We start from the raw sequence: 72,089 nt of genomic DNA, 5'->3' as shown, positions 1-72,089 counted from the left end.
GAAGCAATTGGATTTTGAATTCAGATAACTTAAAACCTATATCTTATTAGCTAAGTGATACTGAAACATTCACTTAATTTCTCTGAGCTTATGTTTCTTTGTCTAAATAAAAGTAAATATAGTAATGCCCAATCATTGACCCCACAAGATGGCTGTGAGTAGCAAATGTAAAGATGTGAATAATAGTACTCAGTGATTGGTAAAGCAGTATATAAAATGTAATCCTCAGTTATTGACTGTGACTTTCCCAATCTCAAATATTTTATAATAAAGAATCATTCTTATGAAAAGATATTGTCATTGTAAATTCACGAATCAACTAGCAAATATTTGCTCAGAAACTATTCTATATTCCATATAGCTAGAATCTTTTGAGGACTCAATATCTCCTTTGCACTCCATTGGGGTCATTTATTCAGGTAACATGCATATTATTCATTTTTATGTCTCAAATGTCTATTCCAGACATAGTATTTATTCAACTGCTCAATAAATAGTAAACAAATACATTAAAGAATAATAAAAATGTATCTTATTGATTGATTTCAGCAACCATACTAGGCAAATAAAATATCTCTGTGTTACTGAGATGAAAACAAAAATTCAAAGAGGTTAAACACTGTGTTCAAGGTTAGAGATAGCAATCATGATAAAGTGTATATTATATTAAACCAATCTAATTGCTAAAATACTGTTGAAATTGTTTGATTTAGTATGTTTTTTTGATTATAGTAGGATTCTCTGATCAGTGAATAATTCAATTAGGGAATGAAATAAAAATTTATAGAAATATTCTAGTCCTTAGATTTGCATACAAACGTACATGTTGACTTTATATAAAATGCTACCAATGGTCTATTATGTGTATGGATGTCCCTGGCTTTGGACCAAGAGCATTTCACATTCAAGAAAATCCAAGAATTCACTAGTATTTGACAGAATTGCTCATGCATTTATTTAATATATGAATATCCCATGGCTACTTTAATAGGGAACTTTACATGGCACATAAATTAAGGCATCAATTTTGTCTACCTTCACATTCGTACACTGAATTCTAAATACAAACACTATTGGTCAGCATGACTTAGTGAGGGTTAGATAATTTTTAAAGATGTTAAAGTTAAAATATGGTACCCCTTTGATTGTCCTTTCCTTCTTTTTCTTTAATTCTCAGGTACCAAGTACCTTTCCACTAAACCTATCTGTCTAGAACCCCTCATTTTTACAGTGACACCTACGTCCCATCCCAGGCCTTCCTACAGCAGGTACCTGTAGCTCTGCATTTTTTTTTTAAATTGCTAGAGCCTTTATGTCCCAAATATCCAGCCCTTGCTTAAGATAGTGCTAGTAAAATACAGTTGGCCCCAGTACATATTTTAGCCTATTTACTTCTTGCTCTTTTATCTTTACAGTGAAAGATGGAGTTGAACCTGGTATTCCTAAGTTTTCTTTCATTTAGTTATTGCTATGCCTCTCTAATACCACTTTGCCTCAATGATTTTTACAGATGCCTTTTCATTCTTTATGGAGTAGCAGTAGAATTTAATTTGAAGAGAGTTTAGAAGCTGTTTTTCTCTTTGTCTCACCATTCATACTGAATATTTTCAGTAGCAAGAATACTATTCCCATGTGAGACAGATATTTCAACTGCTGATAATCTGAGTGTTAGAAAATATTTTTTTTCATAAGGATCCAGTTGTAATTCCAACCATTGTTCCTACACCTGCTCTATCTGCATGAAGGCTCTTCACAGACCAGGAGAACTTGGAAGTCAAGTGTTTCTGGTCTTTCTCTATCTAGAGTTAATCTCATATGGAATCTTATATCTCAGCACACCATCGTTATTGGAAGCAGTGTGGTATAATGAAGTATCACAGGATTAGAGGCTGTGTTTGAAATCCAGATCTAAACAATTGCTCTTTGATCTGGAGCTTGATATTTAGCATATGTAAATTGCCTACTTTAGTGCTTGGAACATAGTCCCTATAATATTTCTTTTTGTCCCAAAGCACAACTAGTCACTTCCTTTGTGAAGTCCTCATGGTTCTCTGTTCATATCTCTCCTAGAGACATTGCAATTATTTTTTTACATGGATCTTTACTCTCTACCCTTTACTAGAGAGTTTCAAGTGCAGAGCTCAACATTATTCATCTCTGCATTCACAGTGCCTGGTTTTTAATATTTGTTGAATAAAGGAATGTGATTAAAGATGTCACTTCTGGTACTAGATATTCTATAGTCAGAGCAGCATAAGAAGATGCTTTCCATTCTCCTAGATTTTGTACCCTTCTTCGTGCAACATTGAACTCCTTTTCATTTCAAATCACTTAGACTCTTTCAAATGAACTGCTGTGTTAGTTAAGAAAAAAGAGTGAGAGCCATTGTTTCACAGTGTTTTTCCATTTGGGGTGTAATATTTGGTGATACGTGGCATATGTCTCCTATTAAAGTGACAGGAGAATCACAGGATGGTTTCTCAGCAGTCTCACAGATTAACTGCAAAGCTGCAGTGTGGCATAAACCTTACTTTTCTCAGATTGGCATATGCCCTTAACTCATTCTGCTGGGCCCCTTCACATCTTTTTCTCTCACACCAATATGTACACATGCACTCTCACATAAAGATTTACACATACTTATACACACACACATCAAATGCCAGTTGCATTATGCATTATTTCTAAAGTCTTGTTATGGTACTATTTGTGTCCTGTGAAGTCTTATCTTGGGACATTTATCTAGATAGAATCAAGGTACTATGATACCCTACAACCAGTAAATTTAGCTGGTAGGTTGAGGAGGAAGAAGTGTTTATCCAATCAGTTGTCTGGGAAAAGAAAAAAAAGTTGTTCTGATTCATACTTATTTAAATTTACTGAGTAATAACATACAAAACAGGGAATGTTACACATTGCAATAGTCCCCTGCTTTCAACCTGAACCCTTTTTAATCTATCATACACAGTTTTTCCAAAGGGATAATTCTAAAACACAAATTCAAATACATCCCTTACCCTAAAAAAATGTTTAGTATCTCCTTAATATTTTCAGGATACAGTTCAGCTTACTTAGAATCAAATACAAGGCTCATTACTATCTATATCCAGTTCTTCTAAACTTCCAGAACTTAAACACGCACACATACACAAACACACACCCCTACATTTTAATCACTTGTTCCAAAGTCTCACTGTGTCCTTCACACCTTTGAACTTTCTATTTGTTAATATCCCTGCTTGAGAAGATGTCTCCTCCTCCTCATCTGAAGATTTTTACTGATTCCTCAAGACTCATTTCAAATGATATCTATTCTGTGATTCTATACTTGCCCATTTGTGTATCACATTGTGCTATGTTTGACAGTTTATCTCCCTTTCTTCTGGATATAACATGAGGTTCTCCATAATAATGTGGGCTATATCATTTTCATGTTTTCATTATAAGAATAGAGGCTTTAAATCAGGTGTTCTGAGTTTCAGTCCAGAATTAATTATCAGCTATATGATTTGAGAAGAATATCTTTTTTTTCTGCCTAAATTTTGGTTTGTTCATTTATAAAATATACTTAAATCTAATTACATTACTCCCTCATTAAGTTATCATGAGAATTAAATGAAGAGTACCTTAGTGAAGACTAAGTGGTGGCTCTCAGCAATATGTACAGTTAATAGCTATTAAGTGAGTAACCCTGTACCAGGCAGTGAATATGTAGTGAACAAAATGATGAAAGGTCTAAGAATCGATATTTTATGAGGATTTTTAACATTCATCTGTATCAGGGCACGTGGGTTTCTCAGTCAGTTGAGCCTCCAACTCTTGGTTTTAGCTGGGGTCATGATCTCAAGGTTGTGAGTTGGAGTCTCCCATAGGGCTCTGCACTCAGTAAGGAGTCTGCTTGAGATTCTCTCTTTCCTTCTGCTCCTTGTACCACTCGTGCTCTCTCTCTTTCTCTGTGTCTCTAAAATAAATAAATCTTAAAAAAAAAAGATTCATCTGTATCTCCAGAACCACCTAGGCAAGGTCTCAATATGTAGTACATATTTCTACATCTTAAAAGTGTCAGATCATCTCTGTTCTGATAAGCCCACTCCTTACCTTTGTTTTGCACTAAGAAATTTAAACAAGTGTCTACAGAATTAAACAGGTGCCTTCTGCTGAGATTGCCACACCACCCATATACATGATCCTTGTTGAATCATGGCAAACTGTTTAAGTTTAACAGGAGGTTTAAACCTACTATCCCCCAATGACTATAATTACCATCTTGCTTTACAGTCTTGTTTTCTATTACCACAAGGAGTCCAAGTCTTTGAGGCCATCCCTGTTCTCTACAATGCTTTATGTATCCCATAATCTGACTCAGATACCTTAGGCACCAACCCTTCCACTCTACTCTCTGTAACTCATAGTCTATCATCACCAACATGCTCTTGATCTCCATTTTCTTCTCTGAATATCTCTTAACATATTACTCTAATGGCAAGCCAGCTGTTGTCTGAGAAGATAGTTTCCTATACAGACTTTTCAAATGTCATGACCCTTAGAAGTTAAGTAGGCTCTTTCCCTGATTCTCATTTTCATTTCAGATGGTTTTTCCTTCCTTCTCCATAAAACTCCACAGATTCTATGAAACAAATACCATCAAACTATGCCAACTTCTCCTTTTCCTTGTTGCAATCATCTCTGCCATCCTGGTCACCTCCTCGTGGTCACTGAAGATTTTAGCACAAACCATGTTGCTTGCTCTATTACTGCTGTCATCATTCAGAGTAAATTTAACAATCTAGGAGATTATTCAAAGACACCTAACTGGTAAAAAGCCTCACCTCCTTCTTTTCAATGATTTTACCCATCTCAACAATGCATTTCCATAGCCACGCTCAAGGTCCATATCTCATTCTGATCATCACCTCTTAATTTTCCATCCTACGAGACCTCTACCCATACTCCAGTATTCATCAACACAGTCATAACTGTCAATACATTGACTTGAACACTTTTCTTATCTTTCAGTCCCTCACATCTCACTTCCTTTCATACCCAGCAAACATCATATATTATTTTGTTTTGAAAGTTATTAATCTTTTTTCAGTAAAATTTTTTATTATGTTATGTTAATTACCATACATTACATCATTAATTTTTGATGTAGTGTTCCATGATTCATTGTTTCCTTATAACATCCAATGCTCCATTCAGTATGTGTCTTCTTTAATACCCATCACCAGGCTAACCCATCCCCCCACAACCCTGCCCTCTAAAACCCTCAGTTTGTTTCTCAGAGTCCATAGTCTCTCATGATTCGTCTTCCCCTCCGATTTCCCCCCTTCATTTTTCTCTTCCTACTATATTCTTTTTTTATTTTTTTTAACATATAATGTATTACTTGTTTCAGAGGTACAGGACTGTGATTCATCAGTCTTACACAATTCACAGTGCTCACCATAGCACATACCTACCCCAGTGTCTATCACCCAGCCACCCATCCGTCCCAACCCCAACACTCCAACAACCCTCACTTTGTTTCCTGAGATTAAGAATTCCTCATATCAGTGAGGTCGTATGATATATATCTTTCTGTGATTGACATAATTCGCTCAGCATAATACCCTCCAGTTCCATCCATGTCATTGCAAATGGCAAGATTTCATTCCTTTTGATGGCTGCATAATATTCCATTGTATATATATATATATATATATATATACCACCTCTTCTTTATCTATTCATCTGTCAATGGACATCTTGGCTCTTTCCATAGTTTGGTTATTGTGGACATTGCTGTTATAAACATCGGGATGCAGGTACCCCTTCGGATCCCTACATTTGTATCTTTGGGGTAAATACCCAGTAGTACAATTGATGTATCATATGGTAGTTCTATTTTCAACTGTTTGAGGAACCTCCATACTGTTTTCCAGAGTGGCTGCACCAGCTTGCCTTCCCACCAACAGTGTAAGAGGGTTCCCCTTTCTCCGCATCCCCGCCAACACCTGTCGTTTCTGACCTGTTAATTTTAGCCATTCTGACTGGTGTGAGGTGGTATCTCATTGAGGTTTGATTTGGATTTCCCTGATGCCAAACAATGTTGAGCACTTTTTCATGTATCTGATGGCCATTTAGATGTCTTCTTTGGAAAAATGTCTGTTCATGTCTTCTGCCCATTTCTTGATTGGATCATTTTTTCTTGGGTGTTGAGTTTGATAAGATTTTGGATATTAGCTCTTTATCTGATATGTCATTTGCAAATATCTTCTCCCATTCTGTTTGTTGTCTTATGGTTTTGTTGACTGTTTCTTTTGCTGTGCAAAAGCTTCTTATCTTGATGAAGTCCCAAGAGTTCATCTTTGCCCTTGCTTCCCTTGCCTTTGGCTATGTCTCTAGGACGAAGTTTCTGTGTCTGAGGTCCAAGAGGTTGCTGCCTGTGTTCTCCTTTAGGATTTTGATGGATTCCTGTCTCACACTGAGGTCTTTCAATCATTTGGAGTCTATTTTTGTGTGTGACATAAGGAAATGGTCCAGTTTCATTCTTCTGCATGTGGCTGTCCAATTTTCCCAACACCATTTGTTGAAGAGACTGTCTTTTTTCCATTGGACATTCTTTCCTGCTTTGTTGAAGATTAGTGGACCATAGAGTTGAGGGTCCATTTCTGGGCTCTCTGTTCTATTCCATTGATCTATGTGTCTGTTTTTGTGCCAGTACCATACTGTCTTGATGATGACAGCTTTGTAATAGAGCTGGAAGTCCAGAATTGTGATGCCGCCAGCTTTGTTTTTCTTTTTCAACATTTCTCTGGCTATTTGGATCTTTTCTGGTTCCATACAACTTTTAGGATTATTTGTTTCATTTCTTCAAAAATAGAGCTTGCATTGAATGTGTAGATTGCTCTAGGTAGCATTGACATCTTCACAATATTTGTTCTTCCAATCCATGAGCATGGAACATTTCTCCATTTCTTTGTGTCTTCCTCAATTTCTTTCATGAGTATTTTATAGTTTTCTGAGTATAGATAATTTGCCTCTTTAGTTAGATTTATTCCTAGGTATCTTATGGTTTTGGGTGTAACTGTAAATGAGATCGACTCCTTAATTTCTCTTTCTTCTGTCTTGTGGTTGGTGTATAGGAATGCGACTGATTTCTGCGCATTGATTTTATATCCTGCCACTACTGAAATCCTGTATGCGTTCTAGCAGTTTTGGGGTGGAGTCTTTTGGGTTTTCCATCTAAAGTATCATATCATCTGCAAACAGTGAGAGTTTGACTTCTTCTTTGCTGATTTGGATGCCTGTTATTTCTTTTCTTGTCTGATTGCTGTGGCTAGGACTTCTATTACTATGTTGAATAGCAGTGGTGATAGTGGACATCCCTGCCGTGTCTCTGACATTAGGGGCAAAGCTGTCATTTTTTCCCCATTGAGAATGATATTCGCTGTGGGTTTTTCATAGATGGCTTTATGATATTGATGTATGTACCCTCTATCCCTATACTCTGAAGAGTTTTGATGAAGAAAGGATGCTGTACTTTGTCAAATGCTCTTTCTGCATCTATTGAGAGGATCATATGGTGTCAACGTCTAGTGCGTTGGGGTCCCTGGGTAAGGGTCGCGAAAGAACCGGGACACAGGGGATGCAGAGCAAAGGCAGCACTTGCAACTGCATGCTGTCGTTTATTTTCCACACAGCTATATACTTGCAGCAATCAGGTAAGCATAACAATATGTACTTTCACACATAATGGGTTTAAACTAACATCCTTGAAGAAAGATACACAAAATTTATCAAGAACAGTATGTATTCTGTTTATGTTTGCAGAGTCAAAGAATTCTCCCAGCCACGCTTCTTCAAGGAACAGTATGTTCTTGTCCTAAGGAGGGACGCCTCTAATCTAGGCAAGAGCCACTTCTTGCTGATCCAGGCATTCAGAACTTGCAACATGAGATAAGGGGAAGAGAACATTTTCTCCTCCTTGCTCAGGTTTGCCTGGCTTTCCTAACTCTCACTGCAGTCCTTGAATGACCCTGGCTCGCAAGGGGCCTGCAAGCCTATGCCATCTCAATATGGTTCTTGTTCTTTCTTTGATTAATGTATTGTATCACATTGATTGATTTGTGAATGTTGAACCAACCTTGCAGCCCAGGGATAAATCCCACTTGGTCGTGGTGAAAAATCCTTTTAATGTACTGTTGGATCTTATTGGCTAGTATTTTGGTGAGAACTTTTGCACCCATGTCCATCAAAGATATTGGTCTGTAATTCCGCTTTCTGATGGGGTCTTTGTCTGGTTTTGGGATCAAGGTAATGGTGGCCTCATAAGAAGAATAGGTTTAATTCTTCCTGAAACGTTTGGTAGAATTGCCCTGGGAAGCCATCTGGCCCTGGGCTTTTGTTTGTTGGGAGATTTTTGATGACTGCTTCAATTTCCTTATTGGTTATAGGTTTTCTTTTATCAGGTTTTCTATTTCTTCCTGGTTCAGTTGTGGTAGTTGATACATCTCTAGGAATGCATCCATTTCTTCCAGATTATCTAATTTGCTGGCATAGAGTTGCTCATAATATGTTCTTATAATTGTTTTTTATTTCTTTGGTGTTGGTTGTGATCTCTCCTCTTTCATTCATGATTTTGTTGATTTGGGTCCTTTCTCTTTTCTTTTGGATAAGTCTGGCCAGGGGTTTATTAATCTTGTTAATTCTTTCAAAGAACCAGCTCCTAGTTTCATTGATCTGTTCTACTGTTCTTTTGCTTTCTATTTCATTGATTTCTGCTCTGATCTTTATTATTTCTCTTCTCCTGCTGGACTTAGGCTTTATTTGCTGTTCTTTCTCCAGCCTCTTTAGGTGTAGGGTTCTATTGTGTTTTGAGACCTTTCTTGATTCTTGAGAAAGGCTTGTATTGCTATATACTATCCTCTCAGGACTGCCTTTGCTGTATCCCAAAGATTTTGAACAGTTGTGTTTTCATCTTCATTTGTTTCCATGAATTTCTTTAATTCTTCTTTAATTTCCTGGTTGATCCATTCATTCTTTAGTAGGATGCTCTTTAGCCTCCATGTATTTGAGTTCTTTCCTACTTTCCTCTTGTGATTTAGTTCCAGTTTCAAAGCACTGTGTTCTGAAATTATGCAGGGAATGATCCCAGGCTTTTGGTACTGGGTGAGACCTGATTTGTGACCTAGGATGTGATCTATTCTGGAGGATGTGACATGGGCACTGGAGAAGAATGTGTATTCTGTTGCTTGGGGATGGAATGTTCTGAATATATCTGTGAAGTCCATTTGGTCCATTGTGTCATTTAAAGTCTTTATTTCATTGGCTGCTCCCATGTGAGGGGCATAGATATTTACACTAGTTAGATCTTCTTGTTGGATAGACCCTTTAAGTAGGATATAGTGTCCTTCCTCATCTCTTATTATACTCTTTGATTTAAAATCTAGTTTTTTTGATATAAGAATTGCCACCCCAGCTTTCTTTTGGTGTCCATTAGCATGGTAAATGCTTTTCCACCCCCTCACTTTCAATGTGGGGGTGTCTTTGGGTCTGCTCTTGCAGGCAGCATATTGATGGGTCTTTTTTTTTTAAGATTTTATTTATTTATTTGACAGAGAGAGACACAGCAAGAGCAGGAACACAAGAAGGGGAGTGGGAGAGGGAGAAGCAGGTCTCCTGCTGAGCAGGGAGCCTGATGTGGGACTCGATCCCAGGACCCTGGGATCATGACCTGAGCTGAAGGCACACGTTTAACGACTGAGCCATCCAGGCGCCCTGTGTCTTGTTTTTTTATCCAATCTGATAGCCTGTGTCTTTTGATTGGGGCATTTAGCACATTTACATTCAGGGTAATTTTGGTCTGTTAGACGAAAGTGCCTCCTAAAATTTTAAAGAAAGAAAAACTTATATATGTACAAAAATAAGGGTAAATATGATGAAGGGATGGAATATGACTGTAAAGATGAAAGTTATAAAAGATTTTATAAAAGGAGTTGATAAGATAAGAAGTTGGTTGAAAAAAGAAGGAAGAGGATTAAAAAAAAAAAAAGGGAGAGAATGTGATCAGGCAGGAGACTAGAACAAAGCCATACCCTAGAGATTTAGGGTATATTTTTGTCTGTTAGAAGAAACTGGATACCAAAAACAAGGTTGACTACTATGAAGGGATAGAATATGACTAAAAATGAAAAATAAAAAAGGATTTTTTAAAAAGGGTTTGATAAGATGGTTGAAAAAGGGAAAGAGAAAAATTTTAAAAAGAAAAAATATTAACTTTGAAAGACTAAAGAATCATGATAAAAAAGTCATAAATTGTATGTGCAGTATTCCTCTAGCGCTGGAGTTCTGCTGTTCTCATTGATCGTTAAACTTGGTCTTGGCTGGCTGTTCTTGCTGATCTTCTGGGGGAGGGGCCTGTTGCCATGGTTCCCAAATGTCTTTGTTGGAGGTGGTATTGCCCTGCCCTCGCCGGGCCGGGCTAAGTATTCTGTTCGGTTTTGCTCATGGGAGCTTTTGTTCCCTGCAAGCTTTCCCTACAGCTTTGGAGGATGAAAGTGAAAATGGTGGCTTCCTAATATCAGCCCCACAGGAGCCGAGAACTCAGGCCCCACTCCTCAGTGAGGCCCCAGAGAAAAACAGTCAATCACTCCCGTCTCCCCAGTCTCCAGCCATACTCTGCTCACCCGGCCTGTGACTGAGCATTTTTATCTCTGGCACACGACCCAATGTGGAGTCTCCAAACCTGCAGATCCCTGTGGTGTGCTCCCGTGCCGTTCCTCCCAGGGAGGAAAAGGAGTCTCCCCAGATCTGCTGCTTGTTGGGTCCCTACTTGAACACAGTGGCCCAACTGTGCTGCAGATGATGGTTTATGGAACCCCAAGCTAAGAGCCCACTCCTCGGCTCCGTCTCTGCAGCCAGCTTCCCTATTCTGATACCTGGGAGCTCTGGCACACTCAGGTACCCCAGGTCTTTCTGTGACACCGAGGGTCCTGAGACCACACTGTCCCAGTGAGGGTTCTACCCCCTGCTTAGCCACTGGAGCCATGTCCCTCAGCGGAGCCAACTTCTAAAAGTTCCGATTTTGTGCTCCGCGGCTCTAGCACTTGCCAGTAGCTGCTGACGGAGGCCCCCTCCCCCGCCGTCTATCTCCCCAAATATCACCTCAGATTCACTTCCCTGCACATCCCACCTTCCAGAAAGTGGTTGCTTTTCTGTTCAGAGAGTTGTTGCTATTCTTTTCTTTGATCTCCTGTTGAGTTCGTAGGTGTTCAGAATGGTTTGATCCCTAGCCAGCTGAATTCCTATGACCAGACAAAATTTAGGTCTCCTACTCCTCTGCCATCTTGCTCCTCCACCCCATCATATGGTTTTGATTATAAATATTACCACCCTCTTATTGTTTCTTTCTTCCTTTTGAAGAACTTGTCTGGCAAAAATCCAGTTGTGACAACTTTCAATTCTGTGGCTATCCCATGTCTACTTGAGAACAGTTGAATATGATTCCATGAAATATGCTATCATTGACATGGCATACAGGATTTGTCTTTCTCTGTCTGGCTTATATCAGTCTATTTAATATCACATTTCCGAGAACTCTACTCCTGTGATTATCCTCTTTCTATCTTACATCAACAGATTTCCCTTTCTAATAGAACAGTGCAGTCAGTGTAAAAATATTGAATATTAGCCCCACTTAAAAAACATTTTTCACTCCACAACTTTCTTTTTGTTACTACATTATTTTTCTGCCCTTTTATTGAAACTATCCTTCTTTTCCCCCTAAAACTAATTTAATGAATCTCCAGATACTGTTAATTTATGTCCTCTTCTCTTCAGCAATGGAATTTCTAAATATTAGGTGGACTTGTGGACACCTTTTCATGCCTCTCTTATAGCTAGGTAAGTCCTTTTAACCAATTCTAGTCTCTCTCTCTCGAATATATATATATATATATATATATGAGGGAAGATAGGTGATTTATTTTGGTGTTACTGCCTAAATGGTGGGGTCCAGGCTCTTCTTCCCATTTCCTCTATCCAGCCTCTTGGATTGCATCCCAAGTTTGTACAGCAGCAAACTGGAAGCAGCCCACTTTTGGACGACTATGGCACCACACTACTAGGACTATGGTATGAGTTCTAACCCACTACACTTGGACTTACTTTCAGAAAATAATAACATTTCTATTTTGGTTAAGCTGATGTTGAGTCTCTGTAGGTAGCCAAACCTAAATTCTAACCAATATAATATGCAAAAATTACCTTCTTACACTTATATGTAGAATATAAATGTTTTTGGATCTTCGGCATGCAACCATTCTTTCTTTACTCTGCTCAGCAACATTAAATAGTTGAACTTTACCTCACAGTGCCCTAGCTAAACGATTGGATTGAATGACAGAACAAGGGCATACATGATATAGGATTTTAGTTATATAATGGCTCCTGGAGAGAGAGAGAGTGAGAGATTCAGAGGGGGTAAGGAAGGGAAGGAAGAAGGAAGAGAGACAGAGGGAGTGCAGGAGGGGACTGTAACTATGAGGTTTTGGGAAGAAAAAAAACACAGCCAGAGAAGATTTAAGTCTCAATAAACAGTTTTATATGCAATTTTCGCAAACATATTTTCATTTGCTATAAAACAGCAAAGAGCTTGGGAGGGAAAAGCCAGAAATATGCATAGCGAAAACAAAATAGTCTTAAATAAATACTGGCTTACAAAAAAGAAATTGCAGCCTATATCAAAATATGCTTATCTTATGGTGCCTCAAAATGCAATCAATTCTCCTGACAAACAATGATTTGGCTTGAGGTTAAAACCAATTCCCCTTTTGTCCAAAGAAGGTATAATTTCAGACTTTCAAAGAATATTTGTTTTTGCTCAGATATTGACCTTTAATTGAGTAATTCTGGCTAGACTAGGCTACTAGACTTTGTAGTTGTAGTGAAAGAAATTTCATTAATATGTTTTTTTAAAAAATAAGCAAAGATGTCTGAAAAAAAGTATTAATACTTGTAAATGTAAAGTTAATACAATTTTCATTATAAGGAAAAAAGAAAAATGCTTTAAAAAGAGAATTTCCTTTGGGACAGGGAGTTAAAGTGAAACATAGCCTGATTTATTATATTTCAATAATTATGACTTGTATTAGAGTGGCTTTACACCAAAAAAGTCCAAAGCATTTTAGGTTTAAGAGCCAAATCTTTATGCAATCCAACGAGACAGTAAATAACACTGTATTCATTTATATCAGGGAAATTAAGCCTAATATATATATTCATTCGTGTGTGTGTGCACATGTGTATGTGTTACTAAGACAGAGATCACGAGTGTATGCTTATTTTAGTTACAGAAATTAGAATGTGGGCATGTATTAATTAAACTTCTATTGGACACCCTTTATACAGAAGACACTCTTCTGGGAATAAGGATACAGAAACAAAGATATTTCACAACCTCTTTTTTTGATGAGCTTATGGACTAATAAAATGTATATAGAAGCAAATGAACAATTATAATATGTTTTATGTAAGGAAGGCTATATTCTCAAATATTTTATTTATATCCCACATTGTGCTAGTGGGAATTTAAAGAAGCCAAAACAAGAAGGTAACATGATTTGAAAATGGAGCAAAGATATGCTTTTGTTTATTACAACACTTCTGTAATTAAAACCAAAACAAACTCTAGCAATTTAAATGTCCAGCAAGAAGAATTACTTTAAATAAATAAGAAAAAGTGTACATCCAGATATTAGAATTTTGCAGTCATGCAAATATTTCCATATTGTAATTGAGATGAAAACAAAGTAACTAATATTAATCTATTTCAGAAAAAATAGTGTATATGTAATCATTAGACTGTGCATGTATACCTTTAATGCCTTTTTATCATTGCCTCAGTACACAGGTTTATGTATATATACATGCACATATGCACACTTGTGTATATGACAGAAATAGCAGGACTATTTCTGTGGTTAACATTTATGACTTAGAAATGGCCAATTGACATAACTATCACCCCCATACCTAATGATCTTGTTAGTTTTATGTATCCTTCTAGTTATTTCTATAAGTAAATATAAACAAATTTAAATCTATATTTTTTTCATAGAGGGGCTATTACAGGTTTCTATTTTTACAATAAGTGTGCATTGCTTTAATTATTTTGTAGGGTGATTTCCATTTCTAGTGGTTGGGTGTATTAGATGTTCATAGATAACAAGTAAAAATACATGAAATTTAAAATTTCATTTAATTTTTTAATTTAAATTATTTATATATTAACATGTTTGAAAAACCTCTAAATTTTATCAAAATATGTACCTCAAAAACTCTTACTTCCCCCTTTGACTGCATTGATGTAATTTTCACCCTCATCTCCATATATAACTTTTAGGTTATTTTCTTATGTATTCTTCAAATTATTTCTTTATGTAAATATAAAAAAATTGAAATCTACATTTTTATTTTCTCCTTTATTTTATACAAATGATATCATTTTATGTACATATTCTGAACTATTTTTTCTTCCCTAGTAAATTCTGGAGCCTATCCATATTACCACATAAAACTTTTTTCATTCTTTTCTCCAGCTGCATATTTTTAATCATGTATCTTAAATTAATTAGCAGCCTTGCAACCATTTACTATTTTACTATTTACTATTTTAACAGCCTTTTATGAACAATAAAAGTATACATTTGTCATTTTATATATGTGGAATTTATAGCTATATGATAATAAATTCTACAAATTAGAAATTTAGGGTCAAAGACTATTTTTGAGATATATATATATCTATATATGCATATATATAGATATACATACACACACACACACACACACGCACACGGTTATAGGGCCAGTAGTGTTCTGACTCCAATATGATAACTGAAAAAAGATTAGTTTAGTATTATTTTACATTCATCATAAAAAGCAGCAATGTCCACAATAGCCGAACTGTGGAAAGAGCCAAGATGTCTATCGACAGATGAATGGATAAAGATGTGGTATATATATATATATATATATATATATATATATACACACACACACACACACACACACACACACACACACACACACACACACAATGGAATATTATGCAGCCATCAAAAGGGATGAAATCTTGCCAATGGCAACAATGTGGATGGAACTGGAGGGTATTATGCTGAGCGAAATAAGTTAATCAGAGAAAAACATGTATCATATGGTCTCACTGATATGAGGAATTCTTAATCTCAGGAAACAAACTGAGGGTTGCTGGAGTGGTGGGGGTTGGGAAGGATGTGGTGGCTGGGTGATAGACATTGGGGAGGGCATGTGCTATGGTGAGCACTGTGAATTGTGTAAGACTGTTGAATCATAGACCTGTACCTCTGAAACAAATAATACATTATATGTTAAAAAAAAAAAAAAAGAAGATAGTAGGAAGGGAAAAATGAAGGGGGGGGAATCGGAGGGTGAGACGAACTATGAGAGACTATGACTCTGAGAACCAAACTGAGGGTTCTAGAGGGGAGGGGGGTGGAGGGATGGGCTAGCCTGGTGATGGGTATTAAAGAGGGCACTTTCTGCATGGAGTTCTGGGTGTTATATGCAAACAATGAATCATGGAACACTATATCAAAAACTAATGGTGTAATGTATGGTGATTAACATAACATAATAAAAAAAGTTAAAAAATATTTTTATAACTAAAGTGCCCAACCAAGATCAAGTATCTTATAAGGATACCTTTGTAAAGCCAGAATCAATGGGATGCTACCATCAGAATAATGACAAACAGGAAAGAGACCCATCACACAGAAGAACAAATCAAGGAAATTTTTACATATTTTTCTGGCTAGACAAAGAGAAAAGTGAAATCTCTCCTGAGACTTTGGAATCCTGAGCCAGTTTTCATAAAGATTTACAGATAAATATAGAATCATCTTGTAGTACAAAAAACTCTTGATAAAGAATCAATTTAAAGTGAGCTTAGATGGTTAATGCCCTAAACATAGAGTTCCAAGGAGTCTTGAATCACAAAACACATAAGGAAAAAAGGCTGCCTGAGTGGGAGTAGAGTGAACAGTGTGGGGCAAGAACAAAACAGATTTTGACATGCAAAGACTTCATAAGTTACACAATACAAACAATAATATTTAACATGTTTAATATAACCAAAGAGAAGCCTACATATAATAATATGGAACTAACAGATTAATTTTAAAAAATAGATATTTTCAAAAAGACATCTATTATGCAAAAATAAGCACGCATTCATAAACATATATTGAAACAACAAAACAGATGAACAAAATTGTCGAGTAGACTAAGCTGAAGAGAGAATGAATGAGCTATTTAAGCTGCTAAAAATGAATGAACGTTAAGACAGAGGAAAGAGAGAATAAAAAAGCTAAAATATATCTAATTGGAATTACAGTGGGAAAGTGGAATAGTGGAGCTGAGGCTGAGTATTGGAGAAGGAAACTTGGAGGAGCTTTCCAAGCATATGGGAAGGCACTCATCTGCAGATTTAGAAAGCTCAAAAATATTCTGAGCAGGACAAATAAAAAGAAACTGACATCTACAAAATTCATAGTAAACCCTAAAGGAGAAAAGGCAGATTATTTGCAATAGGAGAATGGTTTTGCTAAGAAATGACTTTTTAAGAGCAACAGTAGAAAGGCCTTATTAAAGAGGTACTATTCAACAAATGGGAAAAAAATTTCAGAGAGTCAATATAATAACTGGGTCAGTAAAAATATGTCACTGATAACAAAATGAAGGATAATACTGTACTAAGTGAACTAGGTGTAACTAAAAAAGGACTAGAAACCCATTTTCTAAGTACAGACACAGGGAGTGTACTTTCCACTATGGCACGACACCTCCAAAACTATCCTCAATTTTTGTTAATTTCATTGCTGTAGTGACCTGAGATGCTTTTTTTTTTTTTGTGGAAAATATAAGAATTGACTGTTCTCATATAGTTCATATAGCTTCTTTATTTTCTTCCTATTTTGGGTTTTCAAAATGCACTTACATTCAACACTCAAAATCATATTCAATTGCTGTTTAATATCACTTTATTTTTTTAAAGATTTTATTTATTTGAGAGAGAGTGAGCAAGAGAGAGAACAGGGGCAGAGGGAAAAAGCAAGCTCCCCAGTGAGCTGGGAGCCTGATGCAGGGCTTGATCCCAGAACCCTGGAATCATGACCTGAGCAGAAGGCAGACACTTAACTGACTGAGCTACCTAGGCACCCCTCACTTTATTTCTTTTTATATGTGAAGAAGAAAGTCCAATAACATAAATACAGAGATAGATAATACGTAACTATTGTCCTCATGGATTTTACCATTTTATAGGAAGGTGAGTGGGGAGGAAATGTTAAGAGAAATAGTTATAAAGGAACATACTACTAGGAAAATTAGCATTAGTGCCTTGAGGGGAGACTCAGAAGATAGTCATAATGACAATACTTAGTAACATAGTGCTTTATCATTTAAAAAGTACTTTGACATATATTACCTTATCATTTCATCTTCAAATTAAAAACAAAAGTTATATGGACATTCAGTTACTGAAATAACCTCATTCAACTGGGAGAATCAAAGAAGTCTAGGTATATCTATAAATGGATAAGAGATTGAAAGCTAAAAAAAACTTTTAAAGTTTTTCATTTAAATATTTCCAATAACCTGGCAATTAGGTAAAGTGATTCATATAGGAGTCAATAAAGGAGAAGAAAACTATGAGAACTTGAGCATGTACCCTGCCCTAAGATATTTAAATACATTCTACAAAAGGGTACGTTGTTTACTGAATGGCAGTTTTGGACTCTGAGATAAGTTGAAACTTCCTAAACTTCTATTCTTTTTTGACAATTTTACCTCTTAGTATGTTTCAAAGATATAGTAAGAAACAAATTGGTCTTGGTTTTAGATCTGGTTTTGACTTTAAACTGCTGTATGACCTGAAACAAATCGTGCAAATTCTTTGGGCTTCAGGAAATGCACTGGATTATTATGGTGATTCCCAAATCCGAAATGTGGTGTTTCTTTCCTAGTAATTAGTACAATATTATGATGTGAATGATTACAAAATGAATATTATACATGAAGATTCCATTCAAAAAATTAGCATTTTGGGGGAGGAGCAAGATGGAGGAGGAGTAGGAGACTTAAATTTTGTCTGGTCCCAGGAATTCAGCTAGATAGGGATCAAACAATTCTGAACATGTATGAACTCAACAGGAGATGGAAGAAAAGAATAGCAGCAACTCTCTGAACAGAAAAGCGACCACTTTCTGGAAAGTAGGATGTGTGGAGAAGATATTCCGAGGTGATATTCAGGAAGATAGACAGCGGGGGAGGGGGCCTCGGTCAGCCACTACTGGCAAGTGATAGAGCAGTGGAGACCAAAATTGGAACTTCTGGAAGTCAGCTCTGCTGAGGGACCTTACTCCAGTGGCTAAGTAGGGTGTGGAACCCTCGCTGGGACAGTGTGGTCTCAGGACCCTCAGGGTCACAGGAAGACCGGGGTTCCTGAGCGTGCCAGAGCTCCCAGGTATTGTAGCGGGGAAGCCAGCTGCAGAGATGGAGCCAAGGAGTAGGATCTCAGCTCCGGGTTGCCATAAACTGTGATCCGCAGCATAGTCAGGCCACTGCTCTTCCATCAGGGACCCAACAAGCAGCAGATCTGGAGAGACTCTCCTTCCTCTCCCGAGAGGAATGGTGCAGAAGTTCACCGCAGGGACCTGCTGGGTTTGGAGACTCCAGACCGGGTCATGTGCCAGAGATAGAGATGCTCAGTCACAGGCCAGGTGAGCACGGAGTGCAGCCAGAGACTGGGAGACGGGAGTGATTGACTGCTTTTCTCTGGGGGCTCACTGAGGAGCAGAGCCCCGAGTTCTCGGCTCCTCTGGGGCAGAAATTGGGTGGCTGCCATCTTCACTCTCATCCTCCAAAGCTGTAAGGAAAGCTTATAGGGAACAAAAGCTAGGAGAACAAACCCGAGCAGATTGCTTAGCATGGACCCGGCAAGGGCAGGGAAATTCTGCCTCCGGCAAAGACATTTGGGAACCATGGCAACAGACCCCTCTCTGAGAAGATCAGCAAGAACAGCCAGCCAAGACCAAGTTTACTGATCAATGAGAATGGCAGTACTCCAGTGTTAGGGGAATCCTGCACATAGAATTCATGAACTTTTCCCCATGATTCTTTAGTCTTTCAAAGTTAATTTTTATTTTACTTTCTTTTTCTTTTTTCTTTTTTTTTAATTTTTCTTTTTCCGTTTTTCAACCATCTTATCAATCCCTTTTTGAAAAATCTTTTTTATTTTTCATTTTTAGTCATATTCTATCCCTTCATAGTAGTTAACCTTATTTTTGGTATATATATATACATATATATATATATATATATATATATATATATATATATATATATAAGTTGTTCTCTCTTTAAAATTTTGAGATACAGTTTCTTCTAACAGACAAAAATATACCCTAAATCTCTAGTGTATGGCTTTGTTCTAGTCTCCTGCCTGATCACATTCTCTCCCGTTTTTTTTTTAATCCTCTTCCTTCTTTTTTCAACCTTCTTATCTTATCAACTCCTTTATAAAATCTTTTATAATTTTCATCTTTACAATCATATTCCATCCCTTCATCGTATTTACCCTTATTTTTGTACATATATAAGTTTTTCTTTCTTTAAAATTTTGGGAGGCGCTTTCTAACGGACCAAAATACACCCAAAATCTAGTGTATGGCACTGCTCTATGCACAAGCCTGATGATATTTGATCATATTCTGTTTTTTGTTTCTTTGTTTTTATCTTTTTCTTTTTCCTTTCTTTCTTATTCCTTTCTTTCCCTTTCTTTCACATGGTTTCAGGTCTCTTCTGATTTGTTTAGTGTCTATTTCTCTGGGGTCGTTGTTACCCTGTTAACATTTTGTTCTTCCATTTACCTCTTCTCAAAATGACAAGTTGGAAAAAGTCACCTCAAAAAAAAGATCAAGAAGTAGTACTGACAGCCAGGGACCGAATCAATCCGGACATTAGTAAGATGTCGGAACTAGAGTTCAGAATGACGTTTTTAAAAAGATAGTAGCTGGGCTTGAAAAAAGCATGGAGATATTAGAGAAACACTTTCTGGAGAAATAAAAGAACTAAAATCTAACCAAGTCAAAATCAAAAAGGCTATTAATGAGGTGCAATAAAAAATGGAGGCTCATACTGCTAGGATAAATGAGGCAGAAGAGAGAATTAGTGACATAGAAGACCAAATGATGGAAAATAAAGAAGCTGAGAAAAAGAGATAAACAACTACTGGATCATTAGGGCAAAATTTGAGAGATAAGTGATACCATAAGATGAAACAATCTTAGAATAATTGGGATCGCAGAAGAAGAAGAAAGAGAGAGGGGGGCAGAAGGTATATTAGAGCAAATTATAGCAGAGAACTTCCTTAATTTGGGGAAACAAACAGGCATCAAAATCCAGGAGGCACAGAGAATTCCCGTCAAAATCAATAAGAATAGGTCAACACCCCGACATCTGATAGTAAAACTTAGGAGTCTTACAGACAAAGAGAAAATCCTGAAAGCAGCTTGGGAGAAGACATCTGTAACCTACAATGGTAAAAACATCAGATTGGCAATGGACCTATCCACAGAGACCTGGCAGGCCAGAAAGGACTGGCATGATATCTTCAGAGAACTGAAGGAGAAAAATATGCAGCCAAGAATACTATATCCAGCTAAGCTGTCATTGAAAATAGAAGGAGAGATAAAAAGCTTCCAGGACAATCAAAAACTAAAGGAATTTGCAAACACAAAACCAGCCCTCCAAGAAATATTGAAAGGGGTCCTCTAAGCAAAGAGAGAGCCTAAAAGCAGCAGAGACCAGAAAGGAACAGAGACAATAGGCAGTAACAGTCACCTTACAGGCAATACAATGGCACTAAACTCATACCTTTCAATAGTTACCCTGAATGTAAATGGGCCAAATGCCCCAATCAAAAGACACAGGCTTTCAGATTGGATATAAAAAGCAAGACCCATCAATATGCTCTCTGCAAGAGACTCATTTTAGACCCAAAGACACCCCCAGATTGAAAGTGAGGGAGTGGAAAACCATTTACCATGCTAATGGACACAAAAAGAAAGCTGGGGTGGCAATCCTTATATTAGACAAATTAGATTTTAATCCATAGACTATAATAAGATATGACGAGGGACATCATATCATACTCAAAGGGTCTATCCAACAAGAAGATCTAACAATTGTAAATATCTATGCCCCTAACATGGGAGCAGCCACTTATATAAGCCAATTAATAACAAAAGCAAGGAAACACATTAACAACAATACAATAATAGTCGGGGACTTAACACCCCCTCATTGAAATGGACAGATCATCTAAGCAAAAGATCAACAAGGAAATAAAGACTTTAAATGACACAATGGACCAAATGGACTTCACAGATATATTCAGAACATTCCATCCCAAAGCAACAGAATACACATTCTTCTCTAGTGCCCAAGGAACATTCTCCAGAATAGATCACATCCTAGGACACAAATCAGGTCTCAACTGGTACCAAAATATTGGATTATTCCCTGCATTTTTCAGACCACAGTGCTTTGAAACTAGAACTCAATCACAAGAGGAAAGTCAGAAAGAACTCAAATACATGGAGGCTAAAGAGTATTCTACTAAAGAATGAATGGGTCAACCAGGAAATTAAAGAAGAATTAAAGAAATTCATGGAAACAAATGAAAATGAAAACACAGCTGTTCAAAATTTTTGGGATGCAGTTAAGGCAGTCCTGAGAGGAAAGTATATAGCAATCCAAGCCTTTCTCAAGAAACAAGAAAGGTCTCAAATACATAACCTAAACCTACACATAAAGGAGCTAGAGAAAGAACAGCAAATAAAGCCTAAACCCAGCAGGAGAAGAGAAATAATAAAGATCAGAGCAGAAATCAATGAAATAGAAACCAGAAGAAGAGTAGAACAGATCAATGAAACTAGGAGCTGATTCTTTGAAAGAATTAACAAGATTGATAAACCCCTGGCCAGACTTACCGAAAAGAAAAGAAAAATGACCCAAATCAACAAAACCATGAATGAAAGAGGAGAGATCACAACCAACACCAAAGAAATATAAACAATTATAAGAACACATTAGAGCAACTATATGCCAGCAAAATAGATAACCTGGAAGAAATGGATGCATTCCTAGGGATGTATCAACTACCAAAACTGAACCAGGAAGAAATAGAAAACCTGAACAGACCTATAACCACTAAGGAAATTGAAGCAGTCATCAAAAATCTCCAGCAAAAAAAAGCCCAGGGCCAGATGGCTTCTGGAGAATTCTACCAAACATTTCATGAAGAATTAATACCTATTCTTCTGAAACTGTTCCAAAAAATACAAATGGAAGGAGAACTTCCAAACTCATTTTATGAGGCCACCATTACCTTGATCCCCAAACCAGGCAAAGACCCATCAAAAAGGAGAATGATGAACATGGATGCAAAAATTCTCACCAAAATACTAGCCAAAAAGATCCAACAGTACATTAGAAGGATTAACCATGACAAGGTAGGATTTATCCCTGGGCTAAAGGTTGGTTCAACCTCCGGAAATCAATCAATGTGACACAATTCATTAATAAAAGCAAGAACAAGAACCGTACGATCCTCTCAATAGATGCAGAAAAAGCATTTGGGAAAGTACAGCATCCTTTCTTGATCAAAACTCTTAAGAGTACAGGGATAGAGTGTACATACCTCAACATCATAAAAGGCATGTATGAAAAACCCATAGTGAATATCATTCTCATTCGGGAAAAACTGACAGCTTTGCCCCTAAGGTCAGGAACACAGCAGGGATGTCCACTATCAGCACTGCTATTCAACATAGTACTAGAAATCATAGCCGCAGCAATCAGACAACAAAATGAAATAAAGGGCATCCAAATTGGCAAAGAAGAAGTCAAACTCTCACTCTTTGCAGATGATATGATACTTTATGTGGAAAACCCAAAAGACTCCACCCCAAAATGGCTAGAACTCATATAGGAATTCAGTAAAGTGGTAGGATATGAAATCAATGCACAGAAATCAGTGGCATTCCTATACACCAACAACAAGACAGAAGAAAGAGAAATTAAGGAGTCAATCCCATTTACAGTTGCACTGAAAACCAGAAGACACCTCGGACTAATTCTACTTAAGAGGCAAATTATCTATACTTAGAAAACTATAAAATACTCATGAAAGAAATTGGGGAAGACACAAAGAAATGGAGAAACGTTCCATGCTCATGGATTGGAAAAACAAATATTGTGAAGATGTCAATGCTACCTAGAGCATTCTACATATTTAATGCAATCCCTATCAAAATACCATCCACTTTTTTCAAAGAAATGGAACAAATAATCCTAAAATTTGTAGGGAATCATAAAAGACCGTGAATAGCTAGAGGAATGTTGAAAAAGAAAACAAAGCTGGTGGCATCACAATTCCGGATTTCAAGAGCTGTCATCATCAAGACAGTATGGTACTGGCACAAAAACAGATCCATAGGTCAATGGAACAAAATATTAACCCTCAACTCTATGGTCCACTAATCTTCGACAAAGCGGGAAAGAATGTCCAATGGAAAAAACAGTCTCTTCAACAAATGGTGTTGCGAAAATTGGACAGTCACATTCAGGAGAATGAAACTGGACCATTTGCTTACACCACACACAAACATAGACTCAAAGTGGTTGAAAGACCGAAATGTGAGACAGGAGTCCATCAAAATCTTAAAGGAGAACACAGGAAGCAACCTCCTCGACCTCAGCCACAACAACTTCTTCCTAGAAACATCGCCAAAGCAAGGGAAGCAAGGGCAAAAATGAACTATTGGGACTTCACCAAGATAAAAAGCTTTTGCACAGCAAAAGAAACAGTCAACAAAACCAAAAGACAACCGACAGAATGGGAGAAGATATTTGCAAATGACATATCAGATAAAGGGCTAGTATCCAAAATCTATAAAGAAGTTATCAACCTCAACAGCCAAAGGACAAATGATCCAATCAAGAAATGGGCAGAAGACATGAACAGACATTTTTCCAAAGAAGACATCCAAATGGCCATCAGACACATGAAAATGTGCTCAACATTCCTTGGCATCAAGGAAATCCAAATGAAAACCTCAATGAGATACCACCTCACACCAGTCAGAATGACTAAAATTAACGAGTCATGAAATGACAGATGTTGGTGGGGATGCAGAGAAAGGGGAACCCTCCTACACTGTTGGTGGAAAGGCAAGCTGGTGCAACCCCTCTGGAAAACAGTATGGAAGTTCCTCAAAAAGTTGAAAATAGAGCTACCCTACCACCCTGCAACTGCACTACTGAGTATTTACCCTAAAGATACAAATGTAGGGATCCGAAGTGGTAAATGCACCCTGATGTTTATAGCAGCAATGTCCACAATAGCCAGACTATGGCAAGAGCCAAGATGTCCATCAACACATGAATGGATAAAGAAGATGTGATTGATATATACACAATGGAATATTATGCAGCCATCAAAATAATGAAATCTTGCCAATTGCAACGACATGGATGGAACTGGAGGGTATTATGCTGAGTGAAATAAGTCAATCAGAGAAAGACACGTATCATATGACCTCACTGATATGAGGAATTCTTAATCTCAGGAAACAAACTGAGGGTTACTGGAGTGTTGGGGGCTAGGAGGGATGGAGTGGCTGGGTGATAGACACTGGGTAGGGTGTGTGCTATGGTGAGCGTTGTGAATTGAGTAAGACTGTTGAATCACAGTTGTGTACCTCTGAAACCAATAATACATTATATGTTAAGAAAAGAAGAAGAAGATAGCAGGAGTGGAAGAATGAGGGGGGGATTTGGAGGGGGAGACAAACCATTTGAGACTATGGACTCTGAGAAACAAACTGAGGGTTCTAGGGGGAGGGTTTTGTGGGGATGTTTAAGCCTGGTGTTTGGTATTAAAGAGGGCACGTACTGCATGGAGCACTAGGTGTTATAAGCATACAATGAATCATGGAACACTACATCAAAAACTAATGATGTAATGTCTCGTGATTAACATAACATAATAAAAGAATTAGCATCTTACAATTCTTTATGTAAGACAGAAATTAGTTACCTAATATATATTTGCTATTAGGTAATTGTGAAAATAAATAAGAGACCCAAGGCATCCAGATCTTAAATATAATCATGTAAAATCTGCCAACCACTCTCGTTTTTCCTTCTTAGTGAAAATGTGCTTTAAGATTCTTATCAAGTAGATAAAAAAGAAACTTTCAGGTGTTGTAAACTCTGCTCTAAAAGCTGAAACCTGGCAAGATTAGATGAAAGCTGTTTATGTGATTCCTGAATTTTCAAAATGCCTCTTATCAAGAGCTAGAGATGATATATACAAATTTTTCATATATATGTAACTTATACATAATTTCTGTCTAAATTTCTGTTTCTTTGTCTCCTAAACCTACTTACTAGCAAGACCATTGCTGATAATATTTGCTATCTACTCTTATTGTTTACTCATTCTGGAAAATCAATGATAAAAATCAATCCATGAGCAAACTGGGTAGAATAGAACATACAATTAGCCTATGTAGTAACTTAACTTTCTCAGATCTACACTTTCTATATTCCTTTGAAGTCTTCATCCTCCTGATCACAAGAAGTCCAAATATACATTTAAAATGAAACAAACATTAACTTAAAAATGTAAGCTAAATATTGAGTGGGAAGTCACCAAGGGTCCAATTCTGAGTGATCTCCTTATATAATTATATAAGTTTCCATTTTTTGAGTTAACTTGCAGTGTAAGTTTGATTTCTGTGAGGCAATTCTTTAAGTCCATGGAGATATGAAAATACAAAAATTTGTCTTTCTTGGAATATGGTTTCTTTATAAGCCCCTAAATTAGAAGTCAGCAGATCAGACTCTACTCTTACACAACTACTATGTACTTTTAGAGCCTGGGAAACTTAGGTAAACAAAAATATAAATATAATTTTAAGTAGGTTATGTGAAAAGAATGAATGTTTATGATAATAATTATATTTGATAAATAACCATTGACAAAGTGTGAATTTAGGTCATGGCTATGTTTGCATACATATAAGGAGGGTAGTGCTAAATTGAGGTAAATAGTTAATTCATTTGAAAACTGCCATGTAAATTAAATCATTTAATTATTTAATATTAAGTTGACCTACTTACACAAAGGTGTTTACAAATATTTCTTATAATGTATGTTTAATGTCCAAAATCTAGCTTTTAAATTAAATTTCACATGGAAAACACACACAGACACACATTTTCCAGATATGTATCTCATTTCAAATTATGGTTGACACTCTCTTACTTAGTTAATCTAACATTTATTAAGCATTTGCAGTAGATATTCTCATATATCATGTTTTGCATAGATTATTTCATTTATCATGGCACTATCTTATTTCCCTAGGTGTTTTTATTGCTATTATCCTCACTGTACAATAAAGGAACTGAAGCTTAGAGATGTGAATTCATGAGTCCAATATCATGTAGATAGGGTGTCTTAGAGCTGGGGATTGAAATGTAGGAATGTTTGGCTTCAAAAGCTTAATTTTGACTGACCTTACTATATATCTATAACACATTTTAAAAGTTAGATTTGTAACTAGTTTATTTTTAAGAGTGGGTTTTAAGTGTCTACAATGTCTTTACTATTAAAATATTTACCAAAAGTCAAAATCTCACAAAGTTGAAAGAATGTGTCAATTCCTTTTTCTTTTTTGTATGCAAGTGTTTTTCAGCAAGTTCTACAGTGTTGCCCATCTGATCCATTTCTTTATTCCCTTCATGAAGAAAGCTGTGCCAAATGGAGCAGCTTCCTCATTAGCCATCACTAACATGCCTTCCATAAGCTCTTTCTTTTTTTTTTTTTTAAGATTTTATTTATGTGAGAGAGAGAGAATGAGAGATAGAGAGCACGAGAGGGAAGAGGGTCAGAGGGAGAAGCAGACTCCCTGCTGAGCAGGGAGCCTGATGTGGGACTCGATCCCGGGACTCCAGGATCATGACCTGAGCCGAAGGCAGTCGCTTAACCAACTGAGCCACCCAGGCGCCCTCCATAAGCTCTTTCTTGCCATCAATATGCCTATATATTTTTAAGGAGGTCTGTATTTAAATAATTGGATGTAAAAGTTACTAGCTCTTTAGGCTTGAATTCTTAAAGACTACTTCCTTTTAAAGAGGTTGATAAATTCTCCAACCCCATGTATCTTAGCATCAGGGTATTTCTCCATGTTCTACCTCTAGAACTCTCCAATATCATGAGGGACTAGTGTCAGACAGCCTAGATTTAGAATCCTGTTTCTGCACTTGCCAATTTTTAAGGGCCAGGTGCTCTATTAAGCACTTCATGATTGTTATCTCATTGAGTGTTGGGTGTTTGTTTGGAGGTTCTAGGAGGGTATTGACCTGTATACTCTTGACCAAAGAACCATCCTCCTCTATCTGGGAAGGTCGTCCTCTTTGACCAATCATGTAGCTTCAGGAGGAATGTGTATGGAGCCTAGTCAGTGAGATCAGTGGAATCAACCTTGGTGATTAGTGAGGTGACAGATGTGGCAGCCAGATGGACCTTCCATCCATCTCACTGGTTTTTTATGCCCACCCTATGATGGACGTATTATTGTTAAATCTAGTTTATAGATTAGGCTACTGTGACGAAGTTACAGTTCCGCTGTTGATAGATGCATGCCTTCAAATCTGGGTATAGTGTTCTTTCTTCTAAAACATATATTACATTTTAATTTCCTGTCAGAAAATAAAAATCATTCCTCCCAGTTTGGCTAACAGTCATAAAGTAGCTATAGTGGCCCAGTCACAGAATCATAGGGATTTGAGTGAGTGGCAGGACTGTGGATCCCTGCTTTATCTTACTTAGGTTTTGCCTTGGATTTGTCAAATCCATTTTAGAATAGTGGAATAAAGACCAACTTTGTATCAGACAGACAGAATCACTTTCCAACTCTTTGCCTTTGTTAGGTATGTGACCAAAGCACAGTTATGGAGGGTTTGTTGCTGGCTTATTGCTTAATGGGAATTTCTATTTGAAAGGGTTTTGTGAAGATTAAAAGAGACATATTTAAAGAACTGAATGCAGTATTTGGTGTATAGAAAACACTTTGCATGTTGTGTCTATTAACGTATTATCAAATATACATTTTTGTTATAATGGGTTCCTTGAAGTTTAAAGTTAATGAAATATTTTATTGATAGTGATAAATATCTCTTTAGAGGTACAGTTTAAATGCTCTACATAAACTTATTTTAATCCTTATATACTGATTCATACTGAGATATAAATTTCATAGTTTATTATGAAATTCTTTGCCCTTCAGCGTAGTTTCATGTGAGAGATGCAAAGCTTTTAGCTTAGGGAAATGAACACATATTTAACTACTGTCAACTTCACTTTCTACACCTGCAAAATGCTGTAAATAATAATATCTACATTAAGGGAGACTTGTGAGGATTAAATACTCAGTTACTTGACATACACTAAAAAGACCATTTTTTAAAATCCTATTTTACCCGTTTGAATCTAAAAGGTTATAAGAAACAATTGTCTCACCCTAACAACCAAAGTAAGGTAGATAATCTACAAAATTATACTTTTTATTTATTTGTTTGTTCACATCAGGATAGAAACCTGAATGAACTAATAAACTAAGCTCCCCAAAAAGACAAGTCCATTGTATGAGATAGTAAGTCCATACCTGCTATTATCCCTGGCTAAAGGAGGAGGAAGAATCTGTCAAAGATTCTAACCTATCCTGTGACAAGTTTTAAGTTATTTATTAACAAGGCATGACAGGTTAGCATCCAAAAGAGTAGAGAGAGAAAGACTGAATTACTCTCCTAGATTTTCTTCAACAGTGTTTACCAAGTTCTGGGAATAACATCTAGGAAGCAGTGATAGAAAAGAGAACAATATGATTCACTCAGACTTTCAGCTTTAAAAGATGGGGAAGGACTAGGAAAGTTAAGAACCAATCTCTGTGCACTCAAGACTTTCAGCTAAGTGAAAGCGTGTGAGCGAAAGGAGAGATGAGATATACTGCCCCCCAACCCCCGTCAGACTCTTCAGGCTTTCACTTCCCGATGATTCGGGACAGGAAAGAAGAACTAAGAGAAATTCCTACTAAGTAACCTCAGTCTTCATGGAAAGCAGGGAAGTGGCAGCCAAAAGAACAAGACAGAAAACTGGAGCTAGGACGAGAGAGAGAGAGAGGGTAAGAGAGGGAGAGAGAGAGAGAGAGAGAACTCCAAAAACTGGTGCCTTAACTACAAGGCAGGGAGAGATCTTCCGTAGGATAGTGACAGGCAACTGGGATCTGAAATAGATGCAGACCTCAAAAACCCTGCCAATGCTGAGATCACAGGCTTTGCTGAAAGGAAATTTTTGGTTCCAGTTTTGAAACTGAATCAACCTAAATTTGCAGCAGTGCCCAAATTGTTCAGCCTGGCTCTGCATCAACTGAGCCTCTACTCCAGCAAACTGTCAGAAGAGAAAAAGCACTTTCTGAGAATTGAAACTGTTTACTTCAATAACTACTGAGTTGTAATAAAAATACCTAGAATTCAATTAAGAATCATAATACATAGAAATGTAATAAACTATGACCCACAGTCATGAAAGTAAACAGTCCAACAGAATAGACAAAGAGATGACCCAGATGTTACAATGATTATAGGATAAAACCAAACAATGAAAACACTACTGCAAAACTCCTAAGGGATCTAGTGGAAAAGAAAGTGGATAACATATATAAAGTTATGTGAAAATTTTAGCAGAGACATGGACACTTTCTCCTCAAGCACTATAGTTTCCATCTCTAGTTTTTATATAGTTCGTGTCTCTATTTTTTTTGCCTTTCAAAACATGTTTAATACAGTTACAAGTTATTGTTTTAATGTCCTTATCTAAAATTTCTAACATCTGTGTTAGTTCTTAGTGGATTTTGATTGATTGATTTTTCTCCTGATTTTGTATCATATTTATCTGTTTCTTTGCATGCCTAATACTATTTTTTATCGGACACTAGACTTTGTGGATTTTACATTATTCACTGTCTGCTATTTTTGTGTTTATAATTTTTTTTCTGGGATGCAGTTATTTGAAAAACAGTTTGGTCCTCTGCTTTGATCCTTTGTTTTTAAGACACATTATGGGGGATAAGGACTGTCATTAGTCTAGGGATAATTATCCTGTAAAATTGAAGCAAGACCTTTCTGAGTACTCTAACCAATGCCCTGACAACCATGTAGTTTTCCTGTCTTGCTAATGCCTGGTGCTATTCCTGGTCCTGTGTGAGTGCTAGGTACTCTTCCTTTTAATTATTTATAGTGGTTATTTGCTTTCACTTGGACATTTTTCATTCACACACATGCTTTCTTTTTTATTTTTTTAATTTATTTTCTTTTTTCTTTTTATATTTTTAATTAACATATAATGTATTATTTGTCTCATGGTACAGGTCTGTGATTCATCAGTCTTACACAATTCACAGCGCTCACCATAGCACATACCTTCCCCAGTGTCCATCACCAGCCACCCCATCCTTCCCACCCCCCATCACTCCAGCAACCCTCAGTTTGTTTCCTGAGATTAAGAGTCTCTTATGTTTTGTCTCCCTCTCTGGTTTCGTCTTGTTTCATTTTTCCCTCCCTGTCCTTATGATCCTCTATCTTGTTTATCAAATTCCTCATTTCAGTGCGATCATATAATACTTGTCTTTCTCTGACTGACTTATTTGGCTCAGCATAATACCCTCTAGTTCCATCCACATCATTGCAAATGGCAAGATTTCATTTTCACACACATGCTTTGATTAGTACTCTGCTGAATAAACGAGGGGAACCCTGTGTAGCTCTCCCAAATCCTGACTCTGAGCAGCTGTTTCCTTTCTTGGTACTATGCCCTACAAACTCTAGCCCCTTTCATCTCCCTGGACTCAGCACTCTGTCCCTCATTCAAGGAGACTCTCCCACTCTGCCTGGGTTCCCCAGCTCTGTAAAGCACCCGCATTTCACTTACAACCCTAAGCTAGGGCAATTGTAAGACTTAATCTCATTTGTTTCCTATGTCTCAGGGATCACTGATCTTCACTGCCAGATGTCCATTGTCATAAAAACCCCCCTTTTCCCCCATTTATTTTATGTGACTTTTTACTTCTTTCAAGTGGGAGGGTATTTCCAATCCTAGTTCTTCTTGACTAAAAACAGAAGTCTATGTGATTCTATTTTAATGAAATGTTTGGATGACAAAACAAATCTATTTGAAATAAATTAAGACAAGACTACCTGTGGGTGAGCACTGACTGAAAGGGCACAAGCGATTATTCTGTAGTGATGTAAAAGTTCTATACCTTCTGTGGATGGTTGCCAAAACTCATGGAAATTAACAGCTAAGATATGTGCTTTTATTTCCTATAAAGTTTACCACCAATATATAGAATAAAAATCTGCATATTTGATCTTACCTGCACTACCTCTGACTTTCAAAGAAATAGGCCAAGCTGACCCTCCAGTTCAGTGACTCATTTCTTTTCCTCCATTCCCCTGTCACCCTCCCAAACACCTTGCTTCACCCACAAACACAGAAATAGTGTTGGGCATTTTCACGTCACAAAGAAATTTGCCTCTTCAATTTCTACAAAGACCTAAGCTCTTCAGGTAAACCTTAACACAGTTTTAGGTTATATAGAAATAACTGTATTCACTCATGTTGTTTAAGAACGGCTAACTCAGTCAGCCTCGTCTTTTTGGCATGACAAGTAAATACGTTACTTTTCCTCCGTGTGTTTATTTTAAATATCTTTAGCAGTCACTTCCACAAAGTTGGCCTTTTTGAATATAGTATTAACCAACTTCCTGGTTTTTATGGGATAGATTTATTACCACATTAGTTTTAATGGTTTCTGAGTTGTTGTGATTTTTTGTTTCAGGGCTACTGCCCCGCAGCTGGGTTTCATAGCTTGGCGGCTGGGGCTCCTTAATTTATTATTATGAAAGTTATGGTTTGCAGACTTGTTTTCAACCCATTACTCCCCCGCCAAAATATCTTACAACCTGTCATTATGATAAACAAGGTAGGGTAGTGAAGATAGCCTCAGTTTTTAGAAGATTCCTTGCTTGCTCATATGCATTTTAAAAGGTGATATGAAATAAAGTCAATTATATACATTGGCTATGGATTTGATTTCTAGGGTGATGGTCAGCCAGTACCTGGAAAATATTTATATTTTGGGATTTGGAGCTAATATGACAAATAAATTCTTTCATTTGATAGACTGACACTGAAATTTTGACCAAAATTTAGAGGGCTGAAACCAGTGCCTCCAGCAAGATAGAATATAGAACCAGGAATCAGAAGACCAGACTCTGGTTCTTCTGTTTCTCTTTGCTAATAACCAATTGTAGCAAAATATACCTTACTGTGACAATAAAGGAAATAAGGTTGCATATATAAAATTACCTAGTAGCATTAGCTGTGCAATATATACTTCACCTGTAATTAAAGTAAAGCACTAAAGCATTGGCGGCCCCTTCTTTAAAGGATATCTTCCTTTCATGAAGACCAGGGGCTCTCCAAAGGATCATCATGCAATATTTTTTGAGGACTCCCTATGACCCAGGCATTATGCAAAATGCTAAGGATGCAGATATAACAAATAATTTGTCTGAGAATCAAATTTACTTCAGGCTGCAGGATTCCTTCCTGAAAGATCAATCTTGGGAGAATGATAGAAGGAAACATGGAATCCGGGAAATAATATCAACATCAACAGCAGCATCAGTAGAAGCAAAATAAACCTTAGAAACACTGGTAAATAGAAGGCCGTTTGAGCTCAGAAGCTGGTAGGCTGGGAAGGAACTGCTACCTCCTGAAACAGTGAGAGAATTGACTGGACAAAGGCAGCTGAAACCCTGCTCTGTCTTGTCTCTGTTGCCTTTGAGCTATCATTATTTACCTCCCTGGTTAGACCTCTGATGTTGATAGTCACAAAGATAGGATAAGGGCAGTGAAGAAGGCCTGTTGGGAATGAAAAATTAGGAAAAACGAATGGGAAATGTGTTAATCCATCCTTTTCATTTACTCTTCTACCTCACTCTTCCAAATATTCAGGGCTGTCAGGTTACATTCTTTGCAACCAGCATCTTCCCAGGGCTTCTTACAACTGTAAAACCAAAGCTGATACAATTATTCTCATTAAAAAGTCCTAAAAAGATTTTACTACTCAGTGAGCCAACTGAAAACAATGTTGGGAAAAGTGCTAAATTAAGATAAAAACACAAATCTAGGGGATACTGCAAGAAATAGGCACAGCATAGAAAATTAAATATCTTACTAAAGTCAGTGTCAGAGCAAACACGTTCACATATACACACACATACATATGCACACAAAAATGAAAATAAAAAGCCCATCCCTAATAAACCAGAATTAAAGTTATATATGATGTTAACATGATAAGTCTTTCTTTTGCTGCTACTTTAAAAAATGTCTTTATAGTGGTCCCTTATCCATAGGTTACACATTCCAAGACCTTCAGTGGATTTCTGAAACCATAGATAGTACTGAACCTTACATATACTGTTTTTTCTATAGATACATACTTACGATGAAGTTTAATTTATAAATTCATCACAGTAAGAGATTAACAACAATAACTAATAATGAAATAGAACAATTATAACAATATACTGTAATGAAAGTTACGTGAATGGGGTCTTTCTCTCTCAAAATTTATTATTGTACTATATTCACCTTTCTTCTTCATGTGATGATGTGAAATGATAAAATATCTATGTAATAAGATAAAATGAAATGAATAGCATGAATATTGTGATACAGCATCAGGCTACTATTGACCTTCTGACATTTCATGAATACATGGAGGATAATCTGCTTCCAAACTGTGGTTAACCACAGGTGATTGAAAGTATAGAAAGCAAAATCACAGTTAAGCCGTGTCTGTATCAACTTCTCATGTTGGACATACTGGACACACTAGCGAGCTTTTACATTTCTATTGTAAGTTATTTAAGACTCTAAATTTCCTTTGATTTAGAGACAGCCTATAATTAAAATATATATGAATTTTACAGAAAATGGTATATAATGTATATATATAATTTATATATAATTTATATAATCCATTTACATAAAGTTCTAGGGTAGGCAAAACTCATCGATGGTGAGAGAAATGAAATCAGTGATTGCTTCTGTGAGAATCTGCCTAAAAGTGGGTACAAGAAAAATTTTTAGGCAATGGAAGTGTTCAGTTTGTTGATGAGGTATATGCATTTGTCATATCTAATCAAACCATATGCTTTAACAATGAATCATGGATCACTACATCAAAAACTAATAATGTATTGTATGCTGACTAATGTAACATAATAAAAAAATTTAAAAAAACTATGCATTTTACTGTACAGAAATTTTAAGAAAAAACTGAAAAATAATAACAGAATGCAGTATATAGCATGGAGGTATGTATCTACCAGCATATGTAGAGCCTGTTTCCTCCCCAACATTTCGAAAATTCACTCAAACAGTGAAGAAGAAATACATAGTTCAGAAATGTGACAGAATATAGTATTGAAAACAATTCTCTGTACAAGTATAATAAATCACCTTTAATTATGAAAGCTAAGCGACAACTCTGTAGTCTGTAATGATATAAAACACATTTTTAATAGTCTAGCTCCATAATTTCCTGCCATTTTCAACTACCTGTTATCATAGTCAACACATTTATAAACCTATCTCCATTCTTAACAACAACCATAGGAGATAGAGAAGTACTATTTTTATTTTTTGATTCATAAACTGAGTTTCAACATGGTTAAACTAGAGATAGTCAATGACAGATCCAGGTTTGAATCCAGGTCTTCAAAGTGAGAACTCTAGTCTCTTTACATTTCTTCCTCCATAACCCATTACCATCATGGTTCCAGATACTAATGCTCACCAGTCCTTTCAGTTCTTTAGTTCTGGTGGCTAGAACCCAGTTTCTTCCTAGGTTCCAGCCTTCTTCATTTAACTTTACAGGTCTGAAGATTCTTATTCCATATCCTCCTCTCTTCTTAGAAGTGGGCCTTTTGCCTCCAAACACAGCCCAATGCTTTGAAATCTACCACTTTTTCAAACATCTTGCCTTGTAGGACCTCAAGTGTTCTGTCAGACGTGTGGAGATAGACATTCTGTTCTTATTGTACTTTCTCCAGGCCTGAGCCCTTGGCATTGCTACTCCTTCATTTGGTCAATCTATTTCCAAATTTTGGTCCCATCTCCTTTTTCTGAAGCATAATGACAGAATATAATTTAGGGGTTATACATATTAACTTCCAAATACCCGTTTTTCCAATAACTGTAGGTATTTAACTTCTTTGAGCTTCAGTTTCTCATTGTTAAATAGAGATAATATGTCTACTATATACTTCTATTTGAAGGGTTACATTCAGTGGAATTATATTAAGTAAATTTCCTAGCAGAATGCCAGTACCAGAGTAGATACGTAATAAGTCATGACTGTTACCCTTATTGTTACAATATAATTTTATTCATGTATGATCCCAAGTTGCTTAGGAGAACAATTAAGTGTCCCTTTACCAATATGTTTTAGCATCCCTTCTTTGATATACAAGTAATATAGGCACATTAAACATATTAAGGTATTCTTTGGTAAGTTTACATAATACTTAATATCTCACATAACACAGAATAAACTTTGGGAAAACTTGTCCTCAGAGAAGTCGGTCATTGTCTTCCATCTGCTCTTCTGAATATGGAATCCATGCCACAGGCACCAATATTCTATTAATTTATAGTGGCACTAGAAGTAACCATAGAATAAGTGCCATGGGTCATACTAATAAGACATGTCTGTTCAAAGTCAAGAACACTGACTAATGATGAAATGCCTAAAGCAAACATATATCGATAAAAATCATTTCAATTTTAGAACATGACAAGTTTCTTAAATATCAAACTAGGTATTGCTGGAAGGTAGAAAGTCAAGTTTTATTAACATTCATTTTTCCACTGGAAAATTTACTGATGCAGATGGTACTGAACCAATTGATAGAGACATAAAATTTTGTTTAGCTTCAGATTCAAAGACAAAACTACTAAATTTTCTATTATCATCCTTAGTAGGAAGACAGAGAAATTTTCCCAAATACAAATTAGACCAATCTTCTCTCCTACTTGAAAATATCCAATAGATTTTTTTTTAGTTTAGCATAAGAGTCATATCCTAGAATTTGTCCCTAACTTATCTCTTCAGTTACAATTCCAATATGACCCTTTATTTTTATCACTATGAACATTTAATGTTTTTCTGGGGTAATATATCTGGCTATATCATACCTTCGTATCTTTCTATAGGATTTTTTCCCCACTATTTGGAATGTCCTTTTCCCTCTTTATTTCCCAGCTGTATTATTTTACTTTAAGCTCTACTTCCATTAAACTTTCTACAATTGCTGAAAGCCTCTAGTATAATGTCTGACATGTAGAAGGAAAGTATAGTGAAGTGACAAAACACAAGATTTTTTAAAAAATGAGAATATGAGAGAAGAGAATATGAATCCCAGCTCTTGCATCTTCTATTTATGTGAACATGAGTAAGCAACTTAATATCTTTGGGACTTGTTTTCCTATTTAAAGAAAATGATATACGGGAACAATGCCTACCTTAAGGATTCTTTGTGGTGGTTAAATGAGATGAGCACATGTCCCAGATACACAACTTTTGAGCTCTTGGGTGACAAATGTTACCTCTATTCATATTATGCCTCAGCGTTTAATATAATGTTTCACATACTTTTGTCATTTAAAAATGGTTATTTTTAATGAAAATCATGGTGATTTTGATAGTAGTAGTAGTAGTTGTCATCACCATCACAGTTATCATTTATATGAAAACAGGATGGAAACTGTTTGAAGAAAGTGGCTAAAATCTAGTTTTTCTAAAATGTGCTAGGATCTTGATGTATTTTACTTACCCTTCTTGGAATTCCTTGTCTTACTGGATTTAATAATAATGTCTCTATTAAATATGGAATATTTTTCAATGAATAACTTTCTAGATATTTCTTGGGCTACATTATCACTACTCATTTTTTCTAAAACCTCAGTGAGATATACGTTAAATTATCTTACTCTATTGTCCCTATCTTATAAGTCCTATTAAACATTTTGATATGCCTAGTACTTTTGAAAACATCTTCTTACTTCCTAATTTTAATATATTTTTAAAATTCTTTAAATCTTAAGTACATTTACTTCAGATTCAATATCTATTAATTAACGGCAACAAGAGCAGTTTGTTTTTTCCAGTCATTTTGCTAATGGTGACTAGTGTGCTTTGTGATTTTTTTTTTAATTGTAAACTAATATCCCATGGAATTTGTGTTTGGGAGTAATTTCGGTCCTGAGTTTAATATATAGTCAGGGAATGTGCATTTGCTCTTTCCATGTGTATGAGAACATTACCATTCTGAGATCCCTTTTTATTGTTTTTTGTTTTGTTTTGTTTTTTAATTAGGCCACACAGGTAGTACAGATTTCAGCCAAAATCTTATCTATGGTTTAGTTAATGGTTAAAAATTCTTAGAAGGATTTTTTTTTTCTCTACCCCAATTGAGGTCTTAATAGGCATGTTTCTTTATAGTCTCCCTCTATAGAAGAGAATGAATCAGGTTAGAAATTCCTGTAATGTGCTATGCATTACTATAACCTGAGGTCATTTTAAAGTACAAAGTACATGGCGGGCGCCTGGGTGGTTCAGTTGGTTAAGCGACTGCCTTCGGCTCAGGTCATGATCCTGGAGTCCTGGGATCGAGTCCCGCATCGGGCTCCCTGCTCAGCAGGGAGTCTGCTTCTCCCTCTGACCCTCTTCACTCTCGTGCTCTCTGTCTCTCATTCTCTCTCTCTCTCAAATAAATAAATAAAATCTTTAAAAAAAGTACATGGCTACATATCTGAACTATTGCATCAGACAATTTTAGAAAAGGGAGCTGGAGAGCTGTATATTTCTTATTTTATTATTTTTTAAAATTTTTTATTGTTATGTTAATCACCATACATTACATCATTAGTTTTTGATGTAATGTTCCATGTGTATATTTTTAAAAATATTTATTTATTTAAGAGAGAGAGAGAAAACATGGCTGGGAGGGGCAGAGGGAGAGGAAGGGAGGAACTCAAGTAGACTCCTCCCTGCACATGGAGCCTGAAGATTTGGGGCTTGATCCCAGGACCAGGAGATCACAGCTTGAGCAAAAACCAAGAGTCAGAAGTCCAACTGACTGCACCACCCAGGACCCCCTTTGTTTGTTTGTTTTTAAGTAAACTTCTTATATAATTTTGAAGCAGTAACATTTAGATTATAGTCATAAATAGTCTAACATTTTAATTCTAATGGATCTCTTATTCTGTTACTTTAGATTTGATTATGTGTCAGGATTTTAAACTGCTTTTTGGTCTATTAAATCTTAGCATGTGTCATGTGCCATTTCCACAATATCTTTTTAACCTCCATGACAATGGCTGGTTTTGGTTCTCTCAACTTTTTCAAACTGTATTGAAGTACTGGGGTTAGTGTAGGTTTTTTTGTTTGTTTGTTTTTAGAGAGTAAAGACCTACTTGAGATGGATGAAGGCGAGATTTTTTTTTCTAAGAATATAATGGGAAATTTACCTTGAAAAAAGATGTTACATTATCATCTTTTTATATTCGAAGGCTGAAGGTATCTAAATTTTTTTTTTTGTAGCATCTATGTGTAAAAGTGACCTGAAAATAGAGTCTTTATTTTGAAGAAGTCTTAGAAAGTTCAAGGCTTCTGTGTTAGGTGGTGAGTGCCACTTGGTCCACTCACCACTAATGCTCCAACAGACAGACAGCCAACACTCTGGCTACACCTAGGACCAGGTAATCCTCTTCCAACTCATTGACTTATTTACAAACCCAGCTAAGACCAGCTAAGACTGGCCCAGACCAGAAAAATTGCCAAGCAGAATTATGAACTACATATATGATTGCTGGTTTAAGATACTAAATTTTAGGGTTGTTTTGTAGAAATAGAATAATTTATGCACCAAGTTTCATCACTGCTTGCTATAATTCTGGTTATATTAATTTGGGTTCTACAGAAACATTACTTATTCATAATGTTTTATATACTGACTGTGTATCTGGTAACCTTGCTAAAATTGCTTATTAATTCCATGATTTTTTTTGATCAATACTTTCAAATTTTCTACATAGATAATCATTTCATCTGTGAACAAAAACAGTTTTCTTTATTTCTTCTCAATCATATACATCTTATTTTATTCATATTCAAAGTCAAAACTATTAAATTTTCTATTATCATTCTTAGTAGGAAGACATAGAAATTTTCCTAAATACAAATTAGACCAACCTTCTTTCCTACTTGAGCTTAGAATTTCCAGTACAATGTTGAAAAGAAATGTTGAGAGGGACCATCTTTGCCTTGTTCCCGATCTTACTGGGAAAGTTTCAAGTTTCTCATCATTAAGTATGATGTTAGCTGTAAGGTTTTTGTAGATACTCTTATCAAGTTGAGGAAGTTCCTCTTTAGTTCTAATTTGCTGACAGTTTTTATCATTAATGGGTGTTGGATTTTGTCAAATCCTTTTTCTGCATCTACTGATATGCTCATGTGATATTTTTGTTTGTATCCTGTTGATATGATGGATTACATTAATTGATTTTTGAATGATAAACTAGTCTTGCATATCTAGGATAAATATAACTTGGTCTTGATGTAGAATTCATTTTATTATTTGTTGGATTCAATATGCTATTTTGTTGAGGATTTTTGCATCTACGTTCATGAACGATATTGGTTTGTAGTTTTTTTCTAATGCCTTTGTCTGCTTTTGGTATTAGGGTAATGCTGGCCTCTTAGAGGCTTCTAAGAATGACTTAGGAAGTAATTCCCCTGCTTCTGTCCTTTGAAAGAGATTATAGAGAATTGATATAAGTTTTTTCTTTAATGTTTGGAGGAAAACATCTGGACCTGGTGCTTAATGTTTTGGGAAGTTACTGACTATTGATATAATTTCTTTAATAGACATGGGCCTATTTAAATTGTGTATTTCTTGTTGTGTGAGTTTTGGCAGCTTTTGTCATTCAAGGAATTCATCCATTTCATCTAGGTTATTAGATTTGTGGGGATAGTATTTCTTTATTATTCTGTTAATGTCCATAGGATCTCCAGTGATGTCCCCTCTTTCATTTCTAGTTGTATCCTCTCATTGTTTTTCTTAGTTAGCCTGGCTAAAGGCTTATCAATTTTATTGATCATTTCAAAGAGCCAGGTTTTTAAAGAACCAGGTTTTTAAAGAACCAGCTTTTGGTTCCACTGATTTTCTCTATTGATTTCCTATTTCAAATTTAACTGAAATTAAAGAAGTGTTTCTACTCTGGTATTTCTACTGTCATTCTTATTATTTACTTTATTCTGCTTCCTTTGGATTCAATTTGCTCTTCTTTTTCTAATTTTCCAAAGTGGAAACTTAGATTATTGATCTTAGATCTTTCTTCTTTTTTAATATATGCATTTAATATTATAAATTTCTCTCTAAGTACTTCTTAGCTGCATCCTACTCATTTTGAGAGTTGTGTTTTCATGTTCATTTATTCAAAATATTTGTTGTTTTGTTGGGATTTCTTTTTTTGACCAATGTGATATTTGAAGTGTGTTGTTTAATCTCCATGTAAAGAGAATAAAAAAGAATAAAGAGAGTAAAAGAGAAAATGCCACAAGAATTCGTTTGCTTTTATTTGGCAGAATCTAGGAAACTTTCTGAAGGAAGTGACACCTATGCTAAGCCTTGATGGATATATATGATTTGAATAGGAAGAGAAGTCCAGAAAATACATATCTCACTGCGTGAATATCTCAGCTCTTTTTATGTGTGTCTGGGGAAAATTCGCTATTTTTCTCTACTCATACTCACAACACTTCTGATACCAGATGTGTGGGTTTTCCACACTGAGTACTGACACTAACTTCCTAGAGTTAGGACAGACTCCATAAGATTAAGAGCTCAATCCCACAAGACTGCCTCCCACTACAGATGCCAATCACAAGTAGTGGGTTCTCAGGTTATGCACAAACTTTTCCCAACCTGGGTACAAATTGGAGAGTTCCACAACCTTCTCAGGTTCAATAATTTGCTAGGCAGGTTCAGAGAATGTAGGAAAAAAGTTTATGTAGCATTTTGGATTTAATACAAAGGATATTTTAAACATAGTGCAAGGCCTGGAAGGTTCCCAAGTCTAAGAGCTTCTGTCTCTATGGAGTTGGGGTGTGCCATCCTCCTTGTACCTGAGGTTGTTCACCAACCTGGAAGCTTTCTGAACCCTGTACTTTTGGAATTTTTATGGAGGCTTCATCACCTAGGCATGATTGATTATTAACTATTTCTAGCCCCCTTCTCTCTATACAGAATGGGGAGTGAGTTTCTAATCATGGCTTGGCCTTTCTAGTGACCAGCTCCCATCCAATATCCCACCACCAAGAGTCACCTCATTAATACCAAAGGTACCCCATCACCCAGGATTTCCTTTTTTTTTTTAAAGATTTTATTTATTTATTTGAGAAAGAGAGAATGAGAGATAGAGAGCACGAGAGGGAAGAGGGTCAGAGGGAGAAGCAGACTCCCTGCTGAGCAGGGAGCCCGATGCAGGACTCGATCCTGGGACTCCAGGATCATGACCTGAGCCGAAGGCAGTCGCTTAACCAACTGAGCCACCCAGGCGCCCCTCACCCAGGATTTCTGTGTCAGACACTCTTAACACTTAGGAAATTAAAAGGGTTTTAGGAGCGCTTTACCAGGAACTGAGGTCAAAGACCAAATATTAGTAGGAATCAGGGGCAGAGACAAATATGTATATTTCTTATTATTTCACAACACAGTATTCATTAAGTAATTTTTAAAAATGAATTAGAAAGTAATCTTAATTTTTTAAAGATAATAAATACCAATGCTTATTTTAAAATGATTGTCTCTTATGTATCTCCTTAACTTCTATGTGTTTTTTGACTTCAGTAGGACATTAAAATATAATGAATTATTCTGCCAGGCATAAATATGACCGAATACTAAATAAGACAAAGAAAAAGCAAAATTTATTTTATTTATAATGGCCCACTGCTGATAATTTCAGACTCAGCCTTTTTCAATGTTAAGACATCCAACATGGCTTACCAACAGACACAGAAAGATGTGCATAATTTCTTCAATTACTCTGGCTACCTACTGCTTGATATTATACATAACTGACAATGGTTCAAGGCTTTGATTTTTCTTCAGGTTATAATTTTTAAAGGAGTTTTTAGAAGAAAAGCACATCAACTAATCATCCACTCATTCATCTTTTAACATGCCAGAACTGAGGAAAATCCTTTAGAAGAAAAAAATAATTGTAAAATCCCCAGGGACTGTAATTCCAGTTAAAGATATTTTTCATATCTCTTAAATGTTTGTCATTGGGAATTTCTCTAACAGTTCAGATTTTTAGGGCAGAAACTCTAGTATGGATTACAAAAATAAAAAATCTAGCTAAAACCATAATTAAACAATAATTAAACAATAGTGGGATGTGAACATTAAGTTTAAAAAGGGAGTTAGAATAATAATAGTAGATAATATTTAGATATTGTTTTTGCCTATTTCTATTGTGAAACATCCATGACTTTAATTTTCACAGTAAGAAAGTAAAATATGTAAAGGAAATGTTAAGGTTTTCATTTTAAAAAATGAGGAAATTGAAGCTCAGCAGAACAGATACAAAGGCCAAGTCACATACAATGTTTAGGGTCTATTTGTCACTAAGGTGATAAAGTTGAAAGCCCAGAATTTGGGTTCTCTATAGAGACTTAATTTTGAATTCCGATTCTGCCACTTGCTAGTTGTGTGACCTTAGTTAGCTTTATTTCTACATTCAATTACTATATGTGTAAAGTGGGAAATATAGAATTTAGTTTGTAGGTTTCTGTCAAGGTTCATTATTTTCAGTTGTCATTGTTATATACAATTTCACTAAATGTATAGACATGTATTTTCTGTATATGTGTTTACATAGAAGGGATGAATATAGAGAACTGTTAATAAGCCTGAAAGAAGTTAAAACTCTAGCAAGAACAAGAAGGACCCATCAGAGTCACTGTTAACAGACGGAAGTCACAAGAGTTGGACTAAGCAGGTGAGAGGAAGAGCTGATTGTAAATTAGATCAGCTGTTTCTTGAAAAATAAATCTTCTGCATGGCCCTACTAATTATAACAGGATAGTAATAAAGTATAATGAAGGAAGTAAATCAAGAAGACAGTCTGTAATTCAGATTTGAGGAGGAAGGATAGAAATGGCTCTGGTTCAGGAAGAAGAGATGAAAAGGTGTTGGAGTAAGGGAAGAAAGAATATTCTTCAGATGTAAGTCAGAATTTTCTTTCAGTCATTGAGTCCTTTCCAGGATTAAGCTAGTTCCCTTGAGAGGGAAGGGATATGTAAGAGGAATGAAATAAAGAAAGTTGGGATGCCTGGGTGGCTCAGTCGGTTGAGCGTCTGCCTTCGGCTCAGGTAGTGATCCCAGGCTCCTGGGATTGAGTCCCACATCAGGCTCCTTGCTCAGTGGGGAGCCTACTTCTCCCTCTGCCTACTGCTCCCCCTGCTTGTGCTCTCTCTCTCTCTGATAAATAAACAAATAATATTAAAAAAAAAGAAATGAAGAAAGTTTGTTATCGGCGAAGATTTCACATGACAGGTAAGGTGCCGAAAGAACCTTTCTGAAAAAGTTTGATGTGATGTGAATGGCTTCATTCCATGAACTGCTGAGACATTTGGCTCAAGATTAGTTGCCAGAATGCAAGGTAGAGATATTCAATATATTGTGAAAATAAGATAATGCATTTAAAGTACCTGACACATGTTAAGAACTCCTTAAATAATGGTTCTTTAATTATACATTTCTCCTAAATTTATGCTCCTCCTAACACACTTCTCACACTTCTGCTTCTTGCATGTATGAACCCTATGCCTATAAGTCAACTTGGTATATCTTTTCACCAATCCTCTAGAAGTCAATAAATACATCTACAGATACTCTAATAGTGTTTTGTATAAGAATAGAGATAGAGGGAAAAAATGAGGTTAGGTCATAAAAAGTCTTAGTCATTTTATAGAGTGCATATTTTACAAAATAAAAGGACAATGAATCCTATAGGTCCATTTCTGAACCCAAAATAGGTCTTATGCTCTTCAAGCAATTTGGGCCAGCTTCTTCAGATGTCATCAGCCCACTGTAATGGATCATGCACCCCTATTGAAGGAGCTCATGAGCCCTTCTTTGGGGTCCTGAAAAAAACAAACTGACATAAAAACAAACTGGTGTAGACAGGAATCTTCCACCACCACTCCTATTCCCATTTTTTTTAAGAAGTAAGATTATTGTTAGAATTGGAGAGCCTGAATTTAATAGCAAGTTATTTAAATATCATTAGCTTCCATTTTCTCATTTTGAAAGGATAAGAAGTAGCACCTTAAATATTTACTATTAGAATTCAATAGAAAGGGTTAAGTCAGAAAATTATTACCACATTAATTGGTGTTCATAATTGTCTGCTGATTTTGAATATTAAACCCAGCAACTGTATAAAACCAAGCTATGCCAAGTGTCAACTTAAAAGAAATAACATTTGAAACTGTGCTTGTACATTAAGTAGAACCAAGCAGAAATAAATTATTTTGCATCTTTGTGCACTGATTTTTTGGAAAGAGAGTAATGAGTGCAAGTCTTAGTGACATAAGTGTGACTCCCATGGGTATATCTTTGGAACTTTGGATAAGATTTATTTATTAAGTACTTATTATTAATAAATTATCTACCTTTTCCATCCAAAATTTTTTTCAAATGTCTGTAGACCAGGACTCACTAGGTAATTTTCTGTCTGAAAATATTTTTCCCTTTCATTTTATGCAATTCTGTTAAAGGTTAACATACAAACCACAAATACACAAATTATATATGAACAGCTGAGTGAATTTTCACAAAGGAAAAATACCCTTATAACAAGCACCCAAATAAAGAAATAGAAAATCACCAGGACCTTAGAAGTCATACTCTTCTTTCAGTCATTTACCCCATCCCTTTTATGGGTTGTTTGTCTTTAAGTAATCAATTCTATAGTTCTTCATAGATTATAGAAAAACCTACTTTGTCAGACATTTATTTTCAAATATTTTCTCCTTCACTATGACTTACCTTATGTCCATATCATCTGCAGTTGTCAGATTATAGAATCAAAGAAAAATGCCTGAAGGCTGCTGAAGCTTTAGTTGATTTCTTGAACCATGAAGCCAAAACAGAGGGAGAGGCAAGTGGGCTGAGGACAGAAAGAGGCCATTCCAGGGATCAGAGGAGGTAGCAGTAGTGGTGAGGAATATCATAATTTACCTGCAGAATGGGATGGACAGGAAATAAAGAGCTTTGGGGCACCAGAGATGTGCCAAGTACCCTCAGGCGAGCATGTCACTGCTAGGGCTAAACAGGTACAAAGTCTGCCACTTCTGATGGGTCTCACTTTACTTGGACTGCCTGATTTTCCACTCTTCCTGTTCTTTGATGACATACTCAATTGCTGCTTGTTGGGCCTCTACTCTGAACGAGATGCAGCCCTTACCCTCTAGCAGCCTGTGGTTCAGTGGGGTGGCAGATGTCAAAAGAGATGATTTTAATGCAACGCGGAATGATCTGTAATAGAGGTTCAGACTGAATATAAAGAGGAAGGATTGTGTAGGCAACATTGGCTGCAGAAAGGGATAGATCAGGTTAGTTGTTGTCAAGGGTCAGAATGTTTAGAATTAAGGACAACTTAATTTAATAGTGCAGCTCAAGGACTCTGGATATAGACTACTTAGATCTCACATATCCTCCTCAATACAGAAATCATATAACTGATATGCTGTCAGGAGAACGTGGCTTCACATGTTGATGAGTAGGTTCTTATTACAGTATAAATATAGACAGATGTCCTAATGGTGTTGTCCAATCTGTTAGCTCACAATTTAAAAATTGGAGTTTGTTAGAATTCCAAAGCCAGTTTGGTAAATGTGTGGCGACTGGCTTCACTGAAATCTTTGGAGCACTGACGTATGTCTACAATTTTCTTTTTCAAGCCTGGTAATAAATTGATAATTGTGTACTCTTAATGTGCGAGTGTGTTCTAGAGGCTTCTTAGCAGTCATTACAGTGGACTTCTCCAAATGGTGAATCTGAGTTCACTCTCGTTTTACTGCACATTCTCAAGGGAAAGCCCCAGAATTAGGGAGAAGGATGGGTTTATGTAGGGAAGTTTCTTATCCCATCCCTCCCATGTCCTTTTGATGACCAGACACTGTGAAACTACAACATCCCTCTAGTATTGAGAGACCCAATTCCCCTGATTAAAATAATTAAATGACTTCCACATTGCTCTTGGAATAAAAATGAAATTTTTTATCTTGGATTACAAATTCTTCATGATCTAGTCCCTGCTCATTTCTTCATCTTCCCCTAAAGCCAATTTCTTCCTCATCTATTATGCTCTCATCACATTAAACTATTTTTGACTTCTGATATTAATCCAGGATTTGTCTTGTCTGTCTGTATTTGCTATTCCTGCTTAGCCATCTCTGCTTTTGCCATCTTCATCTTGCTCACTCCTGCTGTTTTGTTCAAGCCTCACTTTGGGCATTACCTCTTCTGAAAAACTTGTATAAAATCCTGAGAAGGGTTGAGGTGTCTCTCCTTGTAAGTCCACAGCACCACCTCATCGATTATTTTATGACACCATTTATTTGTGGTGGAATTGAGAGTCCTTATTTACATGACTCTCCAGTCTACTAACTACTTGAAACCAGCAACCTTAGTCTTCTAACCAATTAATTTCCCCAACTCCTGAGACAGTACATGGCTCAGCATAGCTGAGTAAATACTGAGTAAATACATAGCTCAATAAATACTGAAATATCAAAGAGATGAATGAATGAATTGAAGAATAAGACACAGAAAAAGTACTATTTCAAGTAACTTTCTTTCCCTAGCTTTTGTAGTTATTCACCCACTCACTCCTTACCTAGGGATTTAAACTCTTTGTAACTGAAGATTAACTTCTCATCGGCAGGGATTGTTCATTTTATAGTCTGAATGCATTTCTGATAAGGTTTATTTTAATAATTCTTTTGTGTGTATAATTTGAATTCTAGTTTCCTGAGATGTTTCAGATTGTTCAAAAATTGCCAATTATTTTTTATATTTTATATTTTGTTGAGATGTTGCTGCTCACCTCACTCCTTACTTTTCTCTAAACTTTAAAGTCAGGAAATGTCCTTGTGTGCATAAGAAAACACACTTTTACAGAAAGTAAAGGATGAGTAAATGCCTAATACTTATGCATTCCAAATAATTTCTCGCTATATTTGGTGGTTTACGAATTTGCCTTTTAATATATTTGACTTAATTAATGGGAAGCTTAACTAAAAGAAACAAGCAAGTATGTTTTTCATTGTGTAAATTTAAGTGTGAAACTTATTTGTATTAAAAGTTAAAAGGGAAAACTTGAAAAACAAAACTATAAGAGTTGTGGAATAAATAATGACCATTTTCTTCTTTTCTTTTTTGGTCATTTAGTTCCACTTGTGTATAATGGGTAAAGAATTTTCTTTAAAAGTAAATAGAAGAAGTAAAATCATTGTATTTCATTATAGACAATTCAAACTTCCTTGGGTTGGTGTATTTTGTGAGCTTTCTCTTTCCTCTGGAGACTGCTCTTTAGCATCAGCGGCTGAGAAATCAATTGAATGGGGACTGTGACATTCACACTGTCTGTCTCCTCTGTCCTGTTCTTGGAACTTAAAAGAAAGTCGTTTATTCTCTTGTGAATCTTCTGCCAGTACATGATGAAGGCTTTGCAAAGTGTCATTTAAGTGGGACATCCATCACTTACAGCCTGGCTCCTTTGCTTGCCGAAGACTCTCACACTCCAGTACCTGGGATGTAAACAAAGATAATGCATTTGATTTTCACATTGATCTTGTCTGTCTTCGCGCCTGGCTCACTCCATGGGGGCTCTTTCAGACCAAATGGCCTTCCACTGACCTCACCTGCCACAGCCCTTGATCTCTACTTTCCTAGTCTTTCCTCTATGGGTGAAAGTATATCCACTCACGCTTTCCCTCCTCCTCTCCTTTGCCCTTCTTCTTATCTCAGACAATACAATGAGTGATGATGATTCCTTAATTTGGATGACATCTTACAGCTCATAAAGAGACTTTATGAAAGAATAAAATACATTTAGTGGGTAGAGTTGTGTGATACAAATAACTCAGATTCTGGAACCAAAAGTCTTAGAGATGTGCAACCTGTTTTTTTTTTTCTTTTTGAACATTAATACCCATTTATTTGGGAAATTGCTTTACCTGTAAACTCACAACTGGTAAGGCACATTGTAGCAAAATCATGGGGGGAGAGACAAATACAAGGATCCTGTGAAGGGCAAAGGGCACATACTTGCAATAGTGTAGAAGACACTGGTTTCCCCCTTCCCTCCTCCTCCTCCAGGACACAAAAAGCTACAGATTTCAACCTGTTTCTAACATTTCGTTTCATATCCAGGGAAGGCTATTTAAATTTTTATTTTCTTATTTATAAAATGAGAATAAATCACTTCATAGTCTTGATGTGAACTCTTATTTGTTTGTTTGTTTGTTTATTTATTTAGCAAGTATTTATTAAGTGTCAGATCCCTTTCTGAAATTTAGTCTGGAAATATAGTCAGCCCTGAGCAAGATAGAGCAAGTTCCTCTCTTGCATAACTTGCATTCAAACTGATGAATCAGACAAAATAATTGTAAATATTTTATAATATTGGATAAGTGGCATTGTACATGTCAACTCACTGGCACATAGTCGGTCTCAATAAATAGTATCTTCTTTTTAATTTCTATTACTATTATGGGTATTCACATTTTAATCAGTTCATTTTCCTTTTTCCTTTTATAAAGGGAATGTGATAGCTTTCTGAAGTGTCAACTTGGCTGCTCTGAAATACAGTCTCCAGCATTCCTTTTCTAGCACATTTCCAGTTAGAGTTGGCTACAGTGATATTCTTCCAAGAGAGCTAGAAGATGGAAGGGAGGCAGCCACATTTTGTAGCCAACACCTATCTTCTCCAGTTATTCAATCAAACACTAACTTAGATACTGCTGTGAGGGGATCTAAAGATATAATTAAAATCCTTAATCAAAACACTTTATCAAAAGAGAGAGTATTTGAGGTGGGCCTGATTTACTCCATTGGAAGCTCTTTAGAGAGGACATAGGCCTTCCTTGAGTTGATAGAAGCCAAACAACAGCTGCATTGGCAATTTCCCTCCCTTCCCCATGGATCTTCCTTCCTGACTGTTGCCTGTGAACAACAAGCTTCAGTTCATGCCTGTGGTGTTATAGCCTGCTCTATCTTCTCTCTTTGTGACTTATCCTAAGGGCTTTAGGTTTTAAATAAAGAATTTTAAATATATTTAATATGATTGGCTTATGCCACATATATATAGTAGTGCTTCTGCTTATGTGGTTGAACTCTGATATAGTAATAGATGCTTATTTTCAAAAATTTGTTAAAATTCCAAATAGAAATAGATAGAAATTATCATTGTAAATATTTAAATTCATTCATTTTCACTAAAAACATGACATGTGTTTTTCCATAACATTACAAACACTGTGGAAACAAAATTGTATTTGCTACATAATCATTATTAGGTCAAACCTTTAGGATAATTAGTCTATTTCATTGCTGTAAATAAGGTTGTAATAAACATCTTTGTGTATAAAGCTCATTTAATATTTTTATTGTTATTTAAGGACAGAGTACCAGAGGTGGAATTGTTAGGCTAAGTGGCATGTGTGTTTTGTGGTTATCAATAAATAACGGTTTCTGAAAAGACTGTAACTTTTGTACTCCCACCAATGATGTATAAGAAGAAACTGGGATTTTGCCTAAAATAATAATATGCACAACCAAGTGAGCTAGTTCTCCTTAAATGGCCACAATCTGCAAGTAGCACAGAGTGGAGTTATGCTACAAATTTAATTCCTGTCTTTTACTGTGAAGTTTGTGGAAGTCTTATCAAAGTTTATGTAAGAATATTTTCCTTGCTTTGATACTGTTTGGTGTCTGTTATTTTCTTTCTTTTTTTTTTTAAATATATGCCTCAGAGTTCTTCATCTAATTTTCACTTCTCTGTACTGAGAAAATTACTCTGTTTTTTACTATAATTGCTCTAAATCCATATTGCCAGTATATGTTTTTTCTTGGTTATATACTACTCTTATGACTAATTTGCTATCTGAAAAATATTCTACTTCTCCCTAGAGCATTTAGGAAAATATTACTATACCTCTCTGTCATCTCTCTTCCTTTCCCTTCATGAAACAAACATTTCTTGGGAACTTAGAGAAGCATGCTTGGTCGCTATCAGCAAGGTGACTAAAAATGTAGCTAGGGAGGCAGATGATACACAAGTAAACAAACATAATTAAAGTTTTGAAAGCACAATAATGGAAAGAATCACCATGCAATCATAGAGAATTATGAGTGTATGTGTATTTAGGACAGATCTCATCTTAGTAAGGTGACCAGGGAAGGCTCTCTGTGGAGGTAACATTAAGTAAAGCACCTGAAGACTAAGAAAGGTTGTATAGAATTTACTGACAGAGGGAATTTCTATGGCAGAAAATACAAGATTCTGAAATTACCTGTTTAATGGACTGAACGTGGGTTGGTGTGAAACACAAGGGGCTAAGAGTAAAGAGGCATAGGGTGAGGCTGGAGACATCACAAGAGAGGGGGATCCTGAGGAAACCAGAGAGCCAAGTATGAGCTTGGATTTGTTTTTGAGCACAGTGGGAAACCAGAAAAGGGCTTTTAGCAAGTGAATAATGGGATCAGATTTTCCTTAAAATAGGAATTTTTTAAAAATCTGATTTATTAAAATGTCTATTTTCTACGTGCTTTACATGTATTAGCACCCCAAAGTGATATTATTGTCAATACAATTTTATGCGTGAGTAATTAGAGGTTAAGGTAGCTGAGTAATTCACTTATGGTCACATAGGTCCTAAGGGACAGAGCCATGATTTAAGCTACTGTTCTTCCTACTACCCTAAACTGTCCAGTTTTCTGAAACCAATAACAGTGTTTGGCAGTAAATTTCTGCTGAAGAAATTATATTTATTTTATCTATCTTTCTCTCTAACACCTTCTATCCTTTCTTCATTTTCTCCTCCCTCACACTCACCCTGTTTTTTTAGCCCCTGTAATTGGGTCTTGGTTTTAATGTCTAGCTTTTAAGTGATTAACATGGCAATTCTAACACTATTATAAAACTACAGAAGGGAAACATGAATCTTCATTTAGAGCTATAGTGTCGACTTTTTGTTTAGTTTTAAAACTCTGGGTTTATATATTTATCTAAAACCAATTTACATGCTGGGAATCATTTCTTAAGGCTCAGATATATGAAAAGAGCAAAATTTGTTTATTACCTTTTAGAAGCCATTCCACTGGACTGAAAATAGTTGCTTTTAGCCCAATTGATAGCACTGAAAGTACAAAGCTATTTCCCTAAGACTCAGTCTCATCTTAGATGTCTTGACTTCCTATAACAATTACTTCTATCTCTATGGTTAGGCACATACAGGCATTTCTATTTGATTATCAGTAGGTTGTAATACAAATGACTGAGCAATTGCATCCTTGTATGTGCATTAAGCTTTTGAAGTAAGCCTTCCAAGAGATTTAATCTGAGATACTCTGAGTTGGACAGTCTCTGCTTAATACCCAGAATAAACCTTAAATAAAATTACCTGGCATGACTTTTTTACAATTTAAGACACAAAGCTCCACATTATAACATTATATCTCAGTGTTTGAAACTATCCTAAATATTTAAAATTATCAGCTTTATATGTGGCCATAAAGAAGCAATTTTATTATTTCATTTATTTTCTGTTAGATTTTGTTGTTGTTAATAATCACTCAACAAGGGGGGGAGCAAGATGGCAGAGGAGTAGGAGACCTGGATTTCGTCTGGTCTCAGGAATTTAGCTGAATAGGGATCAAACCATTCTGAACACCTACGAACTCAACAGGAGATCGAAGATAAGAATAGTAACAACACTCTGAACAGAAAAGCGACCACTTTCTGGAAGGTAGGACGTGCGGAGAAGTGAATCCGAGGCGATATTCGGGAGGATAGACGGCGGGGGAGGGGGCCTCTGTCGGCCGCTTCTGGCAAGTGATAGAACCGCAGAGCACAAAATCGGAACTTTTAGAAGTTGGCCCTGCTGAGGGACATCACTCCAGTGGCTAAGCGGGGGGTGGAACCCTCACGGGACAGTGTGGTCTCAGGACCCTCAGGGTCACAGAAAGACCGGGGGTGCCTGAGTGCAGCGGAGCTCCCAGGTATCGGAGTGGGGGGTGCCGGCTGCAGAGACAGAGCGAGGCGCGGGCTCTCAGCTCGGGGTTGCCATAAACTGTGATCCGCGGCCCAGTCGGGCCACTGCTCCTCCAGCAGGGACCCAACAAGCGGCAGATCCGGGGAGACTCCCCTTCCACCCCCGGGAGGAGCGGCACGGAAGCGCACCGCAGGGATCTGCTGGGTTTGGAGACTCCACACGGGGTCGGATGCCAGACATAGAAACACTCGGTCACAGGCCGGGTGAGCACGGAGTGCGGCCAGAGACCGGGGAGACGGGAGTGACTGCTTTTCTCTGGGGGCACACTGAGGAGGGGGCCCCGAGTTCTCAGCTCCTCTGGGCAGAGATTGGGAGGCCACCATTTTCACCCTGGTCCTCCAAAGCTGTACCGAGAGCTTGCAGGGAACAAAAGCTCTTGAGAGCAAACCTGAGCAGCTTGCTTAGCCCGGACTCACAAGGGCGGGGCAATTCTGCCTCCGGCAAAGACATTTGGGAACCACGTCAACAGGCCCCTCCCCCAGAAGATCAGCACGAACAGCCACCAAGCCAAGACCGAGTTTACCGATCAAGGAGAACGGGAGAACTCCAGTGCTAGGGGAATACTGCACATAGAATTCATGGCTTTTTTTACCATAATTCATTAGTTTTTCAAAGTTAATTTTTTAACTGTTTTTTTTAATTTTCCTTTTCCCCCTTTTCAAACAACATCTTATCAATCCCCTTTTTAAAAAAATTTTTTTTATTTTTCATTTTTAGAGTCAGATTTTTATCCCTTCATAGTAGTTACCCTTATTTTTGGCATATATATATATATATATATATATATATATATATATATAAGTTGTTCTCTCTTTAAAATTTTGAGATACAATTTCTTCTAACAGATCAAAATATACCCTAAATCACTAGTGTATGGCTTTGTTCTAGTCTCCTGCCTGATCACATTTTCCCTTTTTTTTCTTTTTTTTTTTTAATATTCTTCTTTCTTTTTTCAAACAACTTCTTATCAATTCCTTTTATAAAATCTTTTATAATTGTCATCTTTAGAGTCATCTTCCATCCCTTCATTGTATCAACCCTTATTTTGTACATATATAAGTCTTTCGTCCTTAAAAATTTTAGCAGCCATTTTCTTCTAACAGACCAAAATACGTCCAAAATCTAGTGTGTGGCACTGATCTATGCTCTAGCCTGATCATATTTGATCATATTCTGTTTTTATTTTGTTTTGTTCTGTTTTTGTTTGTTTTTATCTTTTTCCTTTTTTTTTTTTCCTCTTCTTTCTTTCCCTTTCTTGTCACCTGGTTTCAGGTCTTTTCTGATTTGTATAGAGTATATTTGCTGGAGACGTTGTTAACCTGTTACCATTCAGTTCTCTCACTCATCTATTCTCCTCTGGACAAAATGACAAGAAGAAAAACATCACCTCAGCAAAAAGAACAAGAGGTAGTACCGTCTGCCAGGGACCTACTCAATGCGGACATTAGTACGATGTCGGACCTAGTGTTCAGAATCATGACTTTAAAGATACTAGCTGGGCTTGAAAACAGTGTGGAAGTTATTAGAGAAACCCTTTCTGAGGAAATAAAAGAACTAAAATCTAACCAAGTCGAAATCAAAAAGGCTATTAATGAGGTGCAATAAAAAATGGGGGCACTAATTGCTAGGATAAATGAGGCAGAAGAGAGAATCAGCGATATAGAAGACCAAATGATGGAAAATAAAGAGGCTGAGAAAAAGAGAGATAAACAACTACAGGATCACGAGGGCAGAATTCGAGAGCTAAGTGATACAATAAGATGAAACAATATTAGAATAATTGGGATCCCAGAAGAAGAAGAGAGAGAGGGGCAGAAGGTATACTGGAGCAAATAATAGCAGAGAACTTCCCTAATGTGGGGAGGGAAACAGGAATCAAAATCCAGGAGGCACGGAGAACCCCTCTCAAAATCAATAAAAATAGGTCAACACCCAGACATCTAATAGTAAAACTTACGAATCTCAGAGACAAAGAGAAAATCCTGAAAGCAGCTCGGGAGAAGAGATATGTAACCTACAATGGTAGAAACATTAGATTGGCAACAGACGTATCCACAGAGACCTGGCAGGCCAGAAAGGACTGGCATGATATCTTCAGAACACTAAACAAGAAAAATATGCAGCCAAGAATACTATATCCAGCTAGGCTGTCATTGAAAATAGAAGGAGAGCTAAAAAGCTTCGAGGACAAACAAAAACTAAAGGAATCTGCAAACACAAAACCAGCCCTACTAGAAATATTGAAAGGGGTCCTCTAAGCAAAAAGAGAGCCTAAAAGCAGCATAGATCAGAAAGGAACACAGACAATATACAGTAACAGTCACCTTACAGGCAATACAGTGGCACTAAATTCATACCTTTCAATAGTTACCCTGAATGTAAATGGGCTAAATGTCCCAATCAAAAGACACAGGATATCAGATTGGATTAAAAAACAAGGTCCATCAATATGCTGTCTGCAAGAGACTCATTTTAGACCCATGGACACCCCCTGATTGAAAGTGAGCGGGTGGAAAACCATTTACCATGCTAATGGACACCAAAAGAAAGCTGGGGTGGCAATCCTTATATCAGACAAATTAGATTTTAAAACAAAGACTGTAATAAGAGATGAGGAAGGACACTATATCCTACTTAAAGGGTCTATCCAGCAAGAAGATCTAACAATTGTAAAGATCTATGCCACTAACATGGGAGCAGCCAATTATATAAGGCAATTAATAACAAAAGCAAAGAAACACATTGACAACAATACAATAATAGTCGGGGACTTTAACATCCCCCTGACTGAAATGGGCAGATCATCTAAGCAAAACATCAACAAGGAAATAAAGACTTTAAATGACACACTGGACCAAATGGATTTTACAGACATATTCAGAACATTCCATCCCAAAGCAATGGAATACACATTCTTCTCTAGTGCCCATGGAACATTCTCCAGAATTGATCACATCCTAGGTCACAAATCAGGTCTCAACTGGTACCAAAAGATTGGGATTATTCCCTGCATATTTTCAGACCACAATGCTTTGAAACTAGAACTCAGTCACAAGAGGAAAGTCGGAAAGAACTCAAATACACAGAAGCTAAAGAGCATCCTACTAAGGAATGAATGGGTCAACCAGGAAATTAAAGAAGAATTAAAAAAATTCATGGACACCAATGCAAATGAAAACACAACTGTTCAAAATCTTTGGGATACAGCAAAGGCAGTCCTGAGAGGACAGTATATAGCAATACAAGCCTTTCTCAAGAAACAAGAAAGGTCTCAAATACACAACCTAAGCCTACACCTAAAGGAGGTAGAGAAAAAACAGCAAAAAGGCCTAAACCCAGCAGGAGAAGAGAAATAATAAAGATCAGAGCAGAAATCAATGAACTAGAAACCAAAAGAACAGTAGAACAGATCAACGAAACTAGGAGCTGGTTCTTCAAAAGAATTAACAAGATTGATAAAACCCTGGCCAGACTTATCCAAAAGAAAAGAGAAATGACCCAAATCAACAAAATCATGAGTGAAAGAGGAGAGATCACAACCAACACCAAAGACATACAAACAATTATAAGAACATATTAAGAGCAACTCTATGCCAGCAAATTAGATAACCTGGAAGAAATGGGTGCATTCCTAGGGTTGTATCAACTACCCAAATTGAACCAGGAAGAAATAGAAAACCTGAACAGACCTAAAACCACTAAAGAAATTGAAACAGTCATCAAAAATCTCCCAAGAAACAAAAGCCCAGTGCCAGATGGCTTCTCAGGGGAATTCTACCAGGCATTTAAAGAAGAATTAGTACCTATTCTCCTGAAACTGTTCCAAAAAATAGAAATGGAAGGAAAACTTCCAAACTCATTTTATGAGGCCACCATTACCTTGATCCCAAAACCAGACAAAGACCCCATCAAAATGGAGAATGACAGACCAATATCCTTGATGAACATGGATGCAAAAATTCTCACCAAAATACTAGCCAATAGGATCCAACAGTACATTAAAGGATTATTTACCACGACCAAGTGGGATTTATCCCTGGGCTGTAAGGCTGGTTCAAATTCTGCAAATCAATCAACGTGATACAATATATTAACAAAAGAAAGAGCAAGAATCATATGATCCTCTCAATAGATGCAGAAAAAGCATTTAACAAAGTACAGCATCCTTTCTTGATCAGAACTCTTCAGAGTATAGGGATAGAGGGTACATACCTCAATATCATAAAAGCCATCTATGAAAAACCTACAGCCAATATCATTCTCAATGGGGAAAAGCTGAGAGCTTTTCCCCTAAGGTCAGGAACGCGGCAGGGATGTCCACTATCACCACTGCTATTCAACATAGTATTAGAAGTCCTAGCCACAGCAATCAGACAACAAAAAGAAATCAAAGGCATCCCAATCGGCAAAGAGGAAGTCAAACTCTCACTCTTTGCAGATGATATGATACTGTATGTGGAAAACCCAAAAGACTCCACCCCAAAACTGCTAGAACTCATACAGGTATTCAGTAAATTAGCAGGATATAAAATCAATGCACAGAAAGCAGTGGCATTCCTATACACCAACAACAAGAAAGAAGAGAGACAAATCAAGGAGTCGATCCCATTTACAATTGCACCCAAAACCGTAAGATACCTAGGAATAAATTTAACCAAAGAGGCAAAGGTTCTGTACTCAGAAAACTATAAAATACTCATGAAAGAAATTGAAGAAGACACAAAGAAATGGAAAAATGTTCCATGCTCATGGATTGGAAGAACAAACATTGTGAAGATGTCAATGCTACCTAGAGCAATGTACACATTCAATGCAATCCCCATCAAAATACCATCCACCTTTTTCAAAGAAATGGAACAAATAATCCTAAAATTTGTATGGAACCAGAAGAGACCCCGAATAGCCAGAAGAATGTTGAAAAAGAAAAGCAAAGCTGGTGGCATCACAATTCTGGACTTCCAGCTCTATTACAAAGCTGTCATCATCAAGACAGTATGGTACTGGCACAAAAACAGACACATAGATCAATGGAACAGAATAGAGAGCCCAGAAATGGATCCTCAACTCTATGGTCAACTCATCTTTGACAAAGCAGGAAAGAATGTCCAATGGAAAAAAGACAGTCTCCAACCAATGGTGTTGGGAAATTGGACAGCCACATGCAGAAGAATGAAACTGGAGCATTTCCTTACACCACACACAAAAATAGACTCCAAATGGTTGAAAGACCTAAACACGAGACAGGAGTCCATCAAAATCCCAACGGAGAACACAGGCAGCAACCTCTTCGACCTCAGGCGCAGCAACTTCTTCCTTGAAACATCACCAAAGGCAAGGGAAGCCAGGGCAAAAATGAACTATTGGGATTTCATCAAGATAAGAAACTTTTTCACAGCAAAAGAAACAGTCCACAAAACCAAAAGACAACCGACAGAATGGGAGAAAATATTTGCAAATGACATATCAGATAAAGGGCTAGTATCCAAAATGTATAAAAAACTTATCAAACTCAACACCCAAAGAACAAATAATCCGATCAAGAAATGGGCAGAAGACATGAACAGACATTTCTCCAAAGAAGACATCCAATGGCTAACAGACCCATGAAAAAGTGCTCAACATCGCTCGGCATCAGGGAAATCCAAATCAAAACCTCAATGAGATACCACCTCACACCCGTCAGAATGGCTAAAATTAACAAGTCAGGAAATGACAGATGTTGGCGGGGATGCGGAGAAAGGGGAACCCTCCTTCAGTGTTGGTGGGAATGCAAGTTGGTGCAACCACTCTGGAAAACGGTATGGAGGTTCCTCAAACAGTTGAAAATAGAGCTACCATATGATCCAGCAATTGCAGTACTGGGTATTTACCCCAAAGATACAAATGTAGGGATCTGAAGGGGTACGTGCACCCCAATGTTTATAGCAGCAATGTCCACAATAGCCAAACTGTGGAAAGAGCCAAGATGTCCGTCGACTGATGAATGGATAAAGAAGAGGTGGTATATATACACAATGGAATATTATGCAGCCATCAAAAAGAATAAGATCTTGCCATTTGCAACGACGTGGATGGAACTGGAGGGTGTTATGCTGAGTGAAATAAGTCAATCAGAGAAAGACATGTATCATATGACCTCACTGATATGAGGAATTCTTAATCTCAGGAAACAAACTGAGGGTTGCTGGAGTGGTGGGGTGTGGGAGGGATTGGGTGGCTGGGTGATAGACTTTGGCGAGGGTATGTGCTATGGTGAGCACTGTGAATTATACAAGACTGTTGAATCACAGATCTGTACTTCTGAAACAAATGCAATATATGTTAAGAAAAAATAAAGAAGAAGAAGATAGCAGGAGGGGAAGAATGAAGGGGAGTAAGTCGGAGGGGCAGACTAACCATTAGAGACGATGGACTCTGAAAAACAAACTGAGGGTTCTAGAGGGGAGGGGGTTGGGGGGATCGGTTAGCCTGGTGATGGGTATTAAAGAGGGCACATTCTGCGTGGAGCACTGGGTGTTATGCACAATGAATCATGGATCACTACATCAAAAACTAATGTTATAATGTATGGTGATTAACGTAACAATAAAATTATTAAAAATAATAATCACTCAACAAAAATTGTACTGAAATTTGAATCCTGTGGTGGGAGCTAGGGATATCTGGATATCTAAGAGAAGTTTTTCAGTTTCCAGAGCTAACAGTTTGGAGAGAAAACAAAAGCACAATCACTACAATGACACTTTAGCAGAAGTTTCGAATACCAGATGCTGTGGAGGTCACAGAAGAGGTTAAAGACTTCATTAAGATTTTGACCTCTGAGCTGAGTCTTGAGATGGGTTTTTAAGCTAAAGAAGAGAGGCTAAGGAAAACCAAGATAGGAGGAAGTGAATGAACCCTGAAGAACCATGACTTATTCGTGGAATTGGTAGCATTTCCTCTAGAATATTAATTGAAGCCCAGAACATAGGAAAGAAACAATAAGAACTTGAAGCTTGAAACTAAGGCAGGACCATGTTAAGGAGTTTGGCACTGAACACTCAGAGAACAGGAAAAAATTAAGGAGAGTTAACAAGGGAATAAAATGTAATTTGTGCTTTTGGAAAATTAAGTTGCAGTTTACAATACAGGTCATGCATATTATTTTATCCAATGAATATTATTTCCTGCAAAGAATGTACCACTTCAGAAACTAATTTATGCATCAATTTATATGTGCCACAATCACTTAGGTACTGTGGTATGGTACAGCTGTAAGATCTTTCAAAATTGACCCTACATATCTCAACCTCTTGGATTCCTGGACAAATAGTAGCTGGAGTCCCTGGAAGCTCCCTCACTTTTCAGGAGTTCAGTAATACTGAACTCAGCTTCCCACAGCTACCAGAGCTCCAGGTGATTGGCAACTGTTACTCCCCGAATACTCCTATAAAACTAACATCTAAACTCAGAAAGACAAACAACTGGGCTTGGGTAGTATTGAGGAAGGCTGCTTGGAGAATATAAAGTCTGATGTAGGTTTTGTTAGCATGAGTAGAAGAAAAGAAAGATGAGTCATTTTAGGCAGAGATGGCATTTCCATCAAAGTCATGGAGGCAATGAGGATTGTGATAAATTTACATGATTTGACACTTTCAAATATAAATGGAGAATATCCCATTGATATGAAAAAGAAGTTATGCACATCAATATTAATATTTATATAACACTTTGAAATATGCTTCTCTGAAGGTACTTCTTCCTAGTAGCTGCAGACACATTATATATCCAAGTTACATAGATAAATTGTACATCTTTATGTAAGTTGATCATGTGAGTTCTTTATGTGTTTTCATATTTTCATTCAAATATTTGTTGAATGTCTATTATGTTTCATAGCCTTGGAAATTAAAAGATAAATCAGACTTTGCACTTTCCCTGAAGGGCTCAAAGTTCATTAGACTAAGACAAGAAATTCATAAATAAATATATTTAAATTATTATAATCATTAAAGCAAGAAAGTCATGAAAAAGTATGAGTGTCTAAGTCATTATAGAATATAAGAGGAAAAAATGATCATCTCTTTGGAAGGTTGTCAGGACTTCATAGAGGAGGTGACTTTTTAGTCAGGTCTAGGCAGATCAGTAGAAATTTCAAAGGTAGATCATAGAAAGGAAGGTCATTGTAGCTAGAGAATGATTTTAGATATGTCTGGATGAAATTTATTTTTAATAATTGAAAATTGATAGATTCAACCTATAGTCTCTTTTCTTTTTTTCACTGTACCATGATGTTAAAAGTAGAGGGAATTCTGAGGTCAGGCATTAAAATAATATGCTGTGAAGAATGGAAACCCATGATTTGAATCCTAGTTCTTTTTTGATTAGGTGTTGAATAGAAGACTATGTCTTTATCCTAGACTCAGTTTCCCTGGCTGTACAATAAAGTTAATAATGTCACCTGTTTTATGGGGTTATTGTAAATATTAAGAAAGATGATATAAAGCCCAAAGCACAGTGCTCAATACCTGTTAGCTCTTTTTATTATACCTATCCTACATATTCTTGGCTTAATCTAGCTTCGTAACAACCAGCCAGTTTGGTATGTTTTCCTTTGGTATAATTATGAAGCCATAGATATAACTTTTAAATGAGGAAATGAGGTCCATGGACAAAGTTTTGGGCTAAATCACTAGAAAACTTACTCTAGAGGACACTAATTAGCTAATAAAAATTTGTTTTAATTATTCAATCTGTTCCTAATCGGACATCATTTTAGATTCTGCTCCATGCATTTCTTTGCCTCTTCTATAGGGTGGTCATAAGAGGCTACTTCAATGGTCTTGTTAATGTCCAATTACTCTATGCTCCCCCTCACCCCCAAATGCCTCTGCTTCACCAATTGTCAAGCAAGAATACATCAGGCCTTGGGAAGAAGCCTTTGTAAATTATGGTATGCCACCATTTAGAAATACATCACTTCCCTCTAATTCTGGTAGGTATTCTTTCTTTCCAATGGTCCCAAAATGGTTGGTGTCTACAAGTAAGATTCCTTTCAAAATATGCAGAAATACCAGAATTTGGGGATTGATTGCAAAGGAAAAACTAATAACATACCCATTATCTGTAACTTTTTATTAAGCCAAGCTACATTTCATTATTATCTTTATGTCTTCAAATATCTTCTAACTCAACTATTTTATTTCATGATATAATCATTCCGATATTTTGGAAAGGTACCATTTTATCTATAATGTGAAAGTAATTTTTGTTTATATTTATGGTCCATAACATAACATAAATACAAACATGCTGTAGAAGATTTGTTTTTTGTTGTTGTTGTTTTTAGGATTTTATTCATATATTAGAGAGGGAGAGAGCACAAGCAGGGGGACTGGCAGGCAGAGGGAGAGGGAGAAGCAGGCTCCCATGGAGCAGGGAGCCTGATGCAGGGGCTTGGTCCCAGGACTCCGGGATCATGACCTGAGCAGAAGGCAGATGCTTACCCGACTGAACCATCCAAGTACCACAGCCATAGAAGTTTAATAGGTAGTATTTAATAAACAAAAATAAACAAAAAAAAAAAAACCCTAAAATCATTCTCTGATGGGAACTCAAAAAAAATTTAAAGTTATATTACCTTGGACCAATTAACTAATTCCTCTTTCTCTTTTCCATATAAAATTCAATGAAGGCAGTATATTTTTTAAAAGGTGAATTCACTTTATTCTCCCTTCTTTTTGCACAAAAATAATCTAGATTACATTAGCATTTCATACAATATGATTTGGCACTTAAGACTCACAGAAAGAAGTGTAGATAAATTATTCACATCTGAGAGAAAAGTCAGTTGAAGAAATAAACATTAAAATGATTTGCAATCTGCAGTTATTGAAGATAGGCAGAATCATCAAGTGTAAGAGAAAGATGAGAACACCCGGAATTAAATGGTTCAATTGATTTAAGGAATGTTTTCACAGTACCCAAATTTTGAGAAAAGGCCTGGGTTGATCAAAAAGTCCCGTTAATGTCTTTCATATCTAAGATGGTGAAATTACATTTTATTACCATTTGACTTATTATTAAATCAGATTTTCTCAGGGGCTAAAATCATCCTCTGATTAAAACTCAGAAAAGAATTTAAAATTATATTAACTTTGGAATAGCTAAGATACAATCTAAGAAATTATCTTTTTGCTTTCCTAAATTGCAGGGAAATGTCCCAAGAGTCAGAACTATGTTCAAAATTGCCCAAGAAAACCAAGGAATTACCTGTGAATGATAAGAACATGACTTTGTATGTCTACAACATAACCTTCATTCCCAAAAGGAAATGAAGCCACTAAGTGTAGCAGAAAGCATGTTGGCCTTGAAAAATCAAAAGCCTGTGCTCTAATTCTGGCTGTACCCTTGGCCCATGAGCAAGTTAGTAAACCAAACTGACCCTGATTCAAGAACCTCATTGAAAAGTAGGCTTTCTGATTTTGAGCTGTATGTGAAATACCTAGGGCTTTACCTCGAGCAAAGCAAACACAATCACACAATCAATATTTGTTTCCTTTTTTTTTCTTTCCTACCTCTCACTAAACCACTGTAGTAGCTCACCCTCACGAGTAAGATCACATTTCCCCTTAGCATTCCCAGTTGCCATGAATTAAAATATATAAATGCATGCATGATTATATGGAAAAAAAGCTGTTCATATGGATTTCCAAATTGGCTAAGTCAGACCAAAATGAGCTTACATGAAGAAATATAATTTAAATTATGAAATGGTGTGTACATGACAGTTATTGTTTCATGATGGTGGTGGTGGAGACAAAGTGATGACTCTGATTCAAATCTCATTTTTCTACCATTAGAACAAATATTAAAATGCCACAAGGAATTTACATCAACAAACTTACCAGTGTCATCATTGGGTTCTCCCTCCTGGGAGAGCAGATCTTACAGAGGAGTCTTGTAGGAAGTGATTTCACTCCTTCCTTAATGGTGATCTTCCTAAAGAAAATTAGTTTTTTACCGCTTCTCATCAGCAGGAATCAGGAATGAAGTGAATTATAGAACAATAGATTTACTGTGGTCTGTGGAACTTGTATAGTAGCATGAAAGTAATGCTCAGTTAGGAGAAGCAGACTTGATAAAGGTTCAGCAGGAGATGGCATGGAGGAAAGAGATAGGAGGGAGAGAAAAGAAGAGAGGGAGAATTATTCTGAGAAAAACCCATAAGCAATGGATGGGATGAATGGAGGGGAAAGTCTCTGTGCTGTGTATGGTAATACTATTATCTTAATGAAGATACAGTGAATATTAATCAAAATAAAGAATGTAAAGTGCTTTGAACTATGGCTGACACATAATGAGTATTTAGAAAACATAGGTATTACCCTTACCATCAGTGTTGCTGTTGTTGTTATGATTATAATTAGAAAAGACATGGGGCTCCTGCGTGGCTCATTGGGTTAAGCGTCCGACTCTTGATTTTGGCTCAGGGTTGTGAGACTGAGCCCTGAAGCAGGCTTTGTGCTGCACATGGAGCCACTTGAGAGCCTCTCTCTCTCGCCCTCTGCCCCTCCCCACCTCTAAAAAAATAAAAATAAAAAAGACACAGTTATGTGAAAGGCTATGTATGTAGAAGGCAAAACAAGAGAAGGAAGGAAGGAGGGGTAGAGAGTGATGCAGGGAGGGAGGCAAGAACTCCAGAGAGGAGAACATTCACCACTGAAAGGAAAACAAACAAACAAACAACAAAAAAAAGTCTTTCAGGAAGGGAAGACTTGAAAGAGTAGGTCATAAGCACTTGCAACAATGGTAAATTTTGGTCCAAATGCACTCAAACACACTTACATACCCTGGATATCAGGCTCTTTTCATTTGCCTTTTACACTTTGCAAGCAAGTATTCTCAAATACATTTTCTCATTGAGATCTTCCAACGGATCTTAAAGTAGGGCTGAAAAACTATCCTCATTTTACAGATGAGGAAAAGTCTGAGGATGAGAATGATGAGTATTTTTTCTGAAGTTTACATAATTAGTAAGAGGTGGACCTTGGACTGAAACTCAGCCTTGAGGCTCAACTTCCACATTGCTGTCCATCATGGTGTCCATACATGCTTCCAAACTGCACAGAAGGGATGTGTATAGAGGCTAGAACAGTTTCCCAGATGTAGAGGACATGAAAGTAGGTTTGATTTTGTTAAAAACTGTGAAGCGAAATTAATATTCTATACAAAACTTCCACCTGCAGAAAATATCCACAATTTTTAGTTCATGTTGAATGTAATTGATCTGATGTTTATAAATTCTGTGATAGTATAAGCATATTATTTTCACATTACCACTTTGATTTCAATTTCTAATTAACAAAATTTAATTAGTTCTGGTGGAAAAAGTAGGGACATTAATTACAAGACTAGTGTCCAGGAGAGGAGAGCTTGGACATGGTTTATTCTAATTTCTATTGAAGTCAACCAAAATGATCAACTATGGGTGTATAGGTATTTGTACATGTTATTGTCTATTGAATAGCAAGCCAGTAATTTGGGAAGGAATATTTGGGTACAGTATTGCTCTTTTCATATCCTTAATTTTCCTAGACTTCTATTTTTTTTAAATTACTATATCTTATCTTCATTACAGGAAAATAGAGTGTTTCAGATATTAGAAGTCAAGAGTTATAAAATTTCTGGAAAGAAAAAGGTCTTAGATGGAAACCATATCTGGAGTCCATACTTTACTAAATGTGTCAACCCGGGCATGTTATAATTTAACTTCCCTAGAAACCTTGTTTCCTCCACTTTGATATGAAGATAATAATACAGAAAGTTATTGTGAGAATTTAAGATAATATATATAAAGCACTTACTATAGCATAAGCTATTGTTATGTTCCTCATTATTATTACTTATATTTATATAAATGAGAATAATAGTCAGTGCTGTTACATTCTAAGAGATATTACCTACATTGCTTATAAAGTATTTTTTCTGGCAAATATTTTTATTAGGACTTTTTATTTGTAGTTTTTTTCTTAGAAACAAGTGTATAAAGAGCTATAGATAGACATTTTCTGTTGCATTGTCTTTATTCTCTGGAAATCAACAAAGTTGATAATTAAAATATTTTCATAACAAAATTTAACTCATTTTAAAAATTAAAAAAAGTCAGTAAAATCTCATTTTGCTTCAAATGGTAGCTAATAAAGGAAATAGAAAAATTATAAAGCCCAATTACTTTATGCTTACTATATGCCAGGCATTCAATTTTCATAACATCACATGAAACAGGTATTATCCCTGCTGAACAGTTGATGAACTCAAATGTCAAGAAGCATTGGTTATACATACAGCATTGGAAGAGTTGAGATAGTACACAGTCAGACTCCAACATCCAGGCCTTTTTCTAACACTTTCCTGTCTCCTAGGAAAAGTTTCCCTCTCTACGAGAGTGGTAGAGAGAGGAAGCAATACTTACTGATCACCTATTTAGAGCCAGGCTCTAAAGATACTTTAAACAAAGAGTTGGTTTGTTCCTCAGAGTAAGCTTACATTTCTATTATATATTCCTTGGAAAACTAAGACTTTGTTAGATAAATTTTGTAATAATCACATCACTAAAAAAAAGTGACAAGCAGAATTCAAATCTAGGAATGTCAGGCATTGAAACCTAGACCTATGATGTTGCCACTCTCTATGGTTGATTCTCATAACATTCAGTGGTGCATTTAAAGAGATGAAATCCACATTCTCATCAAAAGAACAGTCAGTAAAGAAGAACTGCCTATGCAGTTAGCAATATACTGTTCATTTTAGTATAGGGGAAAAAGTTCTGGACTTAGAGGTCATGGTTTATTTCCAACACTCCTACTTATTGGCTTAATTGTAATTTTTATAAATTACTGATCATGTCTAAACTGATTTCTTTATATGTAAAGTATGAGAGGTGGACTGAATAATATCTAGAGCCCATTCCATATTTATTATTGTATCATTCTAATTTCTCAGATGATCTTTTTTTTCTGATAAATATCTTCCATTAAGCAAAAACCAATAATATTCTCCCTCCTACTGTGAGTTTCTGATCCAGAATCCATAACAAACCAAAGTCAATATTATGGTGCTGATTCTGTTTACTTTCTATTTTCTATGTCCTTCCTATAAGAGCAGAATGGGTATGAGTATTTCCTAGTATTACAATCAGTAATAATGATCACAATAATAATAGAAAGGATATCATTAAGCAGGGCAACTATGTAAACACAGTTCTAAATCCTTTCTTCATGAAACAAACTAACAGAATCACTGGGTCTTGATATAAAATTGATGTTTGAATAGAAAATATTTATTGAGCACCTAAGGCATTGTGTTAAGTAGTGTTGTAGATATAAAGATTAAAAAAAGGAATATACCAGTGTCTTTGCAACTTTTCAGCAAATTTAAAATTATTTCAAAGAAAATTTTGCCTAAAGAAGACAGCATACCAATTCTTAAGAAATGTATTTCCTAGGGATGCCTGGGTGGCTCAGGCGGTTGGGCATCTGACTCTTGGTTTCCACTGGGGTCATAATCTCAGGGTTGTAGAGTTGAGCCCCATGTTGGACTCTGTGCTCAAAGCAGAGTCTTCTTCTCCCCCTCTGCCCCTTCCCCCACTCAATCCTCTCTCTCTCAAATAAATAAATAAATCTTTTTTTTAAAAAAAGAAGTATTTCCTAATAAGTATACATAAAATATATGCATTAATACAAGGCAATCTATAATGAATTCTATATGAGAGTATAATAAAGATTTTTAAGCCTTGGATATTTGAGATTTCAATTTTTGAAAGGTGAATCTGAGGCAGAAAAGGGAGAATGGGGGGAGGAGAAATATGGAAAGCCATGATCAAGCTTTATTTCTCAACCAAGATTTGTTCCTTTAAATTCTTTTCATAATTCTTTGTTTTATTTAATAGTGTCATGCTATAGCATTCAGGGCTCTATAAGATAGTCTTTTTCTCATAGGTACTCATTGCATTTGGGGTAAATCAGTAATCCAAAACCTGGATAGAAGTCTCAGAAGTTAACACAGGGTAATAACATGGAATAATATGAAATCATTTTTTTGTAAAGGTAGACAAATATAAAATCATTCTGTGTTTGTAGAACAGTAAGAAGTTTATAAAGCATATAATGCATGTGGGGTTGTGGTGTTGAAATTACATGTGTCAGGAGAAATTGATAATGATGAGTCTTCCATGCCTCTGAAGACCTTAAACATTTGACCTTTTACTTAAACTTCATGTAGAAATTCATAGAACAAGATTTTGAACCTTTTTTTCTTTTGTTTTATGTTGATTCTCATTCTAAAAAATAAATAATAATTATATTAATATGAAACTTTGAGGTTATTTTGATAACATAATCTACTAAAAAATAAACAACTTTATCAAAATATTCCTGACATTGGCATTTTATAACTATCTGGATGTTAGATTAGATGCCATGCTAAAAATGTCCTAGTAAATAAACTATATATTTAATTTTTATAAATTTTATTTTATTTTATTATGTTATGTTAGTCACCATACAGTACATCATTAGTTTTTGATGTAGTGTTCCATGATTCATTGTTTTCGTATAATACCCAGTGCTCCATGCAATATGTGCCCTCCTTAATACCCACCACCAGGCTAATCCACCCCCCATCCCCACCCCCCTCCCTTCTGAAAACCTTCAGTTTGTTTCTTGGAGTCCATAGTCTCTCATGGTTTATCTCCCCCTCCGATTTCTCCCCCTTCATTTTTCCCTTCCTTCTCCTAATGTCCTCCATGCTATTCTTTATGTTACACAAATAAGTGAAACAAATGATAATTGACCTTCTCTGCTTAACTTATTTCACTTAGCATAATCTCCTCCAGTCCCATCCATGTTGATGCAAAGTTGGGTATTCATCTTTTCTGATGGCTGAGTAATATTCCATTGTATATGTGGACCACATCTTCTTTATCCATTCATCTGTTGAACGGCATCTTGGCTCTTTCCACAGTTTTGTGGACATTGCTGCTATGAACATTGGGGTGAATATGGCCCTTCTTTTCACTACATCTGTGTCTTTGGGGTAAATACCCAGGAGTGCAATTGCTGGGTTGTAGGGTAGCTCTATTTTAACCTTCTGAGGAACCTCCACACTGTTTTCCAAAGTGGCTGTACCAACTTGCATTCCCACCAACAGTGTAAGAGGGTTCCCCTTTCTCCACAACCTCCCAACATTTGTTGTTTCTTGCCTTGTCAATTTTTGCCATTCTAACTGGTGTAAGGTGGTATCTCAATGTGGCTTTGATTTGAATTTCATTTTTTCATGTGTCTGTAAGCCATTTGTATGTCTACTTTGGAGAAGTGTCTGTTCATGTCTTCTGCCCATTTTTTTGACTTGATTATTTGTTTTTTGGTTGTTGAGTTTGAGAAGTTCTTTTCAGATCTTGGATATCAGCCCTTTATCTGTAGTGTCATTTGCAAATATCTTCTCCTATCCCATGGGTTGCCTCTTTGTTTTGTTGACTGTTTCCTTCGCTGTGCAGAAGCTTTTTATCTTGATGAAGTCCCAAAAGTTCATTTTCCCTTTTGTTTCACTTGCCTTTGGAGATGTATCTTGAAAGAAGTTGCTGTGGCTGATGTCAAAGAGGTTACTGCCTATGTTCTCCTCTAGGATTTTGATGGATTCCTGTCTCACATTGAGGCCTTTCATCCATTTTGAGTTTATCTTTGTGTATGGTGTTAGAGAATGGTTGAGTTTCATTCTTCTGTATATAGCTGTCCAATTTTCCCAGCAGTATTTACTGAAGATATTTTTTCCATTGCATATTTTTCCTGCTTTGTCAAAGATTAGTTGACCTAGAGTTGAGGGTCCATATCTAGGCTCTTTATTCTGTTCCATTGGTCTATATGTCTGTTTTTGTGCCAGTACTATACTGTCTTGGGGTTCACTGCTTTGTAATATAGCTTGAAATCAGGCAACGTGATACCCCAGCCTTGTTTTTCTTTTTCAACATTTCCTTGGTGATTCGGGGTCTTTTCAGATTCCATACAAATTTTAGGATTGTTTGTTCCAGCACTTTGAAAAATGTCATTGGAATTTTGATCGGGTTGGTGTTGAAGGTACAGATTGCTCTGGGTAGCATAGACATTTTAACAATGTTTATTCTTCCAATCCATGAGTAGGGAATGTTTTTCCATCCTTTTGTGTCTTCTTCAATATCTTTCATGAGTGTTCTGTATTTCCTAGAGTATAGATCCTTTACCTCTTTGGTTAGGTTTATTCTGAGGTATCTTATGGTTTTTGGTGCTGTTGTAAATGGAATCGATTCTTTAATTTCTCTTTCTACAGTTACATTGTTAGTGTATAAAAAGCAACTGATTTCTGTGCATTGATGTTGTATTCTGCCACATTACTGAATTGCTGTATGTGTTCTAGTAATTTTGGGGGTGGAATCTTTTGGGTTTTCCACATAAAGTATCATGTCATTTGTAAACAGAGGCAGTTTGACTTCTTCTTTGCTAATTTGAATACATTTTATTTTTGTTGTTGTTGTCTGATTGCTGTTGCTAGGACTTCTAGTACTATGTTAAACAATAGTGGCGAGAGTGGGCATCCTTGACGTGTTCCTGATTTTAAGGGAAAGGCTCTCATCTTTTCCCCATTGAAGATGATATTCACTGTGGGTTTTTCATAGATAGATTTTATGAACTTGAGGAATATTCCCTCTATCCTATACTCTGAAGAGCTTTAATCAGAAAAGGATGCTGTATTTTGTCAAATGTTTTTTCTGCATCAATTGAGAGGACCATATGGTTCTTTTCTCTCCTCTTATTAATGTGGTCTATCACATGATTGACTTGCGAATGTTGAACCACCCTTGCATCCTGGGGATAAATCCCACTTGGTGGTGGTGGATAATCTTTTTAATGTATTGTTGGATCCTATTAGCTAGGATTTTTTGAGAAGTTTGGAATCCATATTCATCAAGGATATTGGCCTGAAATTCTCCTTTTTGATGGGGTCTTTGCCTGGTTTGGGATTAAGGTAATGCTGGCCTCATAGAATGAGTCTGGAAGCTTTCCTTCTGTTTTTATTTTTGAAACAGCTTCAGGAGAATAGGTATTATTTCTTCTTTGAATGTTTGGTAGAATTCCCCAGGGAATCCATCAGGCCGTGGACTCTTGTTTTTTGGGAGGTTTTTGATCACTGCTTCAATCTCCTTACTGGTTCTTGGCCTATTCAGGTTGTCAATTTCTTCCTGTTTCAGTCTTGGTAGTTTATAGGTTTCCAGGAAGGCCTCCATTCCTTCCAGGTTACTTAATTTATTGGCATATAGTTGTTGATAATAATTTCTTTTTAATTTCTAATAACTGTTTCTATTTCCTTGGTGTTAGTCATGATCTCTCCCCTTTCATTCATAATTTTATTAATTTTGGTCCTTTCTCTTTTCTTTTGGATAAGTCTGGCCAGTGGTTTATTGATCGTGTTAATTCTTTCAAAGAACCAGCTTCTAATTTCGTTATTTGAACTACTGTGTTTCTGGTTTTTAATTCATTGATCTCTGCTTTAATCTTAATTATTTCTCTTCTAATGCTTGGCTTAGGCATCATTTGTTGCTTTTTCTCCAGTTCCTTAAGGTAACGGTAGTTGATGAATCTGGGATTTTTCTATTTTTTTGAATGAGGCTCCAGAGGTGCAGGATCCCGAAGGCTCCCTCCATGTACTTCCCCCTTAGGACTGCCTTTGCAGTATCTCATAGGTTTTGGACAGATGTGTTTTCATTCTCATTGGTTTCCATGAATTGTTTAAGTTCTTTTTTGATTTCCTGGTTACCCATTCTTGAGCAGAGTGGTCTTTAGCTTCCAAGTGTTTGAATTTCCTCCAAACTTTTTCTTGTGATTGAGTTCCAGTTTTAAAACATTTTGGTCTGAGAATATGCAGGGAATAATCTCAATTTTTTTGGTATCAGTTGAGGCCTGATTTGTGACCCAGTATGTGGTCTATTCTGGAGAAAGTTCCATGTGCGCTTTAGAAGAATGAGTATTCCGTTGTTTTAGGGTGGAATGTTCTGTATATATCTATGAGGTCCATCTGGTCCAGTGTGTCATTCAAAGATCTTGTTTCTTTTTTGATTTTCTGCTTAGATGATCTGTCTATTGCTGAGAGTGGAGTACTGAGGTTTCCTATAATTAATGTATTATCAATATGACTCTTTATTTTGGTTAACAGTTGGCTGCTCCCATGTTGGGAGTGTAGATATTTACAATTGTTAAATCTTCTTGTTGGATAGACCCTTCAAGAATGATAGTGTCCTTCTGTGTCTCTATCTAGTCTTTAGCTTAAAATCTAATTTGTCTGATATAAGAATTGCTACCCCAGCTTTCTTTTGAG

This window comes from Eumetopias jubatus, unplaced genomic scaffold, assembly GCF_037043125.1.
Source record: "Eumetopias jubatus isolate StellerSeaLion01/CBP00866 unplaced genomic scaffold, mEumJub1_p1.0 scaffold_13, whole genome shotgun sequence".
NCBI lineage: Eukaryota > Metazoa > Chordata > Mammalia > Carnivora > Otariidae > Eumetopias > Eumetopias jubatus.
This window is presented reverse-complemented; position numbering follows the sequence as displayed.